This window comes from Artibeus jamaicensis, unplaced genomic scaffold (assembly GCF_021234435.1).
Source record: "Artibeus jamaicensis isolate MK-2021 breed Jamaican fruit bat unplaced genomic scaffold, CSHL_Jam_final contig_787, whole genome shotgun sequence".
Classification (NCBI taxonomy): domain Eukaryota; kingdom Metazoa; phylum Chordata; class Mammalia; order Chiroptera; family Phyllostomidae; genus Artibeus; species Artibeus jamaicensis.
The window spans coordinates 4,762,745-4,834,833 of record NW_026521972.1 but is presented as its reverse complement, the minus strand read 5'-3'; the positions used below and the strand labels follow the sequence as shown (position 1 = coordinate 4,834,833).

General features: G+C 35.6%; 1 pseudogene; it reads left to right on the top strand.

The window, feature by feature from the left end:
- The first annotated feature begins 36,642 nt into the window (after positions 1-36,642).
- On the top strand, positions 36,643-37,510 carry LOC119036963 (60S ribosomal protein L6-like; annotated as a pseudogene).
- The last annotated feature ends 34,579 nt before the right edge of the window (positions 37,511-72,089 follow it).

The following is a 72,089-nucleotide window of genomic DNA, read 5'->3' as shown; positions in this document are numbered from 1 at the left end:
TAGTTTCATAGGGTACTGAATATTGTTTATTAATTTGAAAGGATTATATTATTTAATTTTGAGATATCTTTTTGACCTTTATTATCTTAAAAATTACAAAGAAGTTTTGCACTGACGCGATGTATGCCTGAGCAAAGAAAAATGCATAGAAAAAGCTCTTTGTTTCTTTGTAAAAAAATAAGTCAGAAAAATATTTAGAATTATTATACATGAGTATATATATGTATATGTGGTTGTCATGGGGAAGGTACTTTTTCAATTGTGTTAGATAAGGAAGGAAGTTCCTAATAGCAAATGTTATTCAAAATTAAAACAGCAACATTAAAATACCTTGACACAAATGTGACAATTATATCACTAAATTTGTTTTCAATGAATTAATAAAAATAATACATAACAGCTATCAAATTGGGAATTATTCATGACTTTTTTCTTTTATATATCAGGAGCAGAGAAAAATAAAATAACTGATATTTAAAAATCTGAATTAGCAACCGTTTTTTCATTTTTTTATGCTTTAAATTTCTACAAGCTATCAACATAATATCTATTTGATATCACTTGGTATCGATGCAAAAACAGAGCAATACCTTCTAAAATAATGGTCTGTCTTAGATGACAAATCAGATTGGGAAGTATGGAGAGTTGGTAGCAGAAAGATATTTTGGCTTGGCTTCTTACCTACTTGTGATAAAGGTTGTTTGTTGTGGCATATGTCACTGTGGAATCCAGACAAGATGATAAACTATTCTACCTCCTTCCAATAGGAGACCAATCCATTTTTTACTTTCTTCAGATATCTATATCATTTTGGGTATTTTGCCACATATAATTTGTTATAACCCTCTACTTCCTTCACCTTTGTGGTGAATCTCCTAAGTTCCAATATGCTCACTAGAAAAGCAAGTAAAATAAAAAGACTATAAACCAAGAGAGGACAAATGTACCACATTTAACATGTGACATATCTGAGGATGAATTTGGAAGCAAAAACATCCAGAGTCAAGAACCAAGATGTGGGTTCTAACATACAAATGGCCAACAGACATGAAAAATGCCCAACATGACTAATCATCAGAGAAATGCAAAATAAAACTAAAATGAGTTATCTTACCAGAATGGCTATCATCAATAAATCAACAAATAATAAGTGCTGACTAAGGTAGAGACAACAGAGAACTCTCACGCACTGTTGTTGGGAATGAAGATTGGTGCAGCTACTATGGAAAAAAGTATGGAGTTTCCCCCCCAAATTAAAAATAGAACTAAGTAATGACCCAGCAGTTCTACTTCTAAGTATTTATCTAAAGATGTCCAAAACACTAATTCAAAAGATATAGGATGTTTTTATGTTAATTGTGGCATTATTTACAATAGCCAAGATATGGGAGTAACCCAAGACCCAGCAGTAGATGATTGGGTGAAGTAGTTATGAGAATATATATAATGGAGTACTACTTAACTATAAAAAAGAACAAAATTTTACCATTTGCAACAAGATGGATGGACCTAGAAGATATTATACTAAGAGAAATAAGTCAGGTATAGAAAGACAAATACCATATAATTTCACTATATGTGGAATCTAAAGAACAAAATAAGCACACAGAATAAAAACAGAAACATAGGTACAGAAATCCAATTGACAGTTGTGAGATTGCAGGTTGGACACTTGGGTGAAAAAGGTGAAGGGTTTAAAAAGTACAAACTGGTGGTCACAAAATAGTTATAAGGATGTAAAATATAGCATAGGAAATATAGTCAATAATATTGTAATAATTATGCATGGCACCAAGTAGGTACTAGACTTATCAGGGGCATCATTTCATAAATTACTTAAATGTCTAATTGCTACACTGCATACCTGAATATATAAAATAATATTAAATGTCAACTCTAATTGAAAATTCTGTTAAAAATTTTTTTAAAAAGACTTTGGTTCTGAGGTTCACATAAAGATTTTATACATTTGGAACACTAGTGATGAAATAAATATTGTGGTATTATACATTAATTAGGTACATAATTAGGAATTCATTAAATGTACTAATAGAACAAAGTCACGATAAGAGAAGTAATGAATAAGAAAGAAGATTAATTTTTCCAAATGGAGTCACTATTATCCAGGGCAACATCGTTAGAAAGAAATATTTGAAATGAAGAGTAGCAATTTGAGCCAGTGGTAAAAGGAAAAACCTCCATTTCAAACTGTTATTTTCAGCCTCTGTGATAATTAATGCATCAGTAAAATTACTGTGTACCTACTGTGATTTACTTTCAAATTTAAAAAATATACGTAAAAAAAGACTAGTTCCAAAATGCTACACTTCACAAAGAACCATATTAAGTTTCACTGAGAAATTCTACCAAACATTCAAAAGTAGATGCTTGTAATGCCACTTAGATTGTTACATATTTTAAGAAGTATAACAAAACAACCCAAAAACCTTCAAAACTTTTTTTGTGAATGAAGACATTGATGTTATACCCCCTAAAATTCCACAAAAATGAATTCCAATTTTGCTTAATCATGATTGAATATTATTAGAACAACCTAAAAGATCACTAAAAATAATACATAGTGGTCAAGTAAAATTTAATCCAGAAATTCAAGAAAAACTTAGTACAGTATACCAATTAATATAGTTCATACTATAAAAATAAAAAATAATAAAAGTCTACTATTTGTACTTCTAGTCAAGATGGCAGTATAGGCAGACATGGCTTGCCTCTTCACACAACCACATCAAAATTACAACTAAAATATAGAACAGCCACCACTCAGAACCACCAGAAATCGAGCTGAATGGAAGTCTGACAACTACAGAATTAAAGAAACCACATCCATCCAGACTGGTAGGAGGAACACAGACGTTGATTGGGCTCATCCCTCACCCACATGTAGTGTATAAAAATCTGGGAGGGAAATCACAGGAGCAAGGATTCCCAGACCCACACTGGGCCACCCAGCCCAGTGTTTCAGTATTAGGAAGATAAGTCCCCACAAATTAAGGCTACAAAAAACCAGTGGGGATTGAGTCAGTGGAAAAAATTTCTGGAGCCCACGGTTCCTCTTAAAGAACACATACATGTACTCACTCAGACTCATTCCTTCTGAGCTCTAGCACTGGGGTAGTAGCCTGAAAGGCACCAATGGTATACCTGGAGAAACTGAAGTGTCTGGCATTCAGGCAAGCAGAGGCCATTATCCCTTTGCTAAACCCTCCCCATACAGAGCTAGCAAGCCATTACCATATCTGAGACTCTCTCAACCTGGTTAACACTGTTTGACACACCTTGGAGATCTTCAGAGACTCTGCTCCACTCAACTTATGGACCCACCTGAACAACTTTTTCATATGAATTGCTGATGTTGGCTCATGCTTCACAACTTCCTAAATTCTATTAAACATGCAACAGCTAGGCTCAGTGAGCCCCAGGCTCAGCACTAGCAGCAGCCAGCCTAGATTCACAGCTTGGCTTAGCCTAGGAATCTCCAAGCCCAACACAAATAGCAGCCATCTCAGAATGCTTTATAGCTCAGATTGCTCTTTAGGCAGGGTGGCCCTGGACAAAACGCAGGTGGAGGTTGACCTTGGCCTACACCACCCAGGAAACCCCAGGGCCAGCACACCCAATGGACAGCTATAGACCACACTGGAGCACCACCACTGTGCCCCTGCACTGTTGATCCTCTGCAGAGGGTGGAGGCTGGTACAGCCAATCCTTGGAGCTGACTGGCCTGGGTAAACCTCTCCCATTGATGAGACAACAGCAGCCAAGACTCAACTACAAGAGGAGGGTGTATTTTGCATACGTAGCTTGAGAGATAAAGGAGGATGTGCCACTGGACCCTATAGGCCACCTACTACATTAGGCCACGCTACCAAGACACGGAGTCAAAGCAGCTGTACCTAATACATAGAAACCAACAAAGCAGGCTGTCAAAATGAGGAGACAAAGTAAAATGGGCCAAATGAAAGAACAGATCAAAACTTCAGAAAAAGAGCTAAAAGAAATGGATATAACAATCTATCAGATGAAGATTTCAAATAATTGGTTATAAGAATGCTCAAGGAACACAGTGAGGACCTCAGTATACACTCATTGAAATAAAGAGCAATGTATAGAGAAACAACAGTGGAGTGGATGAAGCTGAGAATCTATTCAATGGCATGAAACATAAGGAAGCAAAAAACAACTACTCAGAAAAACAAGAAGAACCCCCCCCCCCAAATGAGAATTGTATAAGCAGCCTCTGGGACAATTTCAAAAAGTCCAACATTTGCATTGTAGGGGTGCCAGAAGGACAAAAGAAAGAGCAAGAAATTAGAAATCTATTTAAAAAATAATTAAATAAAACTTCCATAATTTGTTGAAGGAAAGAGACACAGAAGTCCAGGCAGCACAAAAAAATCCCATACAAGGTGGATGCGAAGAGGCCCACAACAAGACACATCATAATTAAAATGCCTAAGGTTAAAGATGAAAAGAGAAGCTTAAAAGCAGCAAGAGAAAAGAAGTTAGTTACCTACAGGGAATACCTATAAGGCTGTCAGCTAATTTCTCAAAAGAGACTTCAGGATGGAAGGGATTGGCAAGACGTATTCAAAGTCACAAAAAGCAGGGACCCATAGCCAAGAATTCTCTACACAGAAAAGATATCATTTAGAATCAAAGGGCAGACAAAGAGCTTTTCAGACAATAAAAACTAAAAGAGTTCACCATCATCAAACCATTATTACATGAAACATTAAAGGATGTATTTTAAAAAAAGAAGATCAAAATTATGAACAATGGAATGGCAAAAAATGCAAATCTATCAACTATTGAATGTAAAAAAGACAGTAAACAAGAAGAACAGAGAAATAATCATGGATACAGAAAATATTTTAATGGTTACCAGGTGGGAGGAGGGTGTAGGGGAAGGGGTTAAAGAGGTGAGGGGATTAAGAAGTACAAATAGGTAGTTACAGAATAGCCATGGGGATGTCAAATAGAGTAAAGAAAATGGAATAGTCAAAAAACTTATACGCATGACCCATAGACATGAACAATGGTGTGGTATTCTGAAGGGGTGGGGGAGGGGAACAATAGTGAAAAGAAGGTGAAGGGGCCGGACAAAGAACATGTATGAATGACCCAGGGACATGGACAATAGTGTGGGAACTGACTGTGACAGTGGGGGATGGGATGGGTGGAGGAGGGCCAAGGGGGAAAAATTGAGACAACTGTTATTGAATAACAGTGAAAAATGATTTAAAAATAAAACAATTAAAAACTGAAGACATACAAATCAGAAAGGAAAATGTAAAATTGTCTTATTTTGCAGATAATATGATCCTATATTTAGAAAATTTTAATCAATCCACCAAAAACTGTTAGAAATAATTACAGAGTCAATAACATTGCAGGATAGAAAAATCAACTTACAGAAATTGTATTTTTAAATACTAATCATAAAATATCTGAAAAAGAAATAAAACAATCCCATTCATAATCACGTAAAAAGTTAAATCATTAAGAATAAGTTTAACAGGAGGAGTTGATAGATCTGTACAATTAAAGGTTGGTGAAATCACAGGACTTCCACCAAGATGGAGTCGTAAGTGGAAGCACTGTACCTTCTTGCACAACCAAGTTTAAAAACAATAAAGTTTTAGCAACAAAAACGCAGCCAAACCACGGAAAATCGAACTATATAGAAGTCTGACAACAACGAACCCTTCAGCCAAACCAATAAGAGGGGCAGAGCCAACAGCAGAGTGGGGTCGGGCAGGAAAGACCCACAAGACTGACCTGAGTGTGCAACCCAGGTTCCCCAGCAGCTGTGGGTAGATCCCAGGTGTGGAGTAGTGGGCGAACCCACTAGGGGCACAGGGTGGCGGACCCACTGAGGGCTGATCGTGGTCACACATTTGCACATAGATAAACCGTAATCTGGTGAAGGAGACAGCAGTGAGACTGACTGCACAGGCTCCAGTGGCGGGAAGCAGCAGAGGGGACCGCTATTGCCCCTCTCTGACCCTGCCCCCACATACAGCATCACAAACCAGCGACTTAGGTGTCCCCGCCCTGGTGAACAACTAAGGCTCCACTCCTCATACCTAACAGGCACGAACAGATCAAAACATGGCTCAAAAACAACTCAGAGCCCCAGAGCCAATAAATCTAAGCAATAAAGAAATAGCCAAACTTTCAGATGCACAGTTCAAAACACTGGTGATAAAGATGCTCACAGAACTGGTTGATTTTAGTCACAACTTAGAGGAACATATGAAGGCTAAACTAATTGAAATGAAGGGAAATGCACAGGAAACCAATAGTAATGTAAAGGAAACTGGGACTCAAATCAAAGAAGTGAACCAGAAGGAAGAAAAAAATGACCAAACAGAAAAGGATGAAGAAAGAAGAATTCAAAAAAATGAGGAGAGGCTTAGGAACCTCCAGGACATCTTTAAACACTCCAACATCTAAATTACAGGGGTACCAGAAGGGGAAGAGGAACAGCCATGAGTGGAAAACTTATTTGAACAAATAATAAAGGAGAACTTCTTCAATCTGGCAAAGGGAATAGACTTCCAGGAAATCCAGGAAGCTCAGAGAGTCTCAAAGAAGTTGGACCCAAGAAGGAACACACCAAGGCACATCATAATTACATTAGCCAAGATTAAAATGAAGGAGAGAATTCTAGAAGCAGCAAGAAATAAGGGGACAGTTACCTACAAAGGAGTTCCCATCAGACTGTCAGAGGATATCTCAAAAGAGACCTTACAGGCAAGAAGGAGCTGGAAAGAAGTATTCCAAGTCATGAAAGGCAAGGACCTACATCCAAGATTGCTCTATCCAGCAAAGCTTTCATTTAGAATGGAAGGGCAAGTAAGTGCTTCTCAGATAAGATCAAATTTAAGGAGTTCATCATCACCAAGCCCTTATTATATGAAATGTTAAAGGGACTTAGCTAAGAAAAAGAAGATAAAAAATATGAACAGTGAAAGGACAGCAAACTCACAGTTATTAGGAACCACACCTAAAACAAAAGCAAACTAAGAGGACAGCTAGATCAGGAGTGAACCATAGAAATCAAGATCACATGGAGGATTAGCAAGAGGGGAGTGGGAGGAGGAGAAGGGGGGAGAAGGTACAGAAAATAAGTAGCATAGATGGTAGGTAGAAAATAGATAGGGGAAGGGCAAGAATAGTATGGGAAATATAGAATCTAAAGAACTTGAGACATGTGGTCATAAACTAAAGGGGGGGAATGGTGGGGGAGGGGTGTGCAGGGTGGAGGGGAATGAAGGGGAAAAATAGAACAACTATAATAGCATAATCAATAAAATATATTTAAAGAAAAAAAAGAAAAAAATTAAAGGTTGGTAACATAAACCTTTGATTAAATGAATTAAAGAAGACAAATGGAAAGATACTCCATGTTCATAAATCAGGATTAATATTATAAGAAATCTATATTATTCAGTCATTTATATATTCATTGCAATATGCATGATAATTCCAATGCTATTTTTCACAGAAATAGAAAAAAATCCTAAAATGCCTATAAAAGTACAAAAGCTCCCAAATAGTCAAAGCAATCCTGAGAAAGAAGATTTAACCTGGAGGCATCAAACTTCCTGATTTCAATCTATACTGCAACATTATAATAATCCAAACAGTAAGATACCGTCATAGAAATAGATCGATGGATCTGAACCGAGAGCCAAAAAATAAACCCTCCCATATAATTTTCTAATATTTGACAAATGATCAAGAACACTCCATGGGGAGACAACAGTCTCTTTAGTAAATGTTGCTGGAAAACGTGTCTAATCACATACAGAACAGTACATTTTAACCCCTATCTTACACTATTACAAAATTAATGCAAAATGGATTAAAGTGTAAGACCTGAAACTGTAAAACTCCTAGAAGAAAGCATAGGGAGGCTGCTACTTGACATTGGCAACACTCTTTTTGGATATCACACCAAACACACAATCAACAAAAGCAAAAAATTAGTAAGAGCACATCAAACTTAAAAGGTTCTGAAAAAGAAATCAACCAAATAAAAGACAACCTACATAAACGACCAGATAGTCTGCCCCAATTTTCAGGTGTTTCTACTGATTTATCAAGTGGTCTGTAACAGTGGTTCTTGACTAGGGTCTAACCCTCACCACTACCCTTCACACTGCCCAACAGATAATTTTGGTTATCAAAACTGTCATAGTGCAAGTTGCATATAGTGAGTAGACTAAGGAGGCTGCTACATTTCTCATAATACACAGGCACATTCCCTTCAAAAAGAATTATTTGACCCAAAATGTCTTCAATGCTATAGTTAATAAGGCACTAACCTTTGTAGAGAAAATACAGCATTGCATATAGTACTCACATTTTGGGGCATTTCTTCTCTGTAGGATCATGACCTGTCAAGTCTTTTCTGCGTCAATGGTTTCAAGATTATATTTTTTACTTTGCAATCTTGTCCAGATTTCCAAGCATTTTTTTTGCAAAGTGTTACTTTCAATCAAGTTAATGTGCCTTGTGCCATGGCTGGAAGATAAAAATCACAAGTTCAGCTTAGCATCCTGTATTTCTTCATAATTTATTTGCAAAATAGGAGTAAAGACTTGTGTTGCACAGGGAATGGGTGACATTTAATCCAGAGCTAAGCTTATTAGATATTAAAGAATAATTTATGAAAGAAAGAGACTGTGATTGTTCAGTTGATCAAGATGACTTTGGCTAATAGGATAAGGAAAATCATTTATCACAATTAACAGAATGGTCTTTGGTTTTAGAAGAAAAGTCAGGATTGAAACTAGAAATACCTTTGACGGCAAAGATAAGATTTTATATTCCCACACTATTTGAGTGTTAGATGCAACTCCACAATATTTTTTACAGCACTTATTTTAAATGAAAAGTGTCTGACTTATAAAGTGTGAGTTATCCCTCAGTAACGGTGGATACTAGCTTAAAGCCCATTGGGGAGCTTTTAAGTGCTGAAACACAAGAAATCTGATTTATTTTTTGTTGGCACTCAAATTTAAATTTAGTTATTTTGCATTCTTTTCAAAAGAACACCATTAGAAATTAGTCTCAAGGATAGTACACCATGATAATGTAGTTTCTCTGTGATGGCCACGGACTCACAGCTCACTCCAGAAGATGGAATGGTCAGTGCCAATGTTATAGCTCCCACAACTTCTTTCCCCATTTTTAGGACTATGCGTACCAGGACACTAAAGCCAAGGAATCAAAAAGATCCACAAGTGTTGGGTTCATATGAATCCAGTCTTAAAAATGAATTTAGAATTGTAGATGGTAAATGTCAGAAATAGCTGATGCATCTGGAAATTAGCATAGGTATGAACATATCTAATATAAGTATCTAAGAAAATTTTCAGCAATCTATAGTGGGACAAATAAAATTAAATAAGCCAACATTATCTATGAAAAAGTTTATCCAATAAAAATTGCAGTTTGAATCAAGTGAAGGATTCTATTATAAACATTTGCCATCTACTTAATTTTGTTGGTAGATAATGAGAAAATTGTAATAACTACTATTGGCCTTAGTGTTAATATGAATAAAGTGGCTGAGAGTATACAGTAAAGTAGGGAGCAATTCTTCTGTTTAATGATGTGTCATATTCCGTAAAAGATGACAAATTTGAGAACAAGGGGGATTGCAGGGAGAAAAGGGTATAATGGGACTAACTGGTAGTGAAAAAAATACAAAAATAAAACTTGGTACATACCACAAAGCAATGCATTTGGAGGGGGGCACAAAATAGCAAAGCTTGAATTTCTTTTTCTTTAAATCACTTTAGAATGTTACTTGGGAAGCTGACATTATCAGCATAGGTGGGAATGTTATTTAGACATTTGTAATCGACATTGAGGGAAGCTGTTCAAACCAACCTGACCAAAATAGGAAATTTCTACCAACTCATCAGTCAAACTAGGAAAGTCTGGAACTAGATCAACTCTTAATCCCCTGTCATTTATCACATTAGAATATTTAATAGTATTTGATTTGGCCCCTGATAGTGTCCTTCATTTACACTCTAATATTCTATATAACTTTGATTTAGTTGACTAGTTATGATATATAAAATTAGGATATTAACAAGATAGACTGACATTCTACCTTAAATATAACTTTTCTAAAAAACATTTAATGATACAAAGTGATACTGAGGATATGTATTTAAGTGAAAAATGTTGCTTACCAAACAGAAAATATAGAATGGCAACAATGGCCAAGACCTATAGCGCCTATATTATGCTCGTTGTGATTCATTAAATGTACATCTATACATTTCTCTAACATCATGTCATGGGATTATTTTTGAGGTAATATTGCAGGTAACTTTTAATCTCTTGTGTGGGATTTCTTTTTCCTTTTCAAAATTTTTTTTCAAAATTAGAGTTATCTTTAAAATTAAGTTTTTTGGCTGAAAATGGGTGAGAATATAATTAATATACATTTTATTAGAAATTACAGTTTAAACTATATGTAGAAGGACGGTTAAAAGAAAGGCTAACATGAATTCCTTCTTTCTTTCACTTTTATTGATATCAGTCTCTCCTATAGATGTAGATTACCAAATAAAAGACTAGGCTATAAACTAGATTATTCTTGTTCATGATAAATTAAGTGAGGGTTAAAAAAAAAGAGCCCCTCATCTAGCGTAACTCTCAGCATCAAAATCTGTCACTGAAAGTAGCCCCTCATTCTTTTTTGTCAGCCCTTTCTTCAGCAATTAGCTTTAGTTTAACTATTATTAATTTTCTTTTTCATACCTTTGCAGTTAATTTTACCTCCATACAGCAAAATGCTCCATATTAAAGAAATAAATCAACACAAAAAGATCAGATATCAAGCTATTTTCTCTACATATCTGAACGTAATTTAAATATTACCATTTTCTAAATTAAATAAGGTATTAGTGGGTGATGAAAAGTCTCAGTGAGAGCAAGACATTTACTGAGCCAGGCATTGTGTTCAGTGCTGTGATATGAAGCGGACTGCAGTGGTCTGTGCTCACGCATCTGAGGGTTTTCTGTTTGTATGAGCCCCAGCCTGGTACAAATGGATGTGAGGTGGTTGTTTTCCCTTTAATCACTGAAGCACCTACTGCCCTTGTTTTCTTACAGGTCTGCTTCTCCTGTCCCTACTTTGAACAACTACTGTCTGTGTATGCTTCTACTTGAATACCACACACCAAAGACAAGCATAACTATTAGTGAAAGGTGGACTTTCAGGATTTTGTTCTTTGGACAGCTGCGATTGTGACAATAGTGTTTCTGGTGTGCATGGCTACCAATGATTGAGGGATTCTCAACATTCAGTTTTAAAGGTAAAGGATCCAAAGCATCTTACTTGGCCATAGGTGTTTTCAAGTGTCCAATTTCTTTAGGTTGCCCATGACAGCAAGCTACCTGGTAGGCAGAGATATAGCCCACAGGAATATACCTACATTAAGTGCACTTAACTGCTCAACTTTCACAGAAAAGAAGCACAATGGAGGTTTTGCTTAATCTTTTATTACTATTGCTTTTGTGTAAGTATTTCAGTAGGAGTAGGCAGAATACCAACAGGTATATATTTTTCATTTGAATACCAGTGTGCTAAATTTAATACCTTTGTATTTGGTGAGAGAGATGTCCTGGCCTAATTTGTTCAGCAAGTACATTCCCCACTTGATTTCCTTTTCTGAATAGGAAGATCCCATTGTTGAGGGAAATGGATGTTAATTAATCATATTCTACAAAGCTTTTTATTGTGTAGCTCAATTTTATTTGAAAAGAATAATTGGGGTTGAGGTAGGGGCAGAGTGAACATTGAAAATGAAGCTTGTTATTTATGACAATATTGAATAATTATGCAAACTATCCTAAGGTTTTAGTCTATTTTCTGCTGATAACATTTTATGGTTTATTAAAGCTGTCAGAACAACATTCAAATTAAATGCAGTGGGAGGTCATTCAGCAATTGAGAAGGATATGCAGTCAGCCTGCTATGAAGGCAAGAGTGCTACTCATTTTAATCCTTACTGAAGCTTGGCAAAGTGTATGTTCTTGTATACCAGTAGTCAATGAATATACATTTTCTTTGATTTTAATAATCCAAATATCATATTTGAGACTCATTTTAGCTTTTAATGGATAGACAAATAATCCAAGGTAAAACAGAAATGCATTTTCTCTACTAATTCCTAATTTATAAAAGTTAAAATAATTTAACATAAATGGTGATTATTAATAGTTCCCATAAAATTAATTCCACTGAAGTTCCCACATCATTCTAAACATAACTATAATTTTTAATAATGCATATATTTGATTTTTTCTTGGAAACTAAAGGGGACTTCATTGTTTTACATGGCATTTTTATTCAAGAAATTTTTATTCAGTGAGGATGTATCTTCACTGAAATCCTCACAATTCAAATATTTAAAGGGCTATCATATAGTAGGGATTGTCTTTAGAATATATGAGACCTAGTACTTGAATCAGCACACTGTGATGTAGAAGTTGTTCCATATATGTTTCTTTGAAATGAGGGTAAATGTGCACCCTGGAGATTCCCAGAGACTCTGCCCCATCTAAGTTATGGGCCAACCGAAGCTGCTTTACCGTATGAATGGCTGGTCTTGGTTTATGCTTCACAACTTCCTAAAGCCTATCAAATAAGGAACAGCTGAACTCAGTGAGCCTCAGGCATAGCACTGATTCACAGCTTGGTTTGCCTGGGAATCTCCAAGCCCAGCACAAGTAATAGCCATCTCAGATTGCTCTATAGATCAGGAAAGGCAACCCCTGGCAAAACACTGTTGGGGGCTGACTTTGGCGTGCATCATCTGGGAAACCCCAGGGTCAGCCCACCCAGTAGACAGCCATAGACCATATTGGAGCACCACCACCCTGTCCCTGCACAGCTGATACTCCAGGGAGGGTGGAGGTTTGTGGTAAGAGGTCACAGCTAATCCTTGCAGCTGGCTGGCCTGGAGAAATTCCTTCCATTGATTTGCCAACAACAACCAAGGCTCAGCTACAAGAGGGCCATGTACTCAGCCTACACAAAGTACCCAGCTTGGGTGATAGGGAAGGCTGTACCACAGGACCATACAGAACAACTACTACATTAGGCCACACGGCCAGTTCACAGAGTCAAATCAGCTCTACCTAGTACAAGACAAATACAGGGAGATTCCCAAGAAGAGAAGACAAAGAAACATGTCCCAAATGAAAGAATAGATCAAAAGTCCAGAAAATGAGTTAAACAAAATGAAGATAAGCAATCTATCAGATGCAGATTTCAAATTACTGGTTATAAGGATTCTCAAGGAACTTAGCGAGGACCTCAGCAGCATAAAAAAGATCCAGTCAGAAATGAACAATACACTAATTGGAATAAAGAACAATTTAGAGGGAAACAATGGTAGGGTGGATGAAGATAACATTCAAATCAATGATGTAGAGCATAGGAAAGTGAAAAACAACCAATCAGAACAACAATAAGAAAAAAGAATTCCACAAAATGAGGTTAGTATAAACAGCCTCTTGGACAATTTCAAGAGGTCCTAGGGGCATCAGAAGGTGAAGAGAAAGAGCAAGAAATTGGAAATCTATTTGAAAAAAAAAATGGAAGAAAACTTCTCTAATTTGGTGGAGGAAATAGACATGAAAGTCCAGGAAGCACAGAAAGTCCCAAACAAGATGGTTGCAAAGAGGCCCGCTTCAAGGCACATATAATTCAAATGCCAAAGAGTAGGATGTGGGGATGGCTAGGTTTGGGGGAGTAGTGGGGGGAAATGGAGACTACTGTGCTTGAACAACAATAAAAAATGGAGGAAAAAAACAATTCTAAAGTAAAAGAGAGAGAGAGAGGAGATCTTAAAAGCAGCAAGAGAAAAGAAGTTCGCATAAGGGGAGTTTCCATAAGACTCAGCTGGTTTCTCAAAAGAAACTTTGCAGGCTAGACGGGATTGGCAAGAACTATTCAAAGTCATGAAAAGCAAGGACCTAAAGCCAAGACTGCTCTATCCAGCAAAAATATCATTTAGACTCATTTATCATTTTAGATAAAGAGCTTCCCAACAAGGAAAAACTAAAGAAATTCATCATTACCAAACCATTTTTATCTGAAATATTAAAGGGACTTACTTGAAAAAAAAAGATGATCAAAACTATGAACAATGGAATGGAAAAAAATACAAATCTATCAATAGTTGAATCTAAGAAAACAAACTAAGCAAACAGGAAGAACAGAAACAGAATCATGACTACAAAGAACATTTTGATGGTTACCTGGTTGGAGGGGGTTGTGGAGGAGTGAGTGAAGAGCTGAGGAGATTCAGAAGTACAAATAGGTAGTTGCAGAATAGCCATGGGGATGTAAAGTACAGTATAGAAGTAGCCAGAGAACATATATGTGACCCATAGGCATGATAATGGTGGGGGATTTCCTGAAAGAGTGGGGGATGCTGGGTGGAATGGGGGGAAAAGGGGAAAATCAAGACAACTTTAATAGCATAATCAATAAAATATAGTTTAAAAAATCAATCAGGTTCAACAAAAAAAAAAACCCAAATAATCCAGTTTAAAATGGTCAAGAATTTTGAGTAGATACTATAGAGTGAAATTCATGTCTTCCTAAAATTCATAAAAGATAAATAAATCGAACATATAAAATTAGGGTAAGTATGTTATTGCTACAGGGCAATGGATTTCATATCTATAATTCAAGGAAATAGGACTACCTGAAGATTGGATAGATTGTCCCCCAGGGATCAGGGTGTCTAGTGAGAAATTTTCAGTCAATTACATCTCAATGTCTTTATCAAATATCAAATACATTGCTGATATAGATGACTTCAGAAGTCTCCTCTGTTACTGAGGAGATCTAAACACACTTGCACATTACATGATTTATTTATACAATTAAATAAATTAATCATATCAATTTATTTGTTTTCCCTGGCATTTTTAAAGGTCATTCAGAATCCATTTCCTACCCCCTGCCTTCTCTCTTTTTCTTTTCCTTTTGTTTAGCAGTGTCTATAATTGTCTATGCTTTCTTGACAAAATTCCACAGGATGTTTAGATATATGTTTATCATAATATACTAATGATTTATTTGAGCCCCGATTGGTGTGGCTCACTGGGTTGGCCATCATCCTGAAAACCAAAAACTTGCTGGTTTAATTCTCCCTCAGGGCACATGTCTGGGTTGCAGGCTAGGTCCCTGGTTGGTGACAAGCAAAAGCCAACCAGCCTATCATTGTTTCTCTTGAACATTGATGTTTGTCTCCCTCTCTTGCTGTCTCCCTTTCGATCTCTCTAAAAATAAATGAATAAAATATTAATAGAGGATTTCCTTGGTATTGTAAAGTCACAATTTCAAACTCTTAAAACAGGAGTTTTCCATTATAACTTCAGGGTTAGGTATGTAGAATGCAAATTAGTGCCTAAAATTTGAATAAATGGCAAGTGATTTCTGTCAAACTTTCAGGTTGACTTTGTACTCTGAGCTGCTTTGGTGTTCTGGTCTCAGTGCTGGCATATTGTGTAAGACTCGGATACCCATCTCCCAGTGCCCTCACAGATAGACAGACGTATCCAGAGACTACCTGCTGAACCAGCTCTCTAATGGCTCTCTGCAGCAGATTTTGCCCCTGTACTTAATCACTGTAATTGTCACATAAATAAAGTAAAATCTGCTCATATTAAGTAATAAATGAAGAAGTGATACAATAAGGAAAATCACAATTTTACCATTTTTACTATAATAATTGATTCAGGAAAAGATTTTCAGAAAAATATTATGGGAAACAATATTTCCACAGTGCTAAAGTATGACACAGACATATTACTTACATTTGCCAAGGGAAAAATTTTATGTTTACTAAAGAGAGAGCTGGCAGGGACTACGTTAATCATCAAAGAATTACTGACATTACTCTCTATATGATTCAGTAAGAAATATTTAAAAACATCTAAAACTTACTTTTACTCCAAAATGTTTAACTTAAATCTAACAAAAGCTCTAAAAATATATCCACGTTTAAGAAAAAAAGGATATAGGGACAGTTAATGCACACAATTAGAAAATAATTAGCCAAATCTAGAGTGCAGGATGTGGCTAAAGACAATAGCCTTGGACATGTCAAGAAAAAAAAAAAGAGTCAATGTTAGAATAAGCTCTTAACAGAAGCCCTTTACTCAAATAAAATAAAAGATGAATAAAATACCAAAATTAGTGACCTAAATGTAGAGACTGAACAAAAAAAATGCTGATTTTTTTTTAGGGGTATTAAAACTTGAAAAATGGACCAGCTTGTGGTGAGATAGCCTCTTATGTGGATTGAAGCTGAAGGTAAAGTGATGCATGATGGCCACAGAAGTGATGCTAGAAATTCCACTATGCTTCTGGCATGAGGGTTGGAGAAAAGACTTTATGAAGGCCACAGCTGCAACCAAGGGAGGGGACTGGGAATCCTGGAAGTGGGAAAGACCAAATACTGGAGCCCCAAGTTCCGTGTTCAATCAGCACCGAAGTCTCTCCTGCTTTCTGAACCATGTGTGGGGTGATTATATGTGAATGTTTATAGCAGCTTGATTCACAGTAGCCCCGAACAGGAAATAAACTAAACTCCCATCTATAAGAAAATAGACTAAAAATATGGTACACTCATTCAATAAATTACTATCCAGCAATTAAAAAATAACAAACTACTCATATATGCACTACCATGGATAAACCTCAAAATCATTATTTTCAAGAAAGTCAAATATAAAATACACTTATTGTATCATTTCATTTATAGGGAACTCTAGAAAATGCAAACTTATCAATAGTGACAGAAAGCAGACTAGTGGTTGTCTGGATCTGGGTGTAGAGGGAGGGAAAGACTGCTGAATAATAGGAGAAATTTTATGAGGATCATGGAAGTATTCTGTATCTTGATTCGGTATCTTGATTATGGCTTTGTTTCAATTCTTTCCCCAGAATGACCAAACAGACTCTTCCCAAGCATCTCTAGTCCACTCTGCCTTGTCTCTGTCACAGACTAAGGTAAATGGCTACAAATGAAATTTTGTGCATTGGCCCTTCAGAGGCTGAGTCTCCAGCTACCTCTCCCTGTCAGATAGAAACCCTGCAACTTTTCACAGTTGGATGGTATCTGGGTTTCTTTCTGGTTCTGGTGTTGTGTAGGCTAGGGAGCTCAGCTTGGGGTTTAGATACCATACTTCTCAGGGGCAACCCACCCAGCTGCTGAAATAGCTCTCTGAAACTTCAGCTGCTGTGAGTGGGAGCCCAATCAGCCCTCTCATGTAACCTCCACACTGCCTATCAGTCTTGTTGTGGTGAAGTGATTTCTTCCGTCTATCTGTGGTTATAAGGCTTCTCTCCAGTGACTGGTCATTTGGTTATTCAGGATGATTTCTCTACACTTTTGTTGTAATTCCAGATTGTTCCTGGGAGGATGTTAGTGTAGCTTCCACTTGCTCCCCTTCCATCTTGGATTCAACCTGTATGTGTATTATGGAACTATGAGGAGACTCTTTAAACTATCTTGCTTTTAAATCATTTATACAATGTTATTATTGAAACTAATGTTCCAATACTGTTAGAAGGAAGATCTGAAAGATATGTATGTTTTGTTAAGTATATAAGTTTTGTTGTTTTAAATCTTTTTATAAAAATTTATAATTTTTATTTGTATGAAAAAAGTCATTGTCATGAAAAAAGAAATAAGTGAGGGAGGGGAAATGTTTGTGTTAAAGAATAATAAATTAGACAAAAACAAATGTGTGATTTAATACAAATGCTTTCACAGAACATATTGGGAAAATTGAATGTACATTGTGTTAATTTTCATAAGGCTAAAAATTATACTGTGGTTAATGGAGAAAAAGACCTCATTCTTTTAAATGGTGAGCTGAGGTACTATGGATAGATATCATGATATTACAACTTATTTTGAAATATTTTAGGAGGTAGATAAAGATTCAAGATAAATGTTAGAACATTTTGACTATACTTAAATTTTGTGAATGGTATAAATGTTTTCTCTTTTTTAACTTCTATATATTTGGACATTTTTATAATAAAACATTGAAAAAGTAGAAATGATTCTTACTATGCAAATAAATAAAAACTCATTGTAAGAAAGTGACTCACCAAGAAGTCAAAAACTAATTTTCAAGTTAATTATGGCTGACTTTTCACTGACTAAGTAAATTATTATTTTCAAGAAGCAATAATTATTGTATAAGTAGTTGGAATCAGCTATAATGAGGCATGAAAAACTGTTAAAATGCTATGGCTCACCATAAATATGATATAATTTTGCTACTAAACACCATCAACCAGAATTTCAAAATTTTAAAAAATGTCAACAGAAAAAAATTATATTCATTACCTGTCATAATTTTACTCAGCTATAAAGTTAGATAAGACATGGATATCTATAAATCTATCATGAGGATATTTTGAAAATTTTATTTCTAAATCACTGACTTTTAAATAAATAAATGTTAGGAACAATTCTGATAGGAACCAACCCCAAAACCTCTGAAAAACATTGTCATGTAACATAATTGCTTAGTTGTTTCTAACAAATCTTCAAACATTAAGGGCTTGAAAATAAAATTATTGTAATTATATTTTCTAAATATACTTTTAAGTGGCCATAACGACCTCTTCCATCCTTCATTCCTACCATTAAGAAGAGAGGTTTATGTTCCTTCCCTTTGAATCTAGGCAACATTGTGATTCCTGCAGACACAATGCTATATGGTCTTTCAGTAAATATCATAAAAGTTGACGGAGCTTTTCTCTCTTTCTTCTAACTTTCATTCTTTGGCATTAGTCACCATTTTATAAGGAAGCTCAAGCAGAGGCCCATTGGAAGGGATAGCACAATTGACCCACTGCCCTCATGGAATTCCTAGCCACAGCCACCACCAACATGCAGCTATGTCAGTGAGTCATCAGGACAGTAAATTCAAGCATCATGGCAGCATCAGAAAACCTCCTGGTCTATCCTTGTGAAGTTATAAGTTGGGCAACTGTAATTCAACACAGGATTCCATGCTCAACACACAAACACATCTGAGAGATCTGTGCACTGAAACATCTAAAGGTGGACATATGGAATCAGGCTGGGGAGGCAGGATGGGAGAAAGAACAGAGAGGAGAGCTCAAGGTGCATTCTGGTACCCACCACAGCCCCAGCCAATGTGGTAGCAGAGGACTGCCGGGTAGAACCCTGACTGGGTTAGACCAGAGGGCAGGAGCAGCAATCTGGCATAAATGGCCGGTGCATATTGAGATTGAGCCCAGGGTCCTCAGTAGAGAAAGGGTGAAAAGGATGGTGGTGGTGGAGCACACTCCATCCTCCATCACCAGGAAAACAAAGCCAGGGATTGGGAAATCTGACTCCCATTCCTTTCTACCATCCTTCCATTGGCTCAGCATTACAGATCTCATTTGGTAGATGACATAGGGGCAGAAGCAACATTCCAGCCTAAGTGGTCTGTACCCATTATGGTTAAATGCAGTGATAAAAACAAAGCTACAGATGCCAGAACCCAACTTCTCTGCTCATCCCTCTTCTACCATGGTGGGGGAACTAGCAGAGGCAGCTGTGACACCTCGGACACTGAGGCTCCCTTGGCGGCTTCTGGTTATAGGAAAGCAGCACGGGCACACAGAGGCCAGGAGCTCCATCACCTGCCACATCCACCATGGGAGGTTGTGTCCTGAGACCAAGGAACCCCAGACACAAAAAGGACACCCAGTTCCTAGGGGAATATTGGGTACTTTCCATGCCAGAAGAGAAGTTGCTCCCAAAGAGATCCCCAAAGTACCAGTAGTGCAGGTAAGAGAAAACAAAAACTTCCACTATAGCACCATCTACTGGAAAGTGAAACACCTCTCCTATCAACTTGGTAAACAATGAAAAGAAACAAGTACATTAAAAAAAGAGATTTTGTTCCTTCAACTGCCCAGGCAGAGAAAAAATCCATCAAATGCCATGAATACCCAAGGTAACAAGGCAGTTCGGAAAGGAAATTTTAAAAATCTCCAAAAAATAACTTAGAGGTATGGAAGTCTGTAATTTAAATGACTGAGAATTCAGGACCATAGGTCTCAAAATATACAGTGAGATACAAGAGAACTCAGAAAGGCAGTTCAGTGAGCTCAGGAATAAAATCAGTGAACAAAAGGAGAACTGTATCAAAGACATTGAAACAATAAAAAAACAAACAAACAGAAATTCTGGAGCTGAAGAGCTCACTAATTCAGATTAAGGATGTATTATAGAGATCTTAGAAAATAGACCAGATCAGATAAAGGAAAGAAATAGTGATATTAAAGCAAGAAGTCTAGAAATGCCTCAGATGAAAAAAGAGAAGATGAAGAGTAAAAAAAAAAAACAAAACACCAGAAGAACTATCTGACCCCTTTAGAATGAACAGTATAAGAGTAATGGGTACAACAGAAGGAGAAGAGAGGAAAAGGGGAACAGAGAGCCTAGTGAAACAAATAATTGATGAGAACTTCACAATTCTATGGAAAGAGCCAGATCCCTGAATGTTGGGGACTGTTCTGCCTGGTTTCAGAAGTTGTAAACCATTTCCCATGTCTAAGGCTGTGAGCGACCTCTGGAATGCGAGCCACTGAGGAGACAAGGCTTGTCTCTGGCAGTAGATGCTGCCCCTGCTTCATTTCCCTGCCCCCAAAGTATGGTCAGATGGTCAGAGACAGGTGAGACCCCTTAGAGGGGAGGCAACCTAGGCCAGACACAATCACTTGGGAGCCCATCATGGTAGGATTCAGGGGTCTGCAACAAAGAGGGAGTAATAAACCCTCTCCCCCAGCTGTGAGCCTGAGTCCCCATGTCCTCTGGGAGAAGCGCTTCCTGGCTCTAATCCACTTAAGCCTGAAAACCTATGATGGGGAAGGTGATGCAAGCTTTGTGCTGGGAATGGCAGGCTCCCTGGGTAATTAGGCCTGAAAAGGAATATGTGAAACCCTGTGAAACCTGCTTTGTTTAAGAATGTTTTTAGTTAGATGATAAGGGCCCGAGCAGAAAAAAAGTTTATGTTCCCAAAGTTCTGTAGCCTTTTAGCTGACAGGCCCTGATTTAGAAGAAGCCCTATTAGTTCTTTGTATACTATCTATTGTTTACTGTTTGACAATGATTAATAAGCTGTACCTGAACTCCTGTGCAAAAATCCCAATAAAAGCCTGACTAGGCAAGGGTCAGGGGGCTCTCTCTCCCCTGATGAGAGAGTTGCCCGGCCACTGCAGTGCTTTCTCTCCCTTTGAGAGAGTTGCCCAGCCACTCCAAGCCGCTCTCCCCTTGAGAGGGTGGCGAGGCCATTCTGAAGTTCTCCCACCTTGAGGGAGTAGCCTTGCTGGCCCTTTCCCTCCACAGGACTCAGTAGTCCATGTGAATTTGTCTCATGTCTCATCCATGATGCCGTGGGCACTGCTGGTCAGTGCATGCATCACCTGAACAAGAGGGAAACAGAACACCTAATTATCTATGTGCAAAAAGACCTTATCCAAAGCATGTTATATTAAATCTGTAAAAAGTTAATGACAAAGAAAGAGTTCTTAAAGCAGCCAGGGAAAATAAAACACTAACTTATAAAGGAAATCCCATTAGATTATGATCAAACTCTTCATTAGAAACCAACAAGCTAGTAGAAAGTGGAATCACATATTCAAAATATTGAAAAAAAGAAATCATCAGCCAAAAATAATATATCCAGCAGTTATCCTTTAGATAGGAAGAAGAAATAAAGATTTTTCTGGAAAAACAGAAGCTGGGACAATTTACCAACACCAAGACTTATATTACAAGATATGTTGAAAGGATCTCTTTTAACTTAAACAAAAAGAAGATTCAAAACTGTGAGTAAGATGAACAACAGACAGAAGAAGGAAATTGTAACTCTTGTTCAGAATAGGGTATTAAACACTTAAATATAACATTAAGGTTCAAGGGGTAAAAGGTAAAAGCATTTTTTAAAAATATAACTACTGCAATTTGAAAATAAACAGAAGGCATAAAAAAGGAATAATTTGTGATGAAAAAGGGAGGAAGGGAGAAAAGGTTTGAACTTGTACAGGTGAATGGAGACAAGATGCAAGCACAAGAAACAGACTATTGCATGTCTGAAACTTTTTTTTGGCATAAACCTAATTATGGTAACCACAGTACAAAGATCTAGAACAGAGGTACATAACATAAAAAAAAAAAAGAGGAAACAGTAAAAATCAGAATACCAGTAAAGAAAAACAGCAGACAGAAACAAAAAGGAAAAGAAACAGTGGAAACACAGAACAAATAGGGAAAAGAGCATAAAATGGTTATAGGTAGTCCTCATATGTCAATAATCACCCTAAATGTAAATGAACTGAACTCATTAATTAAAAGGCTCAGAGTAGCAGGATTAATTAAAACATAGGAGTCAACTATATGTTGTCCTTAGGAGACACATCTCAGCTACAGAGATGAACATAGGCACAGTGAAAGGGTAAAAGATAATACTCTAATGAGTTGGCATCCAAAGAAAAACAGGGGTAGCCATATTTATGTCAGACAAAATGGACTTCAAGATAAAATAGGTAACAAGAGACAAAGATGGATATTTTATTATGATAAAGTAGATACTACATCAAGAAGACATAACACCTGAAAAATATTATATTGTTTGTGCTATTACAGTTGTCTCAATTTTCCCCTTTTGCTCCCTCCACCCAACCTGCACCCCATTCCCACAGTCAGTCCCCTCACCATTTTCTATGTCCATGGATCATGGACATGTGTTCTTTAATTATTCCCTTCACCTCTTCCAACCAGTCCCCACTTTCACCCTCCCCTCTTATAGCTGTCAGTCTGTTCCATGTTTTTATGTCTCTGATCAATTTCTGTCATTAGTTTATTTTGTTCATTAGATTCCACTTATAAGTGAGATCATATGGCATTTGTCTTGCATTGACTGGCTTATTTCACTGAGCATGATAGTCTCCAGTTCCTCCATGCTGCTGTAAAAAAATGAGGAGGAAATACAGATGGTCCATAGACACATGAAAAAATGCTCAGTATCACTAGCCATCAGAGAGATGAGAATTAAAACCACAATGAGATATCACCTCACATCTGTCAAAATGGCTACCATCAATAAATTAAACAACAAATGCTGGTGAGGATGTGGAGAAAAGGAAACTCTAGTGCACTGTTGGTGGGAATGCAGACTGGTAAACCACTCTGGAAAACAGTATGGAGATGCCTCAAAAAATTAAAAATAGAAACTCCTTGGACAGTGATTCTACTTCTGGGAATATACCTAAGAATTCCAAAACAACAATTGAAAAGAATATATATATCCCTCTACCACAAAAATTTGTGGTACATTTACAACACATCTTAATGTATGTGCACCCAATCAGGGATCACCAAAATACATAAAGCAACTACTAACAGAACTAAAGGGAGAAAGTGACAAAATAATTTAAAGTAGGGGGACTAAATACCACATTGATAGCAATGGATAGATCATCCAAACAAAATCAATCAATAAATATTGGCCTTAAATAACACATTATACCAAAAGGAAATAATCAATATTTACACTGTTTTATATCCCAGAACATCAGAATATACATTCTTCTCTATGTACACAGAACATCTTCAAAGATAGACAATATGTTGGTACTCAAAAGTAGTCTCAAGATATTTAAGACAAATCATACCAAGCATGTTCTCCAACCACAACAGTCTGAAGCTGGAAATTAATTGCAGAAAGAAAGCTGGAGAAGCCACAAGCATGTGAAGATTGAAGAACATGCTACCAGGCAAGTATAGTGACAAACAACAGAGAAAAAAATCAGAGATCAACAGATACGTAAAGACACATGAAAATGACAATATGATGTAAGAAAATCTTGGGAATGTAGGAAAAGTAGGACTAAAAGAAAATTTTCCAGCATTATAAGCCAACCTCAAGAAACAAGGAAGATTTTAAATAAACAATCTAACATTTTATTTTAGAAATGTAGAAAGAGGAAAACATGAAGCCCAAAATTAATAGAAACAAAGAAATAATAAAAATTAGAATAGAATCAAATGAAATAAAAAACAAAAAGACAATAGAAAAAATTCTTGAAAAAAAACCCCACTGGTTCTTTGAAATAAAATTGACAAATCTTGGCTAGACTCACCAAGGGGGGGGGGAGAAAAAAATGAGAGAAGTTACAATGAATGCCACAGAAATACAAAGAAGTATATAAAAAATACTGTGAAAGGCTATACAACACCAAATTCAATAGACTAGATGAAATGGACAAATTCTCAGTAATATATAACTTTCCCACACTAAAGCATGAAGAATTAGAAAATCTAAATATACTTAACAGCAGTAAGGAAATTTAAACAGTCATCAAATACCTCTTAGAAAACAAAAGTCTAGGACCAGATGACTTCACTAGTATATTCTACTGAACATTCAAAGAATATTTAATACCTATCCTCAAACTCTCCTAAGAAATCATAAAAGAAGCAATAATTCCTATCTTATTTTATGAGGCCAACATTACCCTAAATACAAAACTTGGCAAGGACAACACACAAAAAAGAAAACTATAGACCAGTATCATTGATGAATACAGATGCACAAATCCTAAACAAAATAGTAGCAAATGGAATATAGCAATCCATTAAATGGATTGATCCATCACGACAAGTGGGGTTCAGTTCAGAGACACAAGTATGATTCAACATGTGCAAACCAATCAATGTGATTCACCATATTAACAAAATAATGGATGAAAACATGATTATATCAAAAAATACAGCAAAAGCATTTGACAAGAGACAACATTTATTTGATTAAAACACTCAATAAAATGAGTATAGAAAGAAAGGACATCAACATAATAAAGGCCATATATGACAAACCCTCAGCTAATATCAGACTCAATAGTAAAAACCTGAAAGCTTTTACTCTAAATTGAGGAACAAGACAAGGATGCTCACTCTAGCCACTGTTATTTAACATCTTACTGGCAGTCCTAGCCAGAAAAATCAGGCAAAATAAAAAAATAAAAGGCATCCAAATTGGAAATGAGGAAGTAAAATGATCACTTTTCACAGATGACATGATACTATATATGGAAAATCCTAAAGGGTCTACCAAAAGAGTGATAAAAATAATAAACAAGTTGAGGAAAGTTTGCAGGACACATCCAATGTACAAAAATCTGATGCATTCCTACATACTATCAATGAAATGTTAGAAATAAAAAAAATTCATTTGCAATTGCAACGAGTAGGATAAAACAACTAGAAATAAACTTGACAAAAGAACTGACTGATGTGGCTCAGTGGATTGGGCATCCTCCAGCAAACCAAAAGGTCACAGGTTTGATTCCTGGTTAGGTGACAAGCCTGGGTTACAGGCCAGGTCCTTATAATCCAGGGTCACGGATGTGCAAGAAGCAACCAATTGGTGTTTCACACACTCATGTTTCTCTCTCTCTCTTTCTCCCTCCCTTCCCCTCTCTCTAAAAAATAAGTAAATCAAGTATTTTTTAAAGAAGTGAAGGAACAACAGTAAACAATTAAAAAATAAACAAGTGAAGGACCTATGCACTGAAAACAAGATATTTTTGAAAGAAATTTAAAAAAAGATACGCAAATATAGGAAGATTGTTTGTGTTCATGGATTGAAAGAATGAAAAGAGTTAACGTGGCCATATTACCTAAAACAGTAGACAGATTTAATGTAATCCCCAACCAAATTCCAGTGGCATTTTTTCAAAGAAATGGAACAAAAGAAATTATTAAGTTTGTATGGAACCACAAAAGACCCCAAATAGGCAAAGTGATCCTGAGAAAATAAAAACGAAGCTGGAGGTAGCACAATCCCTGACTTCATTATATGATAGAATTACGATAAACAAAACAGTTTGGTATTGGCAGAACAAGAGACACGCAGACCAACTGAACAGAATTAAGAGGCCACAAATAAACTCACACATATAAAGGCAACTGATTTTAGACAAAGGAGCCAAAAACATACAATGGAGAAAAGAAAGTCTCTTCAATGAATGTTGCTGGAAAAATTGGAAAGCCACATGGAAAAGAATGAAATCAGATTGCTATTTTGCACCATGCGCAAAGATTAACTCAAAATGGATCAAAGTCCTAACTATAATTGTGGAAACAATAAAATACATAAAAGAAAATATAGGCTCCAGTCTTATGGACCTTGGTCTCAGAGAGAATTTTGTGAATTTGATCTCAAAAGCAAGAGAAGTAAAAGCAAAATTAAATGAATGGGTCTATATGAAGCTAAAAAAAAAAAAACAAAAAAAAACTTCTGCACAGCAAAAAAAGAAAAACAACAAAATAGAAAGGCAACCAACTGAATGGAAAAAGATAATTGCAAACAATACATTCAAAGATGGGTGGGTTAATGTCACACATATATATTATATAATATATAATATATAATAATTATATAATATTTATAATCATATATAATTATAATACTTAAATTATATATTTTATATATAATTTATACAACTTAATGAAAAAACAAATGGTCCAATTAAAAAATGGACAGAAGACCTGAGCAGACACTTCTCCCAAGAAAACGTACAATACAAATGGCTAACAGATATTTGAAAAGACGCTCAACTTCATTATATATTAGGGAAATGAAAATCAAAACTACAATAAGATACCATTTCACACCTTTTAGAATGGATATTATCAGCAAGGCAAGTCAGTAATAACAAATTTTGGATGGGTTGTGGAGAAAAAAGAACCCTCATACACTGCTTGTAGGAATGTAAATTGGTATAGCCCATTTGGAAAGCAGTGTGCAGGTTCCTCGAAAAATTAAGAATAGAGCTATTGACCTTGGCTAGGTATATCAGCTGATTAGAGTGTCATCCCCATATGCCAAGGTTGCAGGTTCCATCTTCAGTCAGGGCACATACAAGAAGCAACCAATGAGTGCATCAATAAGTGGGACAACAAAATGATGTATTCATATAAATTGATGTATTCATGTTTCTCTCTCTCTCTCGCACTTTCTCTCTCTCTTAAAAAAAAGAAGTATAGCTATCACATGACCCCATGGATTCCTCTTTTGCATATCTACCTGACGAGTTTGAAAACATTTGTTGATAAAGATACATGTACCCCTATGTTCATTGCAGCATTAATCATGGTAACTAAGACATGCAAACCAGCTAAGACATAGAAACCAGTCCTTTGCTGGATGATTGAATCAAGATGTAGCACATATATACAACAAAATACTACTCAACTATAAGAAAGAATGATTTTCTGCCATTTGTGACGACATGGATGGTTCTTGAGAGTATCATGCTAAGTGAAATAAGTGATATGGAAAAGAATGAGAGCCATATGATTTCACTTATTTTGGGATATTAAAGAAAAGCAACAAATAAGCAAAGCAAAAAACCTCAAAGATACAACAGTAACCACCATAGCATGGTGGTTACCAGTGGGGCAGGGGTGTCAAGGGTGAATGAAGATGATAAAGGGTGTCAGATAGATGGGAAAGGGAGGGGATTAGACTTTGGGTGGTGAGCACACAATGCAATATAATAATGATGTATTATGCAATTTTACACTTGAAAGTTATATATGTTTTTAACCAATGTCACCAATAAATTTACTTTAAAAAGTGTAAATTCTCCAGTCCCCAGGTGAGTTATGTCACCAGAACCTTCTAAAGCAGAAACAATATGGCACATCACAACCTGACAAACATTGCAGACTATTGAGCAAAAGAAGCCAATACTGTTTTTTTAAGCAACTAAGTTTTCAGGTGGTTTATTATACAGCAATAAATAACTGATTTAATTGTCAAAAAATGAATCAAATATTAATTAGTATAGAAAGTACCTTCATAATCACAACTATTCCTGTAGATATATCTCATTATGTAATGCCATGAAAAAATGCCATTTTCTCTCATGGTGGATCCCTAACAATTGGCAGTATCTATTACTCATGATTTGCACATTCACATATACAGGGTACTTTGTGTTGTAAAGATCCTTCTATGAAAGGTTCATAACACCCTGGCTGGTGTGGCTCAGTGGATGGTGCATGGACCTGCAAACCAAAGGGTTGTGGGTTCAATTCCCAGTCAGGGCACATACCTGGGTTGCCATCCAGGTCAGGTGTCTGGTCACGGGTGCACTAGAGGCAACCACACACTGATATTCCACTCCCTCCCTTCCCCTCTGTCTAAAATAAATAAAATCTTTTTTAAAAGTTCATAAAATCTTGTACTTAAAAACTGTGAAACAGCAACGAATCATTTGCCCATGGCTGTCAAAGGGGTCTGTTTTTGTGCCTTTCAGAGACTGTTTAGAAGTTCGTATTAGGTACAGTAAAGTGCTTCCTGAATTCTAAGGAGCTCTATAAATAAAATTTTCTATTAAGATTATTGATATGCTACTAGATCATTTTAGTTTTTATTCTGCCTTTTTAAAAGTTCAGGCTGAGAGAACTGGCTTGAGTCTAAGTGAATTAGGTGCAGACCAGAGCAGTCTTTGGTTGTTTACAGGCAGGTGCAAAAAATTTTGGTTTTTCATTTCCAGGGAAATTTCTTTTTTGAAAACTTTATATGCTACCTTGGGTATATCCTGAAAAATAAAAAGCTTGGGGTTCAAAGGACCCTCTGAATTCTGCCATGCTCAATTTAATCTTACTCCAGTATTCCAAACAACTTCCTTCTTGTATCTTAAAAACAGTCAGTCACGAAATAACATTTTTATATGTTTCAGTAATATTCTCTGCTAAAAAGAACTAGCTTCTTAGTAAAAAGTTGCTTCTAAAAATATATCTTATCTTTTAGAAAATACACATAGTTCATAAATTTTCCAAATGGAAAGGGAAAAAAGCATGAATTTGCATGAGAAGATAATGAATACTATGAATATTTAAATATTTTTGAAGATACTTGATTGCTACTCTAGTTAGGTGATTTTATTCCCACTGGGAAATTGCAGGATTTTAAAAGTTATATATTGCAAATATTTATTTTATTTAGCACATTTCAGGAATGTAAGATAAGAGCATACAGCTATTTTAAGGCAGATCCGCGTTTTTGTCTGAGTGATGTTCAAACCGCCAAGTTATCAGAACCTGGCATGTTCCAGATGACAAGTATTTGCAAAGAAATAAAATATTCAGCTCTGCAGTTTCCTCTGGATTTTGCAAATGGGTATCTGAAGGGCATTTATTATTTTATTATATTCTCAAGAATATAAGTAAGTTCAAATTGACAATCTCTTAAATTTGGTAGGAGCTAAATGATCCATTTACTGATTTATTCATATACTCATTAATTCTGACATATTATCTTTTGTTAATACCTTCTCTGTGCCAGTCACTAAGTGAAGTGTTGAGGCTGTGAAGATGCCCTGTCTCAAGGAGCTTTCAATATTGAGGGAACGAAAGATGGGACTGTAGTGAGCGGGAAGTGTTAGGCCGTTTGCCCAGGACTGCCTGCAATGAGGAGTCAGCAAGCCTTCCCCTCCCTGATTGACTGAATTTCTGTCCCCTAGAATATGTTGGTCTGAAGAGTCAATGCCAGAGGGTTTTTGTCTCATGACTTTCTAAATATCTCTTTAAATGACCAGATGATTTTTTAAAAAACTTTGTAACGTAATTCTGTGGCTTCAGTTGGGGATGGTACCTGATCTTTGTTATTAGCTATATATATATCTGTATAACAGCTTCGCCTTATTCCCAGTGAGATTTTTTTTTAAACTGGCAAATTCCTTTCTCTGTTCTTCCATTCCTGCATTTATCTATCCATTTGCATCTACAAAGTTCACATAATTTTTTGTGGGAGTAGGGGAACCTGTTTAATCTCAAACAAAACAAGCAAATTTGTACTTTGCATTTGCTTCACAGGGAAATCTTCTAAAATCTTAAGACATATTTGTTTTAATCTTGAATGTTGCCTTTAGTAATAAACAATCTTCTTGGGAAAATAGTATTTCATATAAAACACATGGACTAATAATTGATAATGTGTTAGATGTATGTGGAAATTAATCCGCCCATAGTGGTTTTAGCTAAAAGGTTATTTATTGATTTACATAACTGGAAGTCCAAGGATAAGACTGGCTTCAAATGAAGCTTAATTCAGGGTCTAAATGACATTATCTATCTTTCCTTCTACGTATACTAATTTGGGAGTGGAGTGTAAAATTTGGTGATTATTTTATATTAATCAAGGCCCATTTCTGGACTTGAGAAGATTATCTCCTCTAAAAGACTAAGGATTGAGAGTGGGAAATAGGTGGGTTTCTTTTATAAGGAAAAGTGTGATTGTAATATGTTGGCAGGCAAAAGCATCTCATTATTTTGCACCAACTTGGCAGCTTTCTCTACCTCTTTTTTTTAAATTTTGTAAGTTAGAGGAATCACAGGTCAAATTCATAGAACAATAAATTAAATCCTAAATATAAATTACTGCAACTACTAACATACTCGTTTTTTATTTTTTATTTTTTTGGTTTGTAACATTCAATCCATATACGTGTAAATTTGTGATGTCTGACATGCATTGTCTTTGACACATTGGTGTCAAAGACACTCAGCTTGTGTATCACTTCACACGATGCTGGTACTTAAGGGAATAAAAATACTCATTTAGGAAAAGATACCAAATGTAATCTTGCTAGTGGTTTAAATCCTAGAAGTAAACAATTAGGAACTTTTCATAGTATTCTTTTGAGGGAGGTACAATAGAGTATCTCAACTAACATATGAAAATCTCTTGTAGGTCAATTAATCTCCTTCATTTGCTTGAGTCGATTGCTACCATTTCTGTCAGAGAAAACTTCAAAAGGAAAGACAATTTTTTTTCTTCTATCTTGTCCCATCATGAAAGTTAAAGAACATCTGCAAGGTTAAAACTCTTGTTAGTTATATTCCTAGGGGCAATAGACCTGAATGACTTTCTTTGGTAATCAGTACTAGAACTTAATTGCAATGTCCTTTGAGAGCAATGATCTCTGTTTTTTGGTTTTTTTGTTTTTGAATTTGCCAGTCTCCAGGGAACCTCTTGAGTAATAAAAGACATTAGAGAGTTTTCCAATCTTGGAGACATAACTATGTCAGATAGTATGTAATCATAAAATTCCAATACCCAAAAAAGTATTTTTACTTTTTAAAAAAAAAATCTTTATAGGGGAAGGAAAGGAGAGAGGGAGAGAAATATCAATGTGTGGTTGCCTCTCGTGTGTCCCCTGCTGGGAACTGGCCTGCAACCCAGGCATGTGCCCTGACTGGGAATCAAACCACGATCCTCTGCTTCACAGGCTCGCACTCAATCCACTGAGCTACACCAGCCAGGGCAGTAGTTTTACTTCTATCAAATAATTTTAGGTATTTCATCTACTCAGGTATTTATTAGGGGCCTAGATACACTGGTTCTGCATTAGGTATTCAGGTATAGATGTCTCTGTTTTCATGGAGCATATTTGCTATGGAAAGACACCATAATGAACAGGTAATTTTGGAGAAACAAATATTATGAAGAAAGTACAATAGGGTGATGTTGCAGAGAGTAACTGGGTAGGAAATACTAATTGATAAAACTTTTCATTAATTGCTTCTCTTAGCAGCTGGCATCGAAGTCAAGAATTGAGTAATGAAAAGTAGCTAACCATGTGAAATCTCAGAATTTAATATCCCAGGATGTACTTCAGAGTGAACAAATGGCATGCTCAGAAATGAGGCAATACAAAGATACAGTGTGGATGTCTACTCAGCCATTAACACTTCAAATAAAAACTTGCTTTAGAAAAATCATTTCTATTTCAAATATTCTAAGCTCTTTTTAAAATATGTTAATATAATAAAATGACTTACATAAACACCAGTATGGGATAGGAAATCATGTTTATGGTCAAAAACAGAGGATTTTTTTCCCTTAGCTGTAGTGATAAGTTTATTGGTCAAAACTCTGGTCTAGGCCTCCAATAATAAGTTGATATGTCTCAATCAGTGTCTGCCACTTACTAGAAAGCATTTTGTTTCTCAAATGCCTGTACCAATTTGACACCTTTCTCTACTTGAGATATTCTGAAAAAGCTTTATCTGTTTTGATAACTTTCAGAGACCTTGAGACACATAATTTAGACTGGTTTAAAAGAGACACGGTTATCATTTACTTACTCTGCCCATCAGCATTATTTTCCCTAAGTCTGCTTCTACATATAATCAAAGTGATGACTTGGCTGATAAGTTTAAGATAGAACAAGGATGTCTACAATTCCAATGGCAAAGTCTAGATAATTCTCATCAATCCAGTCAAAATAAATTTTTGTAATGTTAAGAGTTATAATAACAAATGTTAAGTTGTGGTTTCGTGTCTGGGCAATCAGTGTTTTGATGAACTTTTCTAATATTCTAAAAACTCCCACAAACCCAAACTACCAAACTACCAAAGTGGAAAAAGTCAGAGAAGTAGCACACTTCGAAGAGCAATTAGATACAGTAATATGCAAATACGGTAAATTAATTTCCTTTTATTAAAAAAACCAAAACTTTCTTTTGAGGAATTATGATATAGAAAGTATCAAGAAAAACTTTTATATTAAATTATAAAGCTAATAATAAGTGCAAATTAAAAGATGATATAATTGCCCCTGATATGACAATGTTAATTTATTTCATTTGGTTCTCAGAATACCTTGATTAGTCCCATTTTATTGACGAAACAGAGATTCAGAGCCTATACAAAATCTTTGTGGTAGGTTGACTAACCTATGGGCAGATCCAAACCTCCCCAGGAACTAATCTGTGGAGAAGCTGTAGAGCACAAGGGAACAGATTATCCTCTGGAAACAGGCCTGCAGTCCTGTTGAGACCTTGATTTTGACTCAGGGAAACTGATTTTGGACTTCAGATCTTAAGAGACTGGCTGTTATTCTAAGCCATCAGGTTGTGATCATTTGTTAAAACAGCCATAGGAAACTAAACCAGTCATAATGTTAAAAACATTTGAGTCCCAGATTAGACCCAATCTATCCCATCACTTTCCTCCTAATATACTATCTTGTAATGTTGCTTTCTAGAATAGACTTTATAGTGGCAAATTTGTAGCAAATGACTGGGTAAATTCTTCATCTGAATCCACAATTTCATGAGAATGTCTTAATTTGTAGACCCAGTAAATATAGCCACTTTAAAATACTGGCTCTTTTATCTAAATTTGAATTACTTATGCACAATGTATTTTGAAAGATGGAATGCAAGCCCTAGTAAGTAATAAACTCTAGTTATCTCCTTAGAGAGGTTTTTTTTTAGGAAAAATTTTGGAAAATATATACCTTTTAATTTGTCAGGTAGGCATAATTTTCAACCTATTCAGTTTCTCTTGAATAAATAGTGGCCTAACATTTTATACATGAAAAAGCAGTTTAGTAGCATAATCATATCACAAACAATCACTGTTCTGTTCTATTTTTGAATAGATGAGCAGTTGTAAAAAATAACATCTGTTTACGCCTCTGAAAATTTCTGCAAAGATAGGGAGTTCAAAGGCAAATCTGAAGGAATAAAGGGCACATCACAAATAAATTGAATTAGGGGTTTTATTGAGTCAGTGATTGCTATTTTGGAACTGAGTCAAAGGTCATGCCTCTTTTGGAAGTAATGACCTTGATTCTCCGAGAGGGAGTAACAAAACAATACAGAACATCACAGGTAGGTAAAGATCTACTTATTGGGGAGATTCCAGCAAATCAAGAATAAAAAAGGATTGTAATCTGAAGAACCCTGATAAGATTGGGTATTTAGATGAGGTGGACAGATAGGGATGTGAGCATGGATAAAGGACAGGAAGGATAGGGATGGGGAATTTGAAACTGAGAGCTCATTAAGAACAAAGATTGTATCTTATCATTAAAAAATAGTGTCTGTGATGTGCCAAGAATTTTTCAAAACAAAACTATGAATTGAATGATCAGAACTGTAATAGCATCATGTTTCAATGAGCAGCAACGATAAGGCTGAGAACAAGAATGTAAGGTGATTAAGTTTCTTCTATTTAAGGTCCATTTTGCTTTTGTCCCAGCAATTGAGGTCAAACTGAGTCTGAGGAGACAGACAGATACTCAAGAGCATGATACTAATGTGAAGTGCAAGGTGCAATTCGAAAGGTCAGGAGCATGGCTGATGCAGAAGTACTATGCTGTTTTATTGTACCAAGAAATGGTAATGGAATTAAACATTTATTGAATACATGGATAATTTAGTTTTATAAGCTAAACTATAAATTTCCAATATAAAACTCAATGTCATACTACTTCTTCCAAACTTGTAAAGCAAGCACTTGATGTGTTTTATAGCTGCCAGAAAGCCTGTGTGAACTGAACAAAGAGCATGAGGTCAGGTTGAAGAGATAGGCCAGAACCAAGCTGTTTAGGGCTCTTCAGTCCATGGAAAGAGTTGGAACACTATTCTAAGTATAAATGGAAGCTACCAGAGAATTTTAGATAGCAGAGGTAGGTTATATAAGCACATTCTTAAAGATTGGTTTAATTATCCTTTGATAAATAAATTTGAGGGGTCAGGAGTAAACAGAGAAGACTTTCACAGGGCCACTGTGGTATTTTAAGTGGAAAATGATGATGACTGAGGTGATGTGAGTGGAGTTAAAGAAGAAAAATTCTGATATATTTTTAAGTTGAGATCTGAATTTACCACTGACAAATTACATAGATGTGCTTGTATGAATATGATTGGTAAGGAGAGAAGAAAATTTAAATTAGATAAATGAATGACATGTTTAGGAATTCACTAAAATGAGAAAGATTAGTGGACAAACTAGATTATTAACTGATTGACTGGGTTGGAAAAGAGGAAAAAAATGAGATTTTTTGGTTAAATTTGTCATGCTTATGAGACATATCAGTGGAAATACTTAGAAACCAAAGAGATGAATAAGGCTAAAGCTCAGTAAGGTATATATTGGGAATTATTCTCCTATATATGGTATTTAAAGGCATGTGAATTTATTGGGCTGGCCAAAAAGTTTTTTTTTTTTCCTGTAACATGGCTCTAGTAGCACTTAGTGGTCTTTTACTTCATTCAAAATGAAATGAGTTTGTTAGATTGCATTGTGACAGCTGTCATATTAGTATGCATTTTTTAAAAAGCATCAAAATTGGTGAATTTTTGTGTAGCCATTTTAATTTTGAAGATGGAAAAAATAAGCAATATTTGTAGCATATTATGCTTTGTTATTTCAAGAAAGGTAAAAACACAACTGAAATGCAAAAATAGATTTGTGCAGTATATGAAGAAGGTGCTGTGACTTATTGAATGTCTCAAAAGTTGTTTGTGAAGCTTCGTGCTGGAGATTTTCCACTGGACGATGCTCCATGGTTGGGTAAACCAGTTGGAGATGATAGCAATTGAACTGAGACAATTGATAACAATCAATGCTATACCACATGGGAGATGACCAACATACTCAAAATATTCAAATCAATAAAGTTATGAGTGAAAATACAAAATTTGTCTCATTTTGTGGAAAAAAAAACTAAACAGACTTTTTGGCCAACCCAATATAAGATCACTCAAGGAAAGGATATAGCAGGAAGAAAATAGAGGCCAGCAAGAAACCCTAAGTTCAGAATCCCTCTGAGAAGAAAACAGCAAGTACAAACCGAGAAAGCAAAATAAAGTAGAAAAAGGAAAAAATTCAGTGGTCTAGTGTAGAATATAATAAGTGGTTGCTTAAGATGAGCACAGGGAAATGTCCACTGGAACTGTCCAGTGGAAAGCTGTTAATCATGTTGCCAAATGAAGTTTCAATGGAATATGGAGTCCACCAGCTACACTGAAGTAAGTAAAAGAGCAAAGGTGACCCTGGCTGGCACAGGTCAGTGGATTGAGTACAGGCTTTCAAACCAAAGGGTGGCTGGTTCAATTCCCAGTCTATGGCACATGCCTGGGGTACAGGCCTGCTCCCCAGTAGTGGGCGTGTGAGAGACAACCACACATTGATGTTTCTCTCCTTCTCTTTCTCCTTCCCTTGCCCTCTCTCTAAAAATATATAAAATCTTTAAAAAAAGAGTGAATTTGAAGTGATGTGCTGGAAAAATGTGTGTGTGTGTACACACACACACACTATTGTTCAAGAGTTCTGCTTAGAAGAGGAATATAGAAATGAATGTTCATTGAGAAAATATACATCTGCTAATAGAGAATGTGTGTTCAGGAGGGGTATATTATAAATTGCTTATGTTCTGATAGAATAAAATGGTAGAGAGGAAGGGATTGGTGATATGGGAGAAAGATATACCTGGAAGAAAAAAGACAGGGTGATGGCAAGAGTGATATAATCATGGATCTGAAGAGTTGTTTCATAAAACTATATATATAAAAATATATAATATAACTATATATTATATATAATTATATATAATATATGAGTTGTTTTATAAAATCATATATAACATATATGTTATTTTATATATATTATATATGATTTTATAAAACAACTCTTCAGTTTTTCCCATCTTGCATGATGGTGGATGAAAAAACTGAGAAGCCGGGTACTAAGGAGAAGAAACCCAAAGCCAAGAAGGCTGATGCTGGTGGTGAGGTTGAGAAGGGGAACAATCTCAAGGCCAAAACACCTAAGATGGGGAAACCCCACTGCAGCCAAAACTCTGTCCTAATTGAAGGAATTTGCAGGTATTCCTGGTCAGCTATATATTCCTGAAAGCCCATGTCCAAGAGGAAGTATTCTGCAGCTAAATCCAGGATTGAAAAGAAAAAAAAGGAGAAAGTTATGGCTACAGTCATTGAACCAGTTGGTAGTAACAAGAATAGTGGTACCTGAGGGGCTAAACTTCACAAAATGCCAGATACTATCCTACTGAGGACATGCCTAGAAACTGTTGAGCCATGGCATGAAACACTTCAGTCATCACATGAGAGAACCACGGGCCAGCATCACTCCTGGGACCATTCTGATCATCCTCACTGGGTGCCACAGAGACTAGTGGGTGGATTTCCTGAAGCCGCTGAGCAGTGGCTTGCTACTTGTGACTGGACCTCTGGCCTTGAACTGAGTTTCTCTGCATAGAACACACCAGAACTTTGTCATCCTAACCTCCACCAAAATTGGTATCAGTGATGTGAAAATCCCTAATCATCTCATTGATGCTTACTTCAAGAAGAAGAAGCTGAGCAAGCCCAGACACCAGGAGGGGGAGATCTTCGACTTTGAGAAAGAGAAATACAAGATTACAGAGCAATACAAGGTTGATCAGAAAGCCATGGACTTGCAAATTCTGCCAAAAATCAAAGCTGTTCCTCAGCTGCAGGGCTGCCTCCTCTCTGTGTTTGCTCTCAAGAATGGGCTCTATCCTCACAAAATGAAGTTCTAAATTTCTTTTGAAAAATCTTATTAAGTAACTGATATATTAAAAATAATTCTCTTAAAAATATTTTATTTATTATTTTTAGAGCAAGAAGAAGGGAAGGAGGAAGAGTGGGAGAGAAACATCAATGTGTGGTTGTCTCTCATGTGTCCCCTACTGGGGACCTGGCCTGCAACCCAGGCATGTGCCCTGACTGGAAATGGAACCAGTGACCCTTTGTTTCACAGGCCCATGCTCAATCCACTGAGCTATACCAGCCAGGGCTAAAAAAATAATTCTTTAGATTCATGATTATATAAAATTATATATATACACACACACACACACACACACACACATACACATATAGCCTATTCAGAAAAAGCCCAGCCATTCTTAATATAACAAGAACAGATCACACAACATTGATATAACCTGGCAGCCAAGGAGAGTGGACTAAACTGCACATACATGAACAATGATGAGTTCACTGTACTAGTCAGTGGGGGTGGCAGACACCATTGAGTAAGCATGTGTTTTATGTGGCCATTGCATTCAAAATGACTGAACAAGTAGAGCGATGAATCTGCATCAAAATTTGCATTAAGCTTGAACATTTCTCCTTAGAAACTATTGGAATGATTCAGAAGGCCGAAGCTATGGGCAACTGGAGATTGGCAGCTTCATCATGAGAAGATGCCTGCTCATGTTTCATGCCTCATGTATAGTACCGAGGTTTATTGCAAAACATCAAATCACCCAGGTGACTCAGCATCCCTAGAGGCCAGCTTTGTTGTCCTGGGACTTCTGGCTTTTCCCAAAATGAAAATCATCTTTGAAAGGAAAGAGATTTCAGACCCTTGATAAGATTCAGAAAAATGCAATGGGGCGGCTGATGGTGACTGGGAGAACTGTGTGAGGTTCCAAGGTGTCGACTTTGAAAGGGACTGAGGTATCATTGTCCTACATATAGTGTTTCTTGTATCTTGTATTTTCTTCAACAAATGTCTCTATTTTTCATATGATACCACTGGACATCTTCTAGACAGACTATATTTTATATATGTAAATTTCCTCTACTCTCATGGAAGACAGGTGTGGAAATTTAAGCAAACGTAGATTTTTGTGATGGGAAGGTGAATCCTTTCCATCTTATTACTTCTGTTTTTTTATTTAGTAATAGAGTGAAATCATCCATTGATTTAGAAAAAGGAGGAGAGGATTATGTAAGCTTTATAGAGAAAGTGTATCTGATGACATATCTATAACACCAACACTAATTCCTGGCATGGAGAAAATCTTCACAATTCTGTGCTGAAGGAATGAATGGAAAGAAAGAAAGTGAGAGGAAATGGTTATCTTGGAAAGTAGAGAAGTTGGCTTCCAAGGGATGTATAATAAGACTGTGTTGCAAACTACATTTTTAGTCTGAATCTGTTCACTCCTTTCCTCTAAAACTTGGGTTATAACTGTTCTACACTAGCAATGAGGTTTAGATTTCTCTTGTCAATGACTCACTTTGATATAGGAATGCAGCCAGTTTCTGGGCCAATGAGGTACAAAAGGACTTTTACAGGCTTAGGCTAAAATTTTCTTTGCTTTGAAAGAAAAATACTTGTGAAGAAAATGATCCTTTTCTGCCTCTGGGTAGAAGCGGTATATTAGAGGATAATAATGGGAGCTGGCCCAAAGTTAGGAAAGGCAGAGTACTAAACAGAAAGGACCCCGGCAGAGCGCCATCGTTAGACCAGGACAGAAAGTGCCCTAATGCAGATCTGGCAACTTGGCCCCTTTGAGCACCTGGAACACTCCAATAAGCAAAAAAATACATTTGTAAAAAAAATACACTGGTGAATTTGTCAGTGGAGTTTTGTGCTCAACAAGAACAGTTTGTAACCCATAGCCTAAACATCACCTTTAATGGCTAATGTAGGATTGTCAGATAAAATATCGAACACATACTTAGATTTTAATTCCACACAGACAATTATGCTCCTTGCAATCTTTGGGAAATACCCATATAAAAATGTGGTATTAAACTGAGAAACCTAAATTTTTATTAGCGAAACCTGGAAACCTTAGTCCGATGTGCCTCTTGGCATCTTTTGTCCTGTGTCTCACCAGGATGCTTGATGGCTTCCCAATGCTGTGAGCTTTGGGTTGTGCTTGAGTTGAAAGACAGACATTTTTTTGGAGTACAGAGAACTTTAGAACAGAAAGTGTCTAAGTGGTAAAAGACAAGTACATTTTTGTTTTTATTTTTAACATACAAAATCCTTTTCATATAGTAAACACTGAATAGATAGATTACTGCACGCAATATCATTACCAAGTAGAGTCAAGAACCTATTTGTTTTATTCCTTTGATGTTTGAAATTATGGCTCTTAAAGTACTCATGATTTAATGTAGTGTTCACATTTGCAGATGATAGCTGCGGAATATTTGTCTATATTAAACAATCTATATTGTAGAACCATTTATAACATGAATGGATCATGATACTGATTATCTTGATTACTAGATGGTCAGTGAAAACTAGAACTTCAAACACTTTAACTTATTAAATTTACTTGGTAAGATTGAATTAATTTTATGAAAAAGTGGAACATATAATTTAATAAAGTATATTTATTTAATTATTTTAATCATGCTTTGTTCTCACATTTTCCAAGCATGGTGCTTAACTAGTAGCATCCTAGATGCATAGAAGAAAAGTTAACTCACTATATCCAACAGATTCCTTAAGGCATTGAACTTAATTTAATCCTGTGATCCTAGCTGAAGAACCTGAAAAAAATATAGGCTTTCACTTAATGAACAGAATAGTGCATTAGCCCTTTAAATCATAAATTGACTTCAACAATCAGTAAAATACAGGGTTCAGCAGAAATAAGGCTTGCTTGACTATGGTTCATAGGGTAATAATATGGGTATAATAATTTGAACATTTCATTTAAAATGTTATATGTTGTGCTTGAGTGTGATATTGTTATTTTACAGAATTACATGTTTATGATTTTGTAACAAAATTTTGTAATAAAAAGGGGTATTATTTGTGCTGGACCCTGTACATAGTTGAGATGCATGATATTTAAATCTTTGAAGAAATATACATATATATATATATATACACATATAACTGCTATTATATATTACATACATATTTAAAGTAGAATATATATAAAGTGTCATCAAAATTATAAACTTGGATTGTGATATTTTAGTCCTTATAGAAATATCTTTACTCCTTTGTGATGCATATTTTTCCCTGTTTAGCTCTTCCAACATCCATGCCTTCGTAACATGGTTTTGCATCTTCTTACATCAATAAAGTCTATTTGCCTGACCCTTAAAACAGGACTAGCCTTGTAATTTGGTTTGGTTAATAGGATATAGCAGAAGGGATAACTAATTACTCAATACAAATTAAAGCTCATTTTTATATATGTGTCCTATAACTGGAAGTCAGCTGTAAGAATTAAGTAGTGAATTTTATTTTTTTAGAAGAACCAGAATTCAGAGGTTTTTATCTTTATCCGATAACTATTTTTTATAGTAAGTGGTTATTTTTCCTATTTCTTCATTGCTTTCTACTACATTGTATTATGCCTCAAGCAAAACACAGAGTTAAAATGTCTTTCCCTGCTTTGTCTTAAAAACATTTTTATTGTAACTTTTCCATCTAAATTTTTCACTAGAGCTTTTCCAAAATTTCTCAAGTCAGCAACTGAACTACATGTGTAAAAACCTGATAAACTTGGGAAACTGAAACTCTTGATCTGTTAAAACGATATCTTGAGAAGCTCTGGTTGAAGCCAATTACCAAGTAAGAAGATTATTTTTCTCAGTGATGCCATTTAAAAAATCTTTTAGGTATTTTCAGGTTGCAACCTGACACTTTCTGAGTTTTAAAATAAAAGCTTATTCTTTGTGCTATGGAAAAGCCTACTGTGTCACCAAAACATTGTCCAGAGATAGTGAGGACAGTGTTTATTTGAAAACTAATTCAAAGTTTATTTTCATGATTAACACATATCTTCATTTTACAGAAGGATATTATCAGCACAACATAACAACACTGCTTTGAATATTTAGTGTTCTCTTCATTTAAACATTAAAAAATCAATATTTTAAGAGTATAGCAAACATTTGTTTATTTAGAAAGGGGAAATGTTTATCCCACAAATAAACATCTAATCTATTTTTTTGCAGTCATTTTAGATGTCTCTTTGGGTGCAGATAAACAACTGCATCATATGCTCACAAAATTCAAAGCTCATAATTTGGTTGGGAATCTGTACTCTGCCCTTCAGAAAGGAATAGTGGCAAGATGGTTAAAGAATATTACAGTGTTGGTAATGGGAAAATATGCTTTGCTTTCAAGAATGCTTACATCCATAAGCTGAGAACCAAGAATTCAAGGAACCCAGAAGACTTGCTTCATCCCCTATACATGGCCCCCTCCTAAACTTATAACTGCTCCAAAATTCAATGGAAAGTTTAAGATAACTGGAAGAAAATACCTAATACAATTTCTGCAACTTCTCAACTTTGTTGCACAGGACAAGGAGTCAGGCAGAGGGATTTTTCTGGAATTAAAACAACCATCTACTTTCACCTGTGGTCTGAGATGACCTAGGTAGTTAATTCAATAGAGAACTTACACATACAAAAGTAGATACACTTACACATTCAATAAGGAGATATACCTTTAACCATGGTTTTTCAAGCCTACCTCAGTGAGCTTTGTTAAGCTTTTTATGGAAAAGGTTGTGCTTTAACAGGTTTAATTCCTACTCAGAGCCTTTCTGTTTTCTTTAATCTTCAACAAGTAGGTGAACACATAAACTGACTCGATGGTTTTTCTTGAAAAACTGATTCATTATTTTGTGTTGAAGATCCACCTAAAGTATCTGACAAATACTGACAAATATAAAACCATAAGCCTTTTTCAAATAATTAGATTAATCATTTCAGGTTAATAATGTTAGAAATACACATAAATAAATATACCCGTATATCACATATATGTTTATATGCAAACATACGTGTACACATATATAAATGCACGTTTAATGTGTGTATGTGGTCATGTAAGAATGCATACATATATTCCTTAGGCATTTTCTGAATTGCTATTGATAAACTTTTCAGTTTTGTAATATATTTTAACCCAGATGAAGTGCTGTCTTGTTTTTTGGTTGTTTATATTTCCTAGTAACTCATAAAGTGTGATTCTCTTTTGCTTAAAATGGAATAACAGTTCTCAATTGCTTTTCCCCTTTATCCCATTACAGAAAGCACTTCCAGTAGTGACATTCCTTGGTAATGAGAGTGGTTCGTTTAGGGGCAGAAAATGATTGTTCTCCAGTTGGGAATATCAGAAATTCTAAGGATTGTGATTCAAAATTGAAGAATATACTTATTTTTATTTTTTACATCCTTACAACCAATAATATATCACTAGATTATTAAAACTAAAAAAAGAGAGAGAATGACTCTTGGGATTTTCCATGTAGATAATCCTGTCATCTATAAACATGAAGTTTTATTTCTTTCTCAGTGTGTATACCTTTATTTACTTTTCTTCTCTTATTCTATGATGTAGAACTTCCAGTACAAACTTGAATAGGTGAAATGAGACATCTTTAGCCCGTCCCAATACTTGCCTTGTAATGTATGGTTTTCTGGAAGATATTGCAAAAAATTGTTATGGTTTCTTAAATGTTTGGTAAAATTCATTGCTAAATCCATCTGAGCCTGGTGCTTTCCTGTCTGGGAGGTAATTAATTATTGGATCAATTTTGTTATAGAGATGTAATTATCTCTGTTATAACATATTCAGTTATGACAGAGATGAAGTATTTTGAACAAATATTTAAAAAATTTATATGGAACACCAAAAGGTCCTGTATAGCAACAGAGATCCTGAGAAAGAAGAACAAAGCTGGAGGAATCATGCTACCTAATATTTAACCATACTATAAGTCCATAGTAACCAAAACAGCTTGGTACTGTCATAAAAACAGACATGGGGATCAATGGAACATAATAGAGAGCCCAGAAATAAATCCACACCCTTATGGACAAGTTAATATTTGATAGAGGAAGCAAGCACATACAATGGGCTAATGGTAGCTTATTCAGTAAATGGTGTTGGGAAAATTGGATAGATATGTGTAGAAAAATGAAATGAGACCACCTTCTAACACCACACACAAGAATAAATTCAAAATGGATCAAAGACTTAAATGTTAGACCCAAAACCATAAAAATTCTAGAAGAAAACATATGCAGCAAAATCTTGGACACTTCTCATATAAAATTTTTACTGGATTTATCTCTTCAGGCAAGAAAAACAAAAGAAAAATAAACAAATGGGACTTCACCAAACTAAAATATTTTTTGCACAGCAAAGGAAATTATCAACAAAGTAAAAAGACAACCCACAGAATGGGAGAACATATTCATTGATACATTGATACATGATTCATTAAGGGGTTAATATCCAGAATTTATAAAGTACTTATAGAACTCAACACCAAAAAACACCAAACCCAATTAAAAAATGGGCAAAGGACCTGAGTAGACATTTCTCCAAAGAAGACACACAGATGGCTATGAAAAGATGCTCAATGTCACTCATCATCAGAGAGATGAAAATTAAAACCACCATGAGATACCATCTCATATCTGTCAGAATGGCCATCATCAATAAATCAACAAACAAGTGCTGGCAAGCATGTGAAGAAAGGAGAACACTTTTGCATTGTTGGTGGGTATGCAGACAGGTGCAGCCACTGTGGAAAGTAGTATGGAGATACCTCAAAAAATTAAAAATGGATCTGCCTTTTGACCCAGTGATCACTTGGAATATACCTGAAGGAGCTAAAATAATAATTGGAAAGAACATAAGCACTCCTATGTTCACTGGAGCATTATTTACAATTGAGAAGATATGGAACCAGCCCAAGTATTTGTCAGTAGATGAGTGGATAAAACAACTATTGGACACTTGCACAATAGAATGAATGCTACTTGGCCATAAAAAAAGACAAAAATGTTACCCTTTGCAACAATATGGATGGGTCTGGAGAACATTATGCTAAGTGAAGTAAGCTGGTCAGAGAAAGACAAATAGCATATAACTTCACTTACATGTAGAATCTAATGAAAAACTGGAACTAACAAGCAAAACAGACAGACTTGTAGATAGAGAATAGATGAGAGCTACTGGAAGAAGGTAGGAGGTGAAGGGGTTGAGCAAAATAGAAAAAGGACTCATGGACATGGACAATGGAGTGGTGAATGCTGGGGGGCATATAAGGTGACTAAATGATAATGGAAAATATAATAAGGATTTGTATTTTTAAAAAGCACAGAATCACACTTAATTATGACATAGATGTAATTATCAGACAAGGAATTTAAAGCTAGTATAATTAAATTAAAGGTTCTAATAGGAAGGAATAGAATAGAAAATATTATAAGCAGAGAAATGGAAGTTCAGATCAATAAAAACTTCCAAAACTGAAGTTAAAAAAGAAAAAAAAATGGGGAAAATTTCAGAGTAAAAATTATAATAGAAGCCAGAAACTTAAATTTCCTTAAAGAAAAAAAGAAATATCATACTAACACTAATCAGAAGAAAATTAGAATAGCTATAATAATTTCTGATGAATATGACTTCAGGGCAAGGAAAATATTAGGACTATGCAGAGCACTATATAATGATGTATACATCTCTCAAAAATCACAGAAAATTTCCTTCTTTAGCATAATACCCTTATTATACTTATCTAAGACATTTAGCAATAATTCTTTTAACTTTAATATTATTCTATGTTCATAGTTCCTCAATTTTCTCAAAATGTCAACTTAAAATCAAATTAGTACTCAAGTTACATCCACTGATTCCTTTGTTATATTTCCAGGTTCTCTGTTAATCTAGAATAATCTCTTATTTTTTCAAATCCTGCTATTTCTTATTTCATGTTCTTGCTACATTGCAAAAGCCATGTAAGTTGTCCAAAGGTATGAATCACATTCTTGATTTCTCTGTCTTCTTTTGATGACTTTTAAGTTGTCATAGGAACAATTTTTCTTTAAAAATGTGAATCATTAGTTAGACGTTTGCTCCAGTTCAGGTTCAGTGTTGGAAATGGTCCTGAGAGGTACAAAATATCTGGTCCTCTCACTTCTGGTAATGAGATTGACCATGGGGCCTGGAGGCAATAGCCTAATTTTTCCTTAGTAAAGTTCCCATCAATCTTTGATCTAATTGTTTACTCCTTTGCCTGAAATAATTGTATCACTGCAAACTGCAAAATGGCAATGTTCTAATTCTGGTGTTTCTACTTAATTTGTTAGCTAAATTATTCTCTTAAAAAACTTTTTATCATTAGCTAGAACTATTGGATTATACCCAAAACACTGTTAATATGACATCAGAAGGGAAGATATTAGATTTTAGTTTAACTGCTAATTTTAGGGCAAGGAAGTAGTACTCTAGATACATAGATGGTGATCAATAAAGTATTTTATTATTTGTTGTTATTGTTCTTGTTTAAATATATTTTCTCTTTAAGTATCCTTATTAACACATTGTTTCAAAATATATATATTTCATGGATATTAATCAATAGTGTATCCATGCAAACTGGGGCTCGGCCACTTGGCACCTTGATCTATGTACATGATTTAACAATTAGTGTTAAAGGAAACAGGTTTTTATTAACAGGGCTCCAATTTGGGGGGGGGGGGCAGACACTGAGAGCACTCCTGCCCAGAACCCTCTTCTCCCACAAGACCCAGAACTTCCCTTGCTCCATAAAAGGCTACAAGCCAAAACCACATCCAGAATTTCCTCATATCTTTATCTGTCCATCATCTGGTCACACACAGAGATCCCCATCCTCTCTGGAGCGTGCACCTATGGGTTTCAGAGTTGCCATCCTCAAGAAGTAGCTCTCTCCTTCGGGATAGGGCATGCTCTGTTCTTAGCCTCCATATAGGAGTGTGCTCCCATTTTCTGTGGGGTCTAAGCCCCCGGCGGGCCCTGTATCTCCTGGTCCCATGAGCACTCCCATCCATGTGGGCAGCAGGGCCAGAGCCCAGGACATTCAAATGCCAGAAACTCCACAAGGAAAGATCTTATACCAACTCTAAAGTCCTGTACCAAGAGTCCCCATAACAAGAGAGTGACTTTATATGTCCTTCGGTAAAGCAGAAGTCTGCAGCTCAGCATTCTTGGTTACAGCTCAGATCCAAGCATCTCTCTCATCACTGTGTGCTTGTCCTGGTGGGTGCCCTGCAGTACTGCCAGTTCTCCTGCTGTCTTCTCTAGGCAGATCCCTGAGGCAGACAGACCCTGTAACTGCCTTCTCTGCAGACCTCTCTGACCACCTGGTGGCTGACCTGCTGATGGGCAGACCCACAGACGGGCCTACAGGAAGACCTCCCTGGGTCTAATTTTAGGCCCATTGTAATTTAAATGCTTGGCTCAGAATTCGCTATGTGACTTCATATCTGGCTCTTTCTATGGTGCATTAGTGTGCACCACTTTGTCAGTTCCCCAGTTCCTTTAATAATTTTTTAGCAGCCATCTTTAGTCAGGGCAAGAGTTCCCAGTGACACACAGGCATCTGGGGAGGGCATGTGCCCCACACCCTAACCCAGGCTATATCATGAGTTAACACATCCTCAGACTCATGGATACAATTCACCCTGGCCTGCATCTTTCTTCTCTTCAGGAAGGCATGGCTGTTAACTTGCCTTTGTTACCCAATGTGCCTTAAATTATGTACTTCCAACTCTGTGAGCATCCTGCCCCTCATCCTGACTGAAGACAGGATCATGGTGGTTGTTTCTATATTATCAGGGGACCCATGTTCTGTACCACATTACAGCAGTACCTGACTTTACTTTTGTTGCACAAATTTTCTTGTGTTTGTTCAGTGGAAGTTTTTTATTTTACTCTCAATGTCCTTTTAATACACTATCAGACTTCTATTTTTCCTTTGCTTCCACACACACAGATATCACAGACTTACTCTGACCATTTCTTTTACTAGTCCTGAAATCAGCCAATAATTCAAGATGCACTAGTTACTATAGCACTTCAGAGTTCAAATTTTTGAGTATAGATGCTTATTCCTATTGGACTGTTATTATTTCTGGGCTGTTTCAGAGAACAGAGATAGGATGCACGGCAGAAAAGAAGGCAGGGAGGGAGGGAGGGAGGGAGGGAGGGAGGGAGGAAGGAAGGAAGGAAGGAAGGAAGGAAGGAAGGAAGGAAGGAAGGAAGGAAGGAAGGAAGGAAGGAAAGGAAGGAAGGAAAGGAAGGAAGGAAGGAAGGAAGGAAGGAAGGAAGGAAATAGATATAGTATTTTTTTCAGACATAGACTCATAAAAAGATTGCATTTTTGTAGCTTAGTGTATTAACATAACTGAAAAATAACTTAAAATTATAAAAAGCGTATTTTGAGGGCTTCAAAGACAAAAAAGGGGGAAAGCACACCAACAAGGAGGACAACTTTGGAGAAGATCTCTGTGCATTGTTCACAGGAAAGGAAGTCTTAGCTAACGCATTTCAGTTTCTACCAGTGTCAATGACAAAGCTAAATCCCAGGTAGCTATAGGCAATTTTAGTCAATAGACTGATTCCAGAATCAGTAGCAAAATTATACTGTACCTATTACCATTAAAATTTGGGTTGTAGAGGGCCTTTTGTTCTGAGTCAATATCTTTTTGAGTGCCTTCTTATTCCTATGTATTCAAATTATAGGCTTCTGGTACTTATTTCTATGAATACAGTTTTTATTTCAAATAAAAATTGCTGCCTTTTAATGTACTTGGCTTCTTTATAGCCTAAGAAAAAAATCTGCTGATCATGCCAATATGAGTATTCACAATTGCTTTGACATTTATTTTTTTAAGTCTAAAATTAATGACTTGGCATTCTGGTATCTTAATCTGAAGTGGATTTGAGTTAGCATTAGGCATTTTCTCAGCCATGGTCAGTCCCTGGTCTTTACAAAAGCACTTTTTCAAACAAAGGCCTAGATAATAGCAAACGCTAATAATAGCCAGACTTCAAAGAAAGAAAAGGCTAGTTAACAGCAGTGTTTTAAAGGAGAAAAAAACCTTTCTTCCCTCAGGTCAGAGCTTCCTAAACCCACTAAGGAAGTGTGAATACAGACAGAGCAGATTGAAGCATGGTGAGAAAGGACCAGCTTCATATAAAATATTTCCTAAAAATATCATGTTTTATAACAAAAACAGACACTTATTATGAATTCTGTCTAGTAATATGTGTATTTGGTATGCTTTTCCATACTAATAAGGGCTTACATTTATTGAACGTTTAGTATGTGCCAGATGCTTTATGTTCTCACAACATGCAGCTCAGGGAACCGAGATTCCAAGAAGTTAGGTAAGGGACATCTGTAAGTGATGGGGTTGTGATTTGAACCCAGGCCAAACTGACTGAATATACTCTTAAACACTTTCTTTTGGCATAATGCGCCAAGTTTATATTGTACCACAGTTTTCCATACACTATAAATCACTATCATTTAAAAAAGGTATATGAATACCTCATTTTAAGAGGATTACCATAAGCCTTTAAATTATTGATTCCTCTCCTCCATCCAGAGAGATTTAGAACAGCTTATCCAGTGGGGTCCCAAATAAATATTTTTCACAAAGAAGCCTGGTGATTATAATGCAGGGATTCGAGAATTCACTTTAAGGAACCATATGCTTATATGCTTTTCTTCCGTTTATTTCTGTATCAACTCAGCTTTCATATGGCTTTTCTTTTTAAAGAAGAAGTCAAGCTGCTCCACCCAGAAGGTGGCTGAGGTACTAAGAAAAGAAGAGACTGAATTAACAAGGAGGCAAAGCCCAGGGTGTCCTACTTGTTCCTCCGGCAAAACCAGCGATATGTGGCTGGCAAATTCATTTGCCTATGTGGGTAGCAAATTCATTTTCAAACTTTGCCTATCTTGGCAAGCACAGATGCCTTCTGCTTACTATGTGAAGATGTTTGTATTAAAAAAATGGTTTCTTTTCATGAAATTTTGGTGACTGTGTTGGGAAGGCAATTTTAGTAGTTAAAGGAGAGTTGGGAAGTTGAGATTATATGAAAGGGTGAATGAAATACATTTTTCTCCAATTTCTTTTGCTAAGTAGCACTGATCATTTTTTAAATGGATTTAAAAAGTGATCTTTGTTTTTATATCTGTGTGTAGGGATTTCGTATCTACATCGACCCTGCAAAAACTCCTAGTTTGTAAATGTTTTTATCTGGCAGCTTTCACCATAATATACTTATGTTAAAATGATTTAACCTTTCAGTAGATATGAAGGAAATCAGTCAGAGAGTTATACATATTTTGGCAGCATCAGCAGTTAAAAAAGTCAACTTCTGTTTGAAAAATTTAAAAATATCTTTATAAATTTAGTTTTAAAACTCTCTAATTTTTTTGACCACTGAGCTGCAGCAGCTTTTGTACAAATATATTCCTCCGAGAGCCCAGAATAGAAATTGAGTTATTACAGTGAAATGTACTTAAAAAATTCTCACCTGCAACACTTATAGGACACACAGGTTTTGAAGAGTGACAGGGAGCCCTGACTGGTGTGGCTCAGTGGATGGATCACCGGCCTGCGAATCAGTGTTGCTGGTTCAGTTTCCAGTCAGGACACATGCTTGGGTTGCAGGCCATGTCCCCAGTAGGGGGTGAAAGCACACATTGGTGTTTCTCTCCCTCCCTTCCCCTCTCTCTAAAAATAAATAAATAAAATCTTTAATAAAAATAAAAGAGTGACAGGGAAGAAAATCTAATTTATGTATTAGGGTGACCAACCAAAAAGGGTTGTCAGATTTTAATGCAAGTCTTCTTCTCTTTCTTCCTAAGTGAATTAATAGGGTTATGGGGCTCCTCAGTAAACTAAAAGGGCTGAGGAACATTTTGCACCTCAGGGTGGAAAAGAGTATTTGGACTGAGCCCTGAAGGTCTGAGAGTCCAAGTATGGAGAACCAGTGGCTCATTTAAATTCCTCTGTGGAAGCACTGAGTACTGTGCATGAATGCAGAGCCACAGTAGATGGCTGTACAACAGTGTAAAACATCTGGCTCCAGTTTAAGGGCTGGTTTTCTGCAGTGACAAAAGGTGACAGCAAGAAGCAAAAGTTATGGAGTTTAGTAAGACAAGTTCTCTAGAGGTAAAGCCAGATTGCTCTTTTTAGTAGATCATTGGGGAACAAGAGAGTTCCTGGGTATAATGTTGATAGGGGAAATGGGTGTTTTTAATTTAACAATTAATAGTACTGCATTTGGAATTCAAGTATATGGAGCAGATCATATAATTTACAAGTATAGCACTAGAAAGCTGGCTATGAAAACACAAGTAGGGGAATAAAAGTTTGCTCTTCATCAGAATACCTTTGTTAACTTGCCCTGGAGTGCAAGAGAGATGACACTATTAAAAGAATTACCTGTAGGAGTCTCTGCAGCCACACACCTGGGCCTAGTACTGGCTCCATCCTTGCTGACTGTTTCTCATTCAACAACTTATTTAAATTCTCTGTGCTCCAATTTTCTTACTGTAAAATAAAGATAATAAAAGTATTTACTTCCAAGGTTTTTACAAGATTCTTGAATTATTGCATAAAGAGTTTTGAATAATTCTTGGCACATAGAATATGCTGTTCTTGCCATGTACTATTTGGTTTATTAGTTCGGTACTCTTATTTATGAGTATCACTTTAGGACAAGCATATCAACATATCTGGGAAGATTACCATATTTTCCCACGTATAATACATACCTTTTTTGCCCAAATTTTTGAGGGAAAAATAAGGATGTGCATTATACATGACTAGTACCTGAAGTACCTTGTATCTGTTGTGCTTTGTATTTATTTGTTGCATAAAATGTCTTGTACCATAATCTGTTTGAAAATAAATGCTAAAAATCCTTTATAATACAAAAAAACAAGCATCTAAATATAAATAAATAAAAATTGAATTAAAAATTAAAATGGAAGATTTTTTTCCTTGAAAGTTTGGCCAAAAATGTGGGTGTGCATTATATGCAGCAAAGAGTGGTAATTTATTATATAAGTAAATAACATCTTGAGTAAAGTTGCCAGATTTAGCAAATAAAAATATGGAACATTCAGTTAAATTTGAGTTTCAGATAAATAATGAATTCTCTCAGTGTAAGTCTGTTTCAAATATTTCATGCATACCTATGCAATATTCTAACTGGTTTCCAAACCCTCAGCAAGTATTGATTCTTTTCTCCCATAGTTTCTGTAAAGGTTCTGGATTATTTCTCACTGACCACCTTGAGAGATAATCTTGAACGTGAGCCAAATACTATGATTAGGGATGAAAAGTGTTTTTCTTCCTTTCCTCCAAACCCCATGATAAAGTCACAGTATGGTTTGTCTAATTTAGAAGTCATAAAATGGGGTATAAACTTATCTCCCTAACCAGGTCAAAATCAACCACGTACCTCTGCAATAACTGCTAAAACCACTATTGATGGTAGTTTTAGTAGTGGTTTGAAGGGTTAGAATGCAACCAGGAGTTGCCAGAAGGGAGACTATGCAATAAAAAATAAAAACAAAATGGAAAAAAGAAAAGCAAGATGAGGGATGACAGAAAGATAAAATTGGGTTCTCAAAAATGTTTTGAGTCCCTGGAACCAATTGACCTGATCCTTACATACTTGCTTTGATATTTCTATTTAGCTAACATCAGTTTGCATTACATTCCTCACACTTACAGCTGGAAGATTTCTAGCTAATAAAGCACATAAAGGCCATCTATAGGGCCTAGCAAGCAGCAAAGACTCCAAGCTTTAGAATCTTACGATTCATCTTGATATGAGTCCTTGCATATGATTAGCGTTCAGAAACAATGGTCATTGTTAATAGCATAATTATTACTTAGTAAATGCCTAAGGAATGGCACGTAATGAGTTTGGTACAAGAGATCAAGTTGCAAACGTAAAGACATTCTGAAAAGAGCACTTAAACCAACTCATGTTATTTCAGTTTTTCTTGGAGTGAACACACTTTTATTTTCTTCAAGAATCATCATAGATATCCTACAACAGCACATAGCCCTTAGACACATTTTGAAAGGTTGAATTAGACAAATGGAACTTTTAGTTAGAAATGCACTTATTCTTACTTCAAAGAATAAGTTGATAAAAATCACCGGGGCAATTTGGAGTTTGGTTTTGTCAAATTTTCAGTGTTTTCAAAATTGTTCAAGGCATCAAATGTCCTTGAACATAGGGCATTGACATTTATCATAGGGCATTTCATAGGACATTTATCCTTGAAAAAAAAGAACAGAGTTTTTTTTCCTATCATTTATTTTGTGGCACAAGAGTATTGGAGTACAGTTGCAGGATCATTGTGTAATCTTCTCTTATTTATCTAATGCTTTTAAAACATAATGCAAGGAGGGGCTCTTTGATGGTTGGTATCATTCTGTGCAACACCACAATTGCTGAGACTTCATGCAATAAGAAAATAATGGGGCTTTGCATAGACCACCATGATTTCATAAAATTAATTCCTACAGTTCTGAAGCCAGATGACTACAGGTCTGAAATTCAACTCTGCTACTTAATACTGGAATGATCTTAGGCAAGTTACCCTACCTTTCCAGAACTCAACTTTGGTGTGTGAAAACTGCACCTTGTAAGAGCACCTGCTTCACATGGTGGTTGGAAGGGTTAAACACCTTAACATGTGGACAGTACTTAGAACAGTCTGTGGCACAAAGGAAATGGTATGTTGTTAGCTATTATGATTATGACGTTAGTCCATTGATTCTAGTCTGCATTATTCTAAAGGAGTTGGTACATTTTATTATTACTATGCCCCTCACTCTTGACTAGGTAAAATCAAGTTTACAGAAAAAAAAGTGACCAGCCAAAATTATACAGCTTCTTAGTGTCAAATCTGAGTGGCAAATAGTCTGAAGAAACAGGATTTGTGTGTGTGTGTGTGTGTGTGTGTGTGTGTGTGTGATGCAAAAGTATTTTTTCAGCAAACTCAGAATACATGGTCAGTGTAACTAAGAATATAGTACAATATGAAATACTTGGTTTTAAATCAGTAAATCCATCTGTGTAAGTAATTTTTGTTTTAGTGAAAGTATAATTAGTCACAAAACATTGTTTTAATTGTGGACCTTTCCTTGGTGCTCCCAAGTTAGCGAGATTTTCTAAATAAATTTTCAGTTTTTCTAAGTTTGAATTTTGAGATGTAAGCTATTTTTGTTGTTTCTTCTTATTATTTTTGGTTTCTTTTCTGTTTTGATTTGGTTTTGTGGTAGTGGTTGAATTTTAGTTTTATCTCCTACTGGTAATTATTTATACTGACCTAGATAAAATTTTTCTCTGTAGGTAGGCAGACTAGCAGGCAGTATTTAGTTACCTGACTGTTATTATGAACTGCTTATATCAAAATGTAATTTACTATACTTTTCAGATAAGGGTTCCCCTTTGGTCTCTCACAAGGTAGCAAATACCACATAATCTCCAAACTTCAATAGTTTATATATGGACTTATATAAAAATGTAATTTACTATACTTTTCAGATAAGGGTCCCCCTTTGGTCTCTCATGAGGTAGCAAATACCACACAATCTCCAAACTTCAATAGTTCATATGTGGAATTTATGAGCATGAGATATGCAAGCACAAATTTGATGCCTATGTTTAATGAGACTCTTTATGACCAAGTTGGTTACAAATTCTAAGGCAGCATAACATGCAGTGGAAAGTAAAGATATAATACAGACATTGTGATACAGGGTGCAGCCAAGGCGGGAGGGTATGGAGGGATTTGGAATGGGGTCCAGAACTCAAGGTGTCTAGGAAATATTGGAGAGACATATGGGATGTCCTCACCCTTCTCCCACAGGTGTGAGTTGAGGGAAGGGACACATGGAGCAGGAACATGCAGGGCTATTTTGTACAGCCACAGCCTTGCAGCTAATCCATGGCATGGTCATTTAACATATCTATAGCCTTTGGCAGGTCACTTGGACATGTTAAATGGCTGTGGGCATGCTTGGAGCCAGGGGGATGGAAGTCACTTCACCCCACGATATTACTGAGGGGCAGGTCCCCTGAGCTACAGCTCCTGCGTGGGAGCTTGGAGAAGATTGGCTCCATGACATAGGGACATACCTGCCCAGACTCATGATGGCAGCCCAGTAAACTTGGAATAATACAGAAATGCTGGCAGGTGTAACTGATTATGGGAGGAGTCAGAAATGGGGGTACAGAGGAAGATTGGCATGGGATTTAAACCCAGGCATGGCAGCCATTGAGAGAGAGCCACACACTTTTGGCAGAGCGAGGACCGCCTCTTAGCTCTGGTGAAAGAAGGGAGAACCACGAGGCTTAGCCAGAGTGCAGACCCCTGCAGCTTTGGTAGAAGAGGATTACTCGGCTTTGGGGTGCTCCCTTTGGCTGTGTGGCCTGGGAAGCAGGAGAGACTTTTCCTGGAAAAGTGCAAAGAACTCTTGCCAGTAGACCGTGAGGAGGTGCCACATTACTTTGGATTAGAGATCCTACCTGGACAGTGACACAGCTGATGGTGTCAGTGACCTGGAAACACAGATGTGTGCTCTTTTCCTGAGATATAGTGCTCTGAATTAGGGCGGGGGAGCAGGGGAAGGGAGCCCTGTGTGTATGTGTGTCTGTGGGTATCTTAAAGGACTTTGATATTTTAATGAAGACGTTAGGTCACTACTTTAAGTCTGTATAGCTGTAAATAAACATTTCCTTTCCTCTTCACAAATCTCAGGCATTGAGAGACGTCTTTTTGACTGTGGTGGACAATCGAGCCCAGTAGGTGTGTGGGCCCTGTGTGTCTATTCTGTAACAACTGCACAAAGAAACTGCATAGGTGGTGTTTTACTCTAATTCTTTTTTATTTGGGGTTGACTGGGTGACATTGGTTAATAAAACTATACGGTTTTCAAGTGTACAATGCTATAATACATCATGTGTATACGTCATGTGCACCCCGCATTGTGCACTCACCACCCAAAGTCAAGTCTCTCTCTGCCCCTATTTATGCCCCTTTGTCCTCTTCTACCTCTCCCACCTGCCATTCCCTCTGGCAGTCACCATGGACTATACTGTGTTGTCTGTGCCTGTTTTTTTTTTTTTTGCTTAAGATCTTTTCAACCCAGCCCCACCCTCCCTATGCCTGACTCCTCCCCTTCTGATAGCTTCCTTACTGTTCTGTTACCCTAATTCTTTACTTGACCCCTAAGAGATACATATCTTTAAATCTATGAAACAAACTCTAGTGAAAAAGGAAGACACGAATGTATATGATAAGATTATTTATTACAATATTAGAGGTTAATAATGTGCAAACTATATGCAACTGTGCTTATGAATAGTTGTTATATGTGCTTATGAATAGTTGTTAAAAATTAACTGTTATTTGCTATTACCTTTTTTTTCTATTTTCTTACCAGTAGATAAGTGCTGGACCATATTGCACAATTAATTCCTACTGACTAATTAGTAAAGTTTAAGAAAATACCTGGAAGTGTATGAAATAAAATATTTTAATAGTATGCATCAATGGTTTGAGGACATACTTCCAATAAAGAAAAAATACTTATATATTGTAAGTAATAAAAATATATTTTAACATTGCTTACCTGTATTTAAAAATTTGTGGGTTTTTTTCAGTATATATATTGATGCCAAAGTTCAATTTTATTCATGTACCATTAGAAATTTTTACTTGCCAGGGAGTAAGTTTACAGTTGTATGTGAAACAGAGTTTATTCCTATATTCTTATTAATTATTGTGTTAATTTCCATACAAACACATTTAAACCCATTTTTATCCTACCCTGTACATTACAAGTATTTTTTTTCAAAGAAGATACAAATACAAATTATAATATTTTTACTAAAAAAGGCATCATTTTAACTTTGACTATTATACGTTGGGAAGTTAATTTTAGTCCACCAATATATACCTTATACAAAATACTTTCAATTTGCCTGCCTTCAGAAGCACAGCAACATATAAACCTACAAGATTTTTTGTGGATTTTGTAGGTAGGATCCTAATGTGATTCCAAAATGGATTTACAGAGATTTATGGTAAACAGTATCAGAGCTAATCTAAGCACAAAGAGTGTGACACAGTTTTATTATGCAAATGTTGTCAAAAACTCCTTAATTTCCTTCTTACCTAATTCAGATTCCAGTACCCTTCATTAGATTCTATGTTCACACTCTGGAAAATATCCTTAACAACCCTATCTGCTCTTCCCTTCATTGTTAGTTAACTTGAGCACAAACTCTGCGAAAGTGAATTCTTACTACTGAATAAGATGAAATCACAACTAAAAAGACTTACCTCCTAATGTCAATGATTACAAATTTCAAGTGGGAACAGTGCTCTGTTTAAATCCTACAAGATAACCTCACCTATTCAACATTTTCACTGTCCTAAAGAGAACATAGGTGGGTAGGTATGTAGGTAGGCGTAGATATGTAGATAGAGATATATGTTTGTGATCTCATCTGAATCGAAAACTAACACTTGTACATAAGATCCCAGCTCTTCTCTCTTTCTTCAAGACATAGCTCCAGCAACAATGCAACATTGCATTGCATTTGGAAAAAATCTTCCAAACCTGCTGGGTCTTTCCCATGAGAATATAAAATGATATAGTTTTTCATATTTAAAAAAATCTCTTGATACTTAATTTTCCTCCATTTAACTCAGTTTCTCTGCTTAGCAAAACTGCTGATAATTTTTGGTTTATACTTAGTTTTTTCCAGTTTACCTCCTCAAAGTTTCTCTTAAATTGGTTCAAGCAGGGATTTCCTCCTGTATGATTGGAAATCTTCACCCGACAAGGAGACTGTGAGAGAGCCCCGTCATTAAAACAGCACCAGTAAAGGTGGAATGCTACTGAAACTCATACTAAGGTGTCCATCCTCATCTTATTTTTCATTTTCACACCTTATATTTTCAAGTTAAGATTCACTTAAAAGTTGCAAAAATATTGGGTTGGGCAAAAATTTCATTTGTTTTTTTCCGTTAGTTGTCTTTAACTTTACTCAAAATAATTTTGTTAGATTGTATTGTGACAGGTATCATATCGGCATGAATTTTTTAAAAAAATGGTGAATTTTTGTGTAGCCATTTTAATATTGAAGATGAAAAAAATTAAGTCACATCTTTGGCATATTATGCTTCATTATTTCAAAAAAAGTAAGAACACGACTGAAATGCAAAGATTTGTGCAGTGTACGGAGAACATGCTCTGACCGACCCAATATATTAAAAGTGGTTTGTGAAGTTTCATGTTGGAGATATCTCTCTGGATGATGCTCCAAGGTTGGGTAGACCGGTTGAATTTGACAGTGAGAAAATTGAGACATTAACTGAGAACGATCAGTTGTTACACTATGTGGGACATAGCTGACATACTCAAAATATCCAAATCAATCAAGTTATTGGTTAAAATGAAAAATGTGTCTTTTATTTTACAAAAAAAACCCACACAAACTTGTTGGCAAACCTTATAATATAGAGAGTTCTCCTACTTTCCAACCAGATTTCCCAAGGATTCTGTCTACATAGTCTTAGTGTAATCATGAAAAGCAGGGAATTTACATTGAAATAAAACTTATTAACTAAACCACAGATCTTATTTTGGTTTTATCAGTTTTTACATGCACTTATTTTGTTTCTTGGTGCACAATGCTCTCACATTTTATCATCTGTATGGATTCATATAACCACCACAATAAGAATACAAAGATGTTCCATTACCCCAAAGAAATTACATCATTCTATCTCTTCTTAATGAGAATCATTGACTGACTTGCCTACTCAATCTATCTACTCAGCATGTCTTGGGGGTCCAATAGGTGACTCAAATTAATACATCCAAAATAAAATACCTGATCATTCTCCCCAAACTTGTTCCAACTTTTCCTTCCACATCATATGCAGTAACAAATGTATTCTTTCAGTTGCTCAAAGTCAAAAACTTTGGAAACATCCCTGATTCCTTTTATTTTCAAATACCCCACTTCCACCCCATCAGATATTCCTGCTGGCTCTATCTTCAATGTATACTTATAACCTGAATTTTTTCTTACTGCTTCCAATGCCACTGCTCCAGTCTCAGATATCATCATTTTGGTTTAAATTATTATCTAACCTAAAAAATTCTGAATTATCTTGCTTCTTCTAATTTTGCTCTTTTTATTGGACTATATACAACTTTAAAACATGTCAAATGATATTATTTTTAACTCAAAATCTTCAAAGACTTCCTAGACAACTATGTGTAAATTTAAAAGTCCTTCCAAAGCCCTGCATGACCTGACCTGACATGTCTTCTCTATGTTCATTCCTACTACATTCTTCTTACTTGTACCTAGGTACACTGGGGTCCCTCAGCATCCTAGAAAAATAAAATAAAAATCAAACATACCCCTACATTTGGGCTACAGTATATGATGCTCAACCTGTTGGGCATACTTTAAGCCCAGATCATGGCTAATTGTACAGGGAATCAAACCATTGACACCTTGGTTCACGGGCTCGCGCTCAATCCACTGAGCCACACCAGCCAGGGCTAAAATTTATTTTTAATTGTACATATAGTAAAATTCACTTCTTGTGGTGAAAAACAAATAAAAAACTGATTTTAATTTATTACTGTCTCTGATTAAACATCACTTGGTAAGTCAAGTCTTCCTCATCATCCCATATGAAAAAAGCCCATCCATAATGCATACACACTATTCATCCCTTTTATCAACACTGTTATTTTATTGTAGCACTTAAAACCTCTAACAAGGCTAGAAAAGTGAATCGAGCCCCTGGGGAAGGTACGCTAGGCTTGCTGTCATCTCCTTGCCTCCTTCTCAGGATGGGGCATAGTGTTTCACCCTGAAGGTTCACTTTTTCGGCTGGCAGTGGTGAACCAACGTGGAGACACAGGACTACAATAAGTGACTGGGGTGACAAATTTTACTTATTTGGAACTTCCAGCCAAGATGGAGGTATAGGTGGAAACACTGTGCATCCTTGCACAACCAAGCTTAAAGACAATAAAGTTTTAGTAAAAAAAATGCAACCATATGGAATCATAAACGAGCCTGAATAGCAGCTGCTCTTTTGAGAAAGAAGAACAAAGTAGGAGGGATCATAATACCTGATATCAAACTGTATTACAAAGCCACTGTAATCAAAACAGCCTGGCATAAAAACAGGCACATAGACCAATGGAACAGAACAGAGAGCCCAGAAATCAACCCAACTCTCTACAGTCAATTAATATTTGACAAAGGGGGCAGTAACATAAAATGGAGTAAAGATAGCCTTTTCAACAAATGGTGTTGGGAGAACTGGACAGCTACGTGCAAAAAAATGAAACGAGCACAGACTTACGCCATACACCAAAATAAATTCAAGGTGGATAAAAGACTTAAATATAAGCCGTGACACCATTAAAGTCCTAGAGGAGAACATTGGCAAGAAAATCTCATATATTCCACGCAGCAACATTTTTACGGATATGTCCCCTAGTGCAAGGAATATAAAGGAAAGAATAAACAAATGGGATCTCATCAAAATAAAAAGCTCTGCATGGCTAAAGAAAACAGTATTAAATTAAAAAGACAACCAATTGTATGGGAAAACATATTTGCCAATGATACCTCAGACAAAGGTTTAATCTCCAAAATATACAAAGAACTTACACGACTCCACTCTAGGAAGACATCGAACCCAATTAAAAAATGGGAAAAGAACTTGAACAGACACTTCTCTAAAGAGGACATACAGAATATCCAGAGACACATGAAGAGATGCTCAATATCGTTAGCTATCAGAGAGATGCAAATTAAAATCACAATGAGATACTACTTTACACCAGTCAGGATGGCTATAATAGACAAAGCAACAAACAACAAATGTTGGAGAGGTTGTGGGGAAAAGGGGACCTTAGTTCACTGTTGGTGGGACTGCAGACTGGTACAACCATTATGAAAAACAGTATGGAATTTTCTCAGAAAAATAAAAATTGACCTGCCTTTTGACCCAGCAATTCCACTGCTAGGATTATACCCCAAGAATCCTAAAACATCAATTTCAAAGAACCTATGCACCACAATGTTCATAGCAGCACAATTTACAATAGCCAAGAGTTGGAAGCAACCTAGGTGCCCATCAGTAAACGAATGGATCAAAAAATTGTGGTACATATACACAATGGAATTCTACGGAGCAGAGAGAAAGAAGGAGCTCCTACCCTTTGCAACAACATGGATGGAACTGGAAAGCATTATGCTGAGTGAAATAGGCCAGGCATTGAAGGACAAATACCATATGATCTCACCTTTGACAGGAAGCTACATAACAAAATAAACAAGCAAACAGAATAAAAACAAAGACACTGAAATAGAGAACAAGTGGGCAGCGACCAGAGTGGAGAGGGAAGGGAATTTAAGGGGAAAAAGGGGGAGGGATTTTGAGGAACAAGTATGAAAGACACAGGGATGAGGACTGGGGGTGGGGGGAGTGGGAGGGAGGGGGGAGACGGGGTGGTGGGGGTGGGATGGGAGAAATTGATTAAAAAAATGTAGTTGAAAAGTAACTAAATAAAATTTATTAAAAAAATGCAACCAAAACACAGAAGATTAAACTATATGAAAGTCCAACAACAACAAACCCTTCAGACAGACCGGTAAGAGGGGCAAAGCCAGTGACTGGCAGAGCGGGGTTGTGCAAGAAAACTCGGTCAGACCAACCCAGGCACAGGCGGCAGTTGGCGGATCCCAGGCATGGAGTTACAACGAGCAAACCCAGTGAGGGTGCAAGGCAGCAGGCTGACCGCGGTCACACATTTGTGTGCAGATAAAGCAGGTGAAGGAGCGAGCAGTGAGACGACCACACAGGCCCCAGCGGTTGAGAAGCAGCAGAGAGGACGGCTATTGCCCTGCTTTGACCCTGCCCCCACATACAGCATCACAAACCAGTGACTTGGGTGGATCCGCCCAGGTGAACACCTAGGGCTCTGACCCTCGTATTTAACAGGAGTGAACAGGAGTGACCAGACCAAAACATTATGGTTCAAGAAGAACCCAAAGCCCCAGAGCCAATAACTCTAAGCAACCAAGAAATAGCCAAACTATCAAATGCGCAGTTCAAAACACTGGTGATCAGGGTGCTCACAGAACTGGTTGATTTTAGTCACAAATTAGAGGAACAAATGAAGGCTAAAGTAATTGAAATGAAGGGAAATGCACAGGAAACCAATAGTAATGAAAAGAAAACTGGAACTCAAATCAAGGGAGTGGACCAAAAGAAAGAAAAAAAAATGACTAAACATAAGAATGAAGAAACAAAAATTCAAAAAAATGAGGAGAGGCTTAGGAACCTTCAGGACATCTTTAAACATTCCAACACTATAATTATAGGGGTACCAGAAGGGGAAGAGGAACAGCCATGAGTGGAAAACATATTTGAATAAATAATAAAGGAGAACTTCCCCAATCTGGCAAAAGCAATAGACTTCCAGGAAATCCAGGAAGCTCAGAGAGTCCTGAAGAAGTTGGACCCAAAAAGGAACACACCAAGGCACATCATCATTATATTAGCCAAGATTAAAATGAAGAAGAGAATCCTAGAAGCAGCAAGAGAAAGGGGACAGTCACCTACAAAGGACTTCCCATCAGACTGTCAGTTGATTTCTCAAAACAGACCTTACAGACAAGAAGGAGCTGGAAAGAAATATTCAAAGTCATGAAACTCAAGGACCTAGATCCAAGATTGCTCTATCCAGCAAAGCTTTCATTTAGAATGGAAGGACAGATAAAGTGCTTCTCAGATAAGATCAAATTCAAGGAGTTCATCATCACCAAGCCCTTATTATATGAAATGGTAAAGGGACTTATCTAGGAAAAAGAAGATAAAAAAGATGAACAGTGAAAGGACAGCAAACTCACAGATATTAACAACCACACCTAAAACAAAAGCAAACTAAGAGGACAGCTAGATCAGGAGCAGAACCATAGAAATGAAGATCACATGGAGGTTAGCAACAGGGGAGTGGGAGAAGGAGAAGGGGGGAGAAGGTACAGAGAATAAGTAGCATAGATGGTGGGGAGAAAATAGACAGGGGGAGGGCAAGAATAGTAGGGGAAATATAGAATCTAAAGAACTTGAGACATGTGGACATAAACTAACAGGGGGATGGTGGAGGAGGGGTGTGCAGGGTGGAGGGGAATGAAGGGGGAAATAGGACAACTGTAATGGCATAATCAATAAAATATATTTTAAAACAACAACAACAAAAAACCTGTAACAAGTTATGTACTTCTACATTGTTCTTTATAAATCTCTTTTCTGCACAGTATTTTTAAGATTTTTTAGAGAATGTAAGCATCATATAGGCAGACTATTTTCTTGTTTTATTTTTTTGTATATTTTGTTTAGCACCTAGAACAATGTTTTTCAAAGTGTAAATTTCAAATAATGAGACAAAATATGTACCTAAATCTCAATGATAAATTTTCTGGCCTCTGTCTTTATACTTTCCAAACTAATTTTTGTTTTCATGTTTGATTTAAAGATAAATGAAATTGATGCCATAGATATGGACATTTTATTTCACACTTCTATGCTAACAGCATAGAATGCTTTGTTCCACAAAGTATTGTGGATAATATTCAAAGCATTGAGATAATACTTTGCTCCACAAAATACTGGTTCTTGATTTTGTACCTAGCCTATATTTTCTTTATGTGGGGAATTCTTTTAGTTTTTTGGTGAGTAACAATGTTTAAAACTTACTGAGTGTTAAGATTATGCCTTAAAACTCTTGTATAACAGTACCATGTTGGACATGGTGAGCACAGTCAACTGTTAGTAAAGATTTATTATACTTATTGATTGACAGTATTTGTTTTCTGTTTAAAATAACACACAGACATTCACATTTTTAGAAGTTGGAACTCTCATAAGAAGTCTTCTGTTTTAATATAATCTGTACCTAGCAGTTTGTTGGTATGTCTTATTTATCTTTGAATTTGTAGGACCTGCCATGTACTAGGAGTTTAGTATATTATTTCTGAATAAACATAAAAATCAAAGTCTCATTACTCTCAACCTCATGTACAAATTTATAGTCAGTAGGATTTAAATTTGAATAGAGTGGTATGTGCACATTTTCTGAAAAAAGTACCTTGCTTTTATACTCACTGTTTGTTTTTTACCCACTTTTACAATATTCTTTCATTTCAGCTATGTTCAGGGAGAGGCAGAAAAGTCTAAATTCAGGATCCATCCTGAGGAACTAATAGGTAGCCTTATTCAAATTCATAAGAATTTTAATAGGAGAAATTTACATGCATGAGCAAAGAAGCTGCTCCCAGGAGTGGCTTAGCCTGGAAGAATCTGCAACCTTTCCAGGATCAATAAGGGGGTTGATAGTAAAACCATACAATGAGTAGTCAGTAGACCATCAGAAAAAACAATGAATTTCTAAATTAAGAGATAACATCAGGCAGTTATCACACTCCATACATTCATTAACCTCCTTGCGGGGGGTAGGAGGGACATCCCCATTTTCCAGGTAGTTGGCCAAGCCTGATGCTACAGAGAATTAAACAGGGAGTCCCACTTCCAAAATTCCTTTGCTGCTGAAGCCATGTTGCATCTAACGTGAGTTCCCTTACAGCTCAGCATTTGCCAACAAAAGCATTTAGCCTCTGACTGATCAACCAGTCCCTGGGGAGACTGATATGTTAAAATCATTTTCACTTCTAATGACAAGGCAAGATAATCTCCTTTTCCCGCTTAAACAAATCCTTGGTTTTCATACTCATTGCCTTTGATCATCACTGTCTTTGCCTGGAGCTATTTGATTTTAATATTCTATTTTGAATAAAAATACCAATTGGGAGAATCTTATTTTGCTTTGAGGTTAAAAATCATTTGAGATTTTAATTCATTTCCTTTAAGCAAAAGAAATGTTTTCAAATACACTGAATTCTTACAAACAAAGCATATAAGAAAGTTAACAAGTCATAGAGAAAGAGAGCTCTTATTTTTCTCTCAGAGTTCTAAGAAAACAAAAGCCTGAGCTGTGGCTCTAAGTAGTGATGTGCAAAGTGAAAACTTTTATTTACTAAATCTAGATAAATGAGAAGCTGTCAGTTTTTAAAGTTCTGATTTGGTTTTTGATTGGGCTGAGAATATGATTTCATGGCTATTAGGTAGCTTGAAAACAGCACTTTCTTACTGTCACAGGTGAGCACAGGTAACCAGCTTCTTAGTGATCATGAACAACGAATTGAAACAAACACACAAAGACTTTATAGCAGAGAGAGAGAGCAGATTTAGGTGATAGTACACTCCACAGACCATGGGAGCAGGCCAGTTCCAAGCAGAGATTGATTGACCTTTGGTGTCTGGAGGCATTGTGTTCTTTTTTTAAAAAAAAATATTTTATTTATTTATTTTTAGAGAGAGGGGAAGGGAAGGAGAAAGAGTGGGAGAGAACATCAATGTGTGGTTACCTCTCGTGTCGCCTACTGGGAACCTGGCCTGCAAACCCAGGCATGTGCCTGGACAGGGAATCAAATCAGCTACCCTTTGCTTCACAAGCCCGTGCTCAATCTACTGAGCTACACCAGCCAGGGCAGGCATTGTGTTCTTATAGGGTGGGTATTTCCTATCTAGTATTGGCATGCTTTTATTATGCATGTACAAGTAGTTATATTACTTTTAAGCTACTGTTAATGCAGCCTCCCATGATCTTCCTTGATTAACCACTGGGAGTGGGGGGTAGTTCCACAATGCTAACTTATTATAACTCTATTATAATGAAACAGAGGTCATGTAGCTTCTTCTGCGCAGGTATAGTCATGATTTCCCATGATTCAGAGCTTTTCCAGAAAGCAGGACTACTGGTTACAATGTGGGGTCTCTGTCCTGTATCTATGTCATTATCTTAGCCTGCAGGGGCCTCTGGAATTTTCTCATTCCTGAGGAACAGGTCTTAGAACATGGTCTCAGTTCTGTATCAGTGTTCTTTATCTTCATCCTGGGTTGCCTCCAGAGTTTCCACTCGCCTGACTATCTCCTGCCTCATTACAATGATAGATGTTTTCTCCTTCGGCACAATCGTTCAGCATGGTACGAATAAATCATATTTGTCCTGGAAATCTGTATTATTTCTGGACAATTGATATCACATTTAGTGTTTCCATTTTAGTTGCTGACCAAGTATCATGACCCTATTCACTAGATTCCTTGAACTTTTTCAATCTTTTGCTACATTTTTCCTATACAAATTTATTTCTCTTATGGGCTTAAGTTTTAGCATAGCTTTATTTGGTAAAGATACATGACTGTTAAAATAAAATTTGTGTCAATAAAATATTATGAAACTAAGCCATTTACCTCTAAGGCATATAGAAAATAGAGGCAGAGACAGATTATGTTTCCTAGAATTGAAGACGTTGCTAAAACTCAAGCAAAAGACATTATTAGGGGTTTTTTTTAGGCATTCATAGTCTTGGAAAACATAATACTAAACCTGAAGCATTTTGTTAGTTAAAGGAAAAATAAACCCCACAGGCAGAAGGATTTAGTTATTTACTTACAAAACAAGTGCCTCACAAAATCACCTAGGCTTGAATGATGAGTCTTTCACAGTAATGAATCTAACTCCTCATAAGTAAGCCATCAGTTGCTGATTAGAATAGACACATTCTTCAATTTTCATTCTTACAACACATCTTACAATGTGCACATGACTTTATATGCTAATTCAACACTCAAAAGACATTTTCCTTTCAGATGCTTTGGAAACAAATATTATCTCTAAGTAAGTGGTATGTAGCTACTCAAATTCTACCTATTTCAAACTTTAATGCAAGGTATTTTATAAATTACTCTATTTTTTTATCCTAGGAAGAAATGGAAATGTGGGGTTTTCCAAATTTTCTGCAATCTTTTTAGCTGTGGCATGCTGTTTCACTAATTTATCATAGTTGTAAAATATGTTTTTTTCATTAAGAAATGACAACTTCTGTATTAGTGCAGATTAAGGATTTTCACTTTTTTAAATTATTGAAGAGAGTAGATGTAAAGAAAAATGAACACAGCATTGGGAAAACAATCAATTTTTACAAACCGGACCCTTGCACTTACCAGCCTCCAGATCTTGAGACAGAGCATTGCCAGAATTTTGGAATGCGTCACCCGGGCCTCCTAAAAGTAACAAGAACCATGACTTCTAGCTACGTCTTGTTTTCAGCTTTAACTATATTCATTCTCTTTTGTTTCCTCGACATTAGTTTTGTAAGATTTATTCATTCTATTGCATGTAGCAATATTCTTTCATTATTATGCTTATTAACTATAACATAATGTTCTTCTAGTCTATAAATATATTTACACGTCTGGTATCATACATACCAAAATAGATTTATCAAAGTGAACACCTATTATGAGTATCATTAGTGAACATCTATTAATGAACATCTATTTCTGGTTTTTCTATATTGGTAATGCAGCAATAAACATTTCATATGGTGATTTTGTTAAAAAATGTACATTTTGAGTTGGTTGATAACAAAGAATGAAACTGCTGACCAGAGGGTACAGATTTGTTCAGCTCTAGTAAAACTTGCCAAACAATTAAATCATTTTCTGTAATGGGTACACCAATGTATGTTTCTACCAGCACAGTATGAGAAATTCTATTGTTCTCCATTCTTGTGACTGCTTGATAGTGTTGTTCATTTTAAAAGTTAGGCATTTTTGTTGTGATATCCTATTGAAATTTTTATTGGTATATCCCTGATGACTAATCAAATTGAACAGCATTTCATTTAGCATTTTTATATAATAAATTTTTTCAATCACCTTTTCTCCATCAATGGAGATGTTCACATGATTAGTCTTTTTGATTTTAACTACATGAAGGATTTTATTAATAAATTTCCAAATATAAAATCACCCTCACTTTCCTGGAAATAATGAACTTAATAATAATATGTTTTTCATTTAGTATACGGAAGAAATTTTTTCAAGTCTACTCATAAATAAGTATGGTTTATACTTTCTGGTTTTGATGCAGTTTTTTCCAAGATTTGGTATCTATGTTGCATTGATGCCATACAAACACATTTTATAAACTTTTAAAAATGTTTTATACTAATTTATGTAGTTGGAATTATACATTCTTTAAAGAAAGAGTTTAGTTCTCCTGTAAAGTTTCCTGGGAAATACTCTGGTGTCTTTCTGTGAGATTTTTTCAAACTACATTTTTTTCTAGATATTAATTTGTTTGAATTTTCTCCTTCTTAATAGGATAAATTTTACAAAAAGTAGTTTATACGTATTAACTTAGGAAAAAAAGTTTTAAATATATCTATTATCTGTTTCATCTAGGTTTTCAAATTTATCTTCATAAAACTATACAAATTATAAACTGATAAATTTTATTTAAATTATTTAATTTACACTTGGAATGAGTAAATAATATAATATGTAAAATAAGCCTTAATAAAGTTACACAAATACTGTGAAAAGCAAATTATATGAATATTTAAAAAATTGTTTTCTCATTGTAAAATTGTCTCTAATTTTTTCAATTATACATAGTTAGCTATTGATCTATTCTGATTTATTTTTTAAAATTTAAATATTCTATTTATTATTATCAGTTATATATTTCCTACTTTATAGTATATTAATTTTGTTATTTTACTTTTATTTTTCTCATTTATTTTGGTTTATGTTATTTTTGCATTTCAATCATTTTAATATATGCACATAATTTCTTTATTTTTGCTTTTGAAGTTTCCATTGGTATATGTATTTAATACTATAAAATAGCCCAAGACTTTGATGGTATGTGTGTTAATTGCCAACCTTTTAAAGAAAGTTACAAAAAATTATCTTTAACAAAGAGTCAAATATGGTGTCTAGTAAATATTATACTTTTTAATATTTTCAGGTAAAATAATTTTCCTTTATTATTTTTTAATTTCAGTATTATTTCTGAAGCATTAGTTTTTTAAATCTCCTATTGGTTTAATGTATACTCAATGTTCAAAAAATATTTTGTATTTGAAAGTAAGTTGTAGTTTCAATATTTATATCAGAATTTAGTTTAAATTTGAAGATAGTCTTAATTTATAATATATTTTTAAATCTTGGTGGCTATTACTCATTTCTGCCCACATATTCTTTTTTGAGTTGAGAGAAATGTGCTAAATATTTTATCTATTTTTTAGATTCAAGCCAGAGAGCAAACATTGGCTGGAAGTAAAATTTTCTTCTAAAGAGAATTTTAAAAGTGAAATAGAAAGGTGGTTCAAAAAATCTAATTAGAAAATAACATTTACATGTAAGTAAAAAAAATAGAATCTAAGTTGCTTTCAAAGTTCTCAAAAAAAAAACCACATGAAAATCATTTTATAGTCACTCTATCTACATCTGAATGTAGTCTATTGGGTTAGCCAAAAAGTTTCTTTATTTTTTTTCATAAAATGAAAGACACACTTTCATTTTTACCAATAACTTCATTAATTTGGATATTTTGAGTATGTCAGCTATCTTCTGTTGTTGGCTTCTAGTGGGTAGAGGCCAGGGTTGCTGCTAAACATCTTCTGATGCATTAGACAGCCACATTGCAAGTAATTATTTGGCCAAAATGCCAAGAGTACCAAGAAACTTTCCAAACTTTTGAAAAGTTTAGTGCCCTTTTGATACTTTTGATGTCACAGTACCTTCTCCATACACTAATCTTTGCTTGCATTTCAGGTGTGTTTTTACCTTTCTTGAAGCAGTAAAGCATAATATGCCAAAAATTTTGCATACCTTCCTCTATCTTCAATATTAAAATAGCTGCAAAAAATATCATCAATTTTGATATTGTTTTAAATACATGCTGTTATGACAGCTGTCACTGTATGATCTAACAACATTGTGTCAAATGAAGTTAATGACAACTAAGCACTACTAGGACCATTGTATGGGAAAAGAATGAGATTTTTAGCCACCCCATACTAGGAATTTATTAAACAGTTTGCTTTTAAGATCATGCTTATAATTATCTACAGATATTAGATTATAAAAAGAATAAAATACAAAGTATGATCATACAGGGGAAAATGACATTACAAAGTCAAATCTGTATGTTTGATTTTGTGGTAAAAAGTACTGAACATTTCTAAAAGATTAATTTTCCAGCTCAGTGCAGAGACCTACCAGACTGACAAAAAATATTTTGAAAAAGCTGTTCATAATTACTAAAAATTAGCTTTATTGAAATATAGCCAAGTCATTTCAGCGAGAAAATAGTTGAGAAAGTACCAAGTGATTGAAGTACTATGAAACAATAGTTCTTGACTTTACATTTGTAGTTCTTTAAAAGCTTATATTTGTAAATAAGAAGAACATAGTTTATTTGAGGTAGGAGTTTATATTTAAGCTCATTTAAAGTAACGATGTTCTTAGTTATATTTTCTTTCATGAAAATTGAGTGGAATGAGCAGATTAAATTTATTTTCAGACTACTAATTAGCAAGACTATAGTAACAATTTTATGGATACACCCTGGCTGGCATAGCTCAATGGATTGAATGCCAGCCTACAAACTAAAGGCTCATCAGTTGGATTCCCAGTCAGGTCACATGCCTGGGTTGCAGGCCAGGTTCCCTGTGGGGGGTGCGTAAGAGGCTGATGTTTCACACTGATGTTTCTCTTCCTCTCTTTCTCCATCCCTTCCCCTGTCTAAAAATAAATAAATAAATAATCTTTAAAAAAACACAATTTTATGGAAATAATTTTTGTTGTTTAATGAATCCAGATAGTATTTCTGTATAATCATGCCAATGACTCAATAATATTCAGTTGCACATGCAATGTTGTATTATCAATTTGTAAAGAAATTTGCCTTACGAATTAAAATAAATCAACAAGAAACTTTTTCATCATAGAGTAGATGATGCCTTGGTACTGCAGTGTTTTAGAAATGTGGAATATGTATCATATAAGATATAAACACTATAGTACTGGCTTGAAAGAGTAGGGTTTGAATTCCAACTTTATCACTTACAATTTTTATGATGTGGGTAAGTTATAAAGTCTCTCTGGACACTGGTTTTTTGTTCTTAGGGTGGGGCAAAATAGGTTTATCGTTGTGAGTACACAAAACATAGAGTTTATCCTTGTATTATTATTTATTAATTATTGTGTTATTTCCCATACAAACAACTACAAACCTACTTTTGTCCTACCTTGTACAATTGGGATAAACTGTTTTCTGCAGTGTTGTTTTGAGAAATAAATAAGTTATGCATCTAAGTGCTTACCACAAAGTTTAGAACAGAGTATTCAAATGACAAAGAGGCCTATTCTTAATGTTATTCATCTGTGAATCTTTTTCTCAGTTATAGAAATATTTTATTAGCTCTCAAAGCTTGGATTTTAAGATAATTTCATTTTTGGTTTATAGAAACCTTTCACATGTAAGACTTATGAAAGATTAACATATCATATATCATTAATCATTAACTGGAAAAAGTCTTTCCAGTGTAAACTAAAACTGTTATGAAGTACTTGTTCTCCATCATTATTTTTGTGGTGGAATGCTATTTTCATATGTACCTCACTGCTAAATTTGAGGATGAGAGGCCTATTCTAGTTAACTGGGGTTGAAGTTCACCAAAAGGAAACCACGTACAGCATTAGTGGACAATTTAAACACCCAGATTGATTGATACTGTGTAGTAAATGGATATTTCATGAATAGTTTCATCTTGAATCTATTTTATTAACCCACAAATAGAAAATATTCTATAACATATTCTCATTCATAAAAAGAATTATAGAATGTCATTGATAGTAAGGTGTGTCAGTGCAGGAAAAAAGTAACAAATGTTTAATAACACAGGATGCTGAATTTCATTAACAATGTTAGAAGATAATGCTCTAAATATTTTTATGTTTCTGAAAAATCAGGATTTGTCTGTGAAAATTACAGGCAACCTGGGCTCAAGTATAATTGAGTGAGGAACGTACTTCAGGAATCAATGAATCACTTCAGAAAGATTTACACATTTTCTTACATTCCACATGATAATAAATTTCATAATCTTGATGAAATGAATCAATTCTTTGAAAGATATAATTTACTGAACTTATCAGAGTAATTAATCTCCTAAACATATATGTGCAATCAAGAAAGTGAATCAATAATTAATAATCTTCTGGAACAGAAAGCACCAGTACCAGAATGACTCACTAGTGAATTCTACCACACATTTAATGAGGAAATTATGTAAAGTCTCTATAATGTCTTCTAGCAAATAGTAGCAGAGGAATAATTTCTAATTCACCCTGTAAAGCCGACATGACATTAATATCAAAACCAGACAAAGACATTGCAGGAAAAAAATTACAGACATTATCTCTCATGAACAAACATGCAAAAAACCCTCAACAAAATATTAGCAAATCAAAGCAACAATGTATA